The following is a 72,089-nucleotide window of genomic DNA, read 5'->3' on the forward strand; positions in this document are numbered from 1 at the left end:
CATCTACTCATTTTAAACTAAACCAAGAAATATATCATGATATGTTAAATTATTAAATTGATGGTCATCCTATAAGTGACTAACAACATGCTAACTAGCTCAATTTTAAAGAAATAATTAAATCAATTAGGCCATGAAAGTTCTAATTACATAACAACTTTAAGCATATTTTGTTATCTAAATCATGTTAAAAGAAAAAATTGAAAAAACATAAAAGTCTATATTGTCAAAGAAAGCTACTTGAAAAAATAATAGACAAAACTAAGAGTTTTCATGAAATAATCCTAACACGTGATACTTAATTAATCCTAACACATGCTAACTTTAAGAAATTTCTATCATTAATCTAATTATTCTTAATAAATGCTAACTAAAAAAAACAAGGCTACAAATAAACTAAACATAAAACATGAAATAATTAAATAAAATAAAGCTAAAAAAACATTTTACCTCTTTCCGGGCCGAGACTGAAGACGATGAGCGGAAGACAACTTCACCACCACCCAAGAGCTTGATGGAACTCCAATCTACAAAAAAATAAAATAAAAGATTAAAAATTTAGACTCGAACCTTCGTGGGTTCGATGTTATAAGAACACTGTTCTTAGCCTAAATTTTGATTTCAATCTCCTATTTTCCATGAAGAAAAATATAGATTGAAAGCTAGAAATTTTCACAACTTTTAGGCTGGTGACAAGAGTCCAAAAATCATAGCCAAGTTAAGAAAATTTCTAACTTTGGGGTGGCTAAAAACCTCCCACTTCTTCCCCTTCTTAATAAGAATATGAGACTTTATATAGGCTCCAAAAACATCAAATTTTCATACAATTTTTGATGTGGGAGTTTGTGATTTTTTTATTTTTTTAAGAAAAAACTAAAATTTTTAAAAATGCAAACTATAATTAAACTAACCTAACTAACATTGTATTTAGTAAAAAATAAAATCTTTTAAGGTGATTTTCGAATAACCACATAAATATTAATCAAATATATAGTTATATAGAAATATGTATATTATACTAAAATTTATAAAAAGATAAAAATAGTTAAGAATAATATGAAAATATTTTTGTTTTTTTATAAAAGCTAATTATTTCAAAATGTTCAAATTCAAAGAAACTCGATAACTAATTTGCGTTGTGGATGGTCAAAATTGGGTGTCAACAGTTGTCCCTTTCTTTGGATATGATTGATAAAAGAGATCCTGGACAAAGAAAATTGATAAATCTAATTTTGGCCGACTCCATCTTCATCTTTCTAAAAAGGGGTTGGTACGAGTTTTGAATTATAACTGGACCCCAATATAACCACACGCCTTCCGATAGGAATGTAGTTTACTGTGGTGAAAGTCGTTTTCTTAGCTCGTGTCCTATGAGTTTGACATTATTCTTCGGACTGTGTCTCAGTTCGCTGCTAAAAAGATTCTACGTTGTGCTGTATCCTTTTTGATGTCGTTCGCATTTTCTTTCATCCTCTTTGCATGTTGAAAAATCACCATTGATTCATTGGTAGGATAATGCTGCTCTATTGGTAGGATGGTGATCCATTGATAGGATACTTGGCAAAATAACTGTATGTCCATCGGTAGTACGAATGAAAGTGATCCATCGGTAGGATATTTTGGCAAAATAACTGTCTGTCCATCGGTAGGACAAATTAAGATCCATTGGTAAGATATGTTGGTCCATCGATAGGACAAATGATGATCCAATGATAGGATAATGTTGCATGTCCATTGGTAGGACGAATGAAGGTGATCCATTGATAGGATGATGTATGTCCATTGGTAGGACGAATGAAGGTGACCCATCGATAGAATGATGTATGTCCATTGGTAGGACGAATGAAGGTGATCCATCGGTAGGATATTTTAGCAAAATTACTGTCTATCCATCGGTAGGACGAATGAAGATCCATTGGTAGAATATAAATATGTGTCCATTGATAGGACGAATGGTAAAACTCTAAAAGTAGCGGCATCATACCATCGTATACGACATCATATCATCGCATATGATATTATATCATCGTATATGGCATAATATCATCGTATACAACATCATACCATCGTATACGACATTATATCATCGTATACGGCATCATACCCTCGTATACGAAATGAATATGCAATGGCCCTCTTGGAAAATGAATATGCAATGACCCTCTTGGCCAATGAAATTGCAATGGCCCTCTTGGCCAATGAAAATGTCACGACCCAACCCCGTAGGCAGTGACGGGTACCCGAACTGGACACTTGCATATACCCCTGCTAACTATAAGTAAGCATGTCTCCTATTTGAGTCATAGCGTACCAACATGCAAGACAATATATAAGCCGACAAGGCTATCGTAACATATAGGCACAACCATACACGCATACATATACAACTCACATACATGTATACACAACCCACGTACATGTATACACAATCCACGTACAAGTCCACCGACCTCTAAGAGTAAGAACAGTAACATAAGGTGGGACAGGGCCTCCGCCGTACCCGTAATCAAATAATTACATATACATAGAAGGTTTAGTACCAAAACTCGGCTTCGATTCAATGGAGCTTCTTCCAAATTTGCTGAATGGAATCCTAAGCTGGCGGATCCCCAAAGCGCGCGTCTGAACCTGCGGGCATGAAACGCAGCCCCCCCGAAAAGAGGAGGTTAGTACGACATATGTACTGAGTATGTAAAGTATAAAACATCAAAAGGAGGGAACATCTAACATAGGGATGCAGGGGAAGTATAACATTCAACAAACCACTGAACCTGCATCTCATAAAATAAAGTCATACATACTATCATCACATACTATACCCAGCCCGTTCGGGGACCCGGTGTAACAACCACATCACTCTGTTATCATAAGCATCTATGTACTATTAGTGCTATCTCTTATAATAATGTTGAGGGACGTACGGCCCAATCCATTTATCATATAGTAATGCCGAGGAACGTTCGGCCCGATCCATATATCATATAGTAATGCCGAGGAACGTTTGGCCCGATCCATATATCATATAGTAATACCGAAGAACGTTCGGCCCGATCCATATATCATATAGTAATGCCGAGGAATGTTCGGCCCGATCCATATATCATATAGTAATTATATCCAGCCCAGGACTCGATGAAAGATTTATTATAGTACACACGAGTGGAGTAGTGAGTAACCCTATGCTATTTAAACCATCATTGGAGACTTGTTGAACTAATCAAAATGAACTATCACTCAAAATTAAGACAATAGCCATAACAAGTACCTTTGGAGTGTCCTTATGGTTTGCATTAAAGTAGCCCTTTTAGAGTCACCTACTCGTATCAAGGCGTAATAAAATATCTTTTGGAAGTCAAGAGAATAAGCTGTACATACCCTCTACTTTCCCTCATAAAATCATTATATACATATGTCAAAAACATGCCAAGAGAAAGAAGATAACTTCCCATACTTGCTACTCTCCATCTATAGAAGCCTTGAGAGGCAATAACTCAACTAGTATAGGAATTCTACCATCGAGAAGTGAATAAGACTTATGAGTCATAATTAGAGTTCTATGAATGGAATTATCCCCATATTTCGTATATCAATCACTTAAGGCTAAGACATGCCAAAAGAAAAGAAGATAGCTTTACATATTTATGCCAAAAACATGTCAAGAGAAGAAAGGGCTTCACATACCTTTTTCGGGATTAGTTGGAATCTAGCTTGCCTTGATACCTCCTTAACCTATTGACATGAAAGTAATACTAATATTAATAGCCTTTCACTTTCCAATATCCTACTTCACAACCAAATACTAATAGGAGTCATTTCCTTATCCATTACCCCCGACTAGTTTGTTACTAGTTCTGATACTACAGAAAATCGGGCAGTATTTCCCCTACAACCTGAACATCCCCGAGATTCCAAATTGGCCACAATATCAACAACCATACCAACAACAACAACCAGCAGCATATTTATAATTAAATCACTTCAACCTTACACAATACAAGCTCCAAACTATGATACAAAAATAGAGTTTCTAGTTTCCATTTTGCAAAACCTTTAACCGTATGAAGCGGGGGTCGTGTGGCTGCAACTAGAAGCTCCCCCACCTATTTTATAAACCATTTAGGCCCTGAAACACACACCACACAACCAGAAGCCGCCTCCAAACACACAACGCCTCACTTCGACTATAATTTAACTACGACGACTTCAATTTAGATTGTTTCTTTCGCTGAGCATTTCTATGACGTTCTTACACTTCTAGAAGCATAAAGGATGTGTAATACACCCTATAACAACACCATAAACTTCAAATTGAAAGAAAAGACATTACCTTTCCCAAAATTGGCCAAAACTCGCCAAAACCTACCTCGGAAACTCTTCTAACGCGATTAAAACATCGTGGCTGCTTGCTATCCGTTTGGTGCTGATCCAAACCATGATTTTATACTATTAATACCTACATATCATCGTGGTAAACTCTAGATAATTAATTCACGGAACAAAATCGGAGAACTCACCTTTTTTTTCTCCCAAATCCGAGCTCTCTTCTTCTCTCAAGCTAGAGTTTTCTTTTCTCCTCTTCTCTAGAATTTTCTTGAAATTTCTTTGATAAGAATGAACTAAAGGATAATATGAGACTAAAAGTCATACAACATATATATAGGCCACTTAATTAATGAGCTAACTTTCCAAGACTTGGGCCTTTTCTTTTGTTGGGCCTCAATATTACTATTATTATTATGAGAGCCCAAACTACTTATTGCAATTATTATTATTTAAGTCCAAAAGCTACAAGTCTTCTCTCTTTTTGAAATTCACAAACTACTCTCCAAAATTCCCAATTTTTCCCTCGGCCTTCCTCCGTATTTCCACATCAATTTTTTCCATGAACATCACACCGGTACAAAATAGAATAAACAAAATAAATTACAACGTCATTTCTTGCAAATCAAAATTTCTTTCTTTCCGAATGCCCAAAAGTGCGGGATATAACATCCTTCTCCCCTTTAGAACATTCGTCCTCGAATGTTAAATAAAACCTTCTTCAAAATCTGACCCAGACTATAGGGAAAATTCCTCTTTATCGCAATAACACATACTTTCATCAACTTAAGAGTTTCAGAAGTTGGAATTACCTGTAGACATAAGGAATAGGTACGGATACTTGTGTTTCATTTCCTCTTTCACTTCCCAGGGGGTCACCCATCCTAGTACTACTCTCACTCAAGCACGCTTAACCTCGGAGTTCTGATGGGATCTGGTGCATTAGTGCTAGTATGATCGCCTCCATCCCTTAAGGTCTCCACCAATGGTTCCTCACACGGTCTCAAATATCGCAACTCCTATCTGTTTATTGCTGGCCTCGAGATCCATCCATCCCTTATGGGATCTCGTTTGAAGTTTAAGCGTTCCCATTTACATATGATAGCGTCAGTTGATTTTCTCTTATGCTTGTGTTTCTATTGTCTACTTCCCCCCTTTAAGGGTGTACCCATGTCATCCTCTGTTTATTTTCAATTGTTCATACACATATGATTCTGTTCCAACACATTTGACATATTACACCTTTAGTTCGTAGCTATCTATTCCCTTTTTCGTCTGATACTCGTACTTAATTGATCACATCTATCTTGAGTGCTCCCTATAGTAGTCCTTCTATTCTTCCAGTCTATATGATGAACCTGTATCTCATTCCCTTTTTATTCCAAAAAAAATCGATAGAGTTCACTCTATATTCCTTTCTATCCCAAACCCGCACTCAGGAAATACCAGGCCAACGTATATATACATCCATATAATATCATATCATAGCCATAACGCCTCACAGGACCAACATATATATATTCATATCACAGCCACACAGGGCACCCAATATCAACCACAGTATAAAATGATGGACTTACCTCGTATGTCCAATTCGAACTGCACTCGTTACACTTTTCTGTCTACTTTTTCCTTTAATTTTCAACTTTATATTTCAATCATATTTCAATCTTCTTACCTTATCCAGCATGCCTCTTTCACACCATTACTTACCTGTATACTGTGTAGCTTCCAATATCATTCATCACTTTTTTCTATCGATGTCGTTCTTCAGCTGAAACCAAAGGTTAGTAAAAAAAAGAAAAGTAATTTCATTTCCTATGGCTGGCTCTATCGCACGATCTAAGACAAGAAAGAAAGATAACATCCTAAATGCCTTGTAGCCTCCTGTTTATAGATGTGGTGCACAACACACTGATAAACAAAACTCTACTAGACACGGTCTATAGACATTCCGAGGAAGAACCGCTCTGATACCACTTTTATCACGACCCAACCCTGTAGGCCATGACGGGTGCCCGAACTGGACACTCGCGTATACCCCTGCTAACTATAAGTAAGCATATCTCCTATTTGAGTCATAGCGTACCAACAGGCAAGACAATATATAAGCCGACAAGGCTATCGTAATATATAGGAACAACCTTACACCAGTTACGCCAAAAGATACGGTTAATACCGCATATATATACAACTCACATACATGTATACACAACCCACGTACATGTATACACAATCCACGTACAAGTCCACCGACCTCTAAGAGTAAGAATAGTAACATAAGGTGGGATAGGGCCTCCGCCGTACCCGTAATCAAATAATTACATATACATAGAAGGTTTAGTACCAAAACTCGGCTTCGATATAATGGAGCTTCTTCCAAATTTGTTGAGTGGAATTCTAAGCTGGCGGATCCCCAAAGCGCGCGTCTGAACCTGCGGGCATGAAATGCAGCCCCCCCGGAAAGAGGGGATTAGTATGACATATGTACTGAGTATGTAAAGTATAAAACATCAAAAGGAGGGCACATCTAACATAGGGATCCAGGGGAAAGTATAACATTTAACAAACCACTGAACCTGCATCTCATAAAATAAAGTCATACATACTATCATCACATACTGTACCCGGCCCGTTCGGGGACCCGGTGTAACAACCACATCACTCTGTTATCATAAGCATCTATGTACTATTAGTGCTATCTCTTATAATAATGTTGAGAGACGTACGGCCCAATCCATTTATCATATAGTAATGCTGAGGAACGTTCGGCCCGATCCATATATCATATAGTAATGCCGAGGAACGTTTGGCATGATCCATATATCATATAGTAATACCGAGGAACGTTCGGCCCAATCCATATATCATATAGTAATGTCGAGGAATGTTCGGCCTGATCCATATATCATATAGTAATTATAGCCAGCCCGGGACTCGGTGAAAGATTTATCACAGTACACACGAGTGGAGTAGTGAGTAACCCTATGCTATTTAAACCATCATTGGAGACTTGTTGAACTAATCAAAATGAACTATCACACAAAATTAAGACAATAGACATAACAAGTACCTTTGGAGTGTCCTTATGGTTTGCATTAAAGTAGCCCTTTTGGAGTCACCTACTCGTATCAAGGCGTAATAAAATATCTTTTGGAAGTCAAGAGAATAAGCTGTACATACCCTCTACTTTCCCTCATAAAATTATTATATACATATGTCAAAAACATGCCAAGAGAAAGAAGATAACTTCCCATACTTGCTACTCTCCATCATATAGAAGCCTTAAGAGGCAATAACTCAACTAGTATAGAAATTCTACCATCGAGAAGTGAATAAGACTTATGAGTCATAATTGGAGTTCTATGAATGGAATTATCCCCATACTTCATATATCAATCACTTAAGGCTAAGACATGCCAAAAGAAAAGAAGATAGCTTTACATACTTATGCCAAAAATATGCCAAGAGAAGAAAGGGCTTCACATACCTTTTTCGGGATTAGTTGGAATCCGGCTTGCCTTGATACCTCCTTAACCTATTGACATGAAAGTAATACTAAGATTAATATCCTTTCACTTTCCAATAGCCCACTCCACAACCAAATACTAATAGGAGTCATTTCCTTATCCATTACCCCCGACTAGTTTGTTACTAGTTCCGATGCTACAGAAAATTGGGCAGCATTTCCCCTACAACTTCAACATCCCCGAGATTCCAACTCGGACACAATATCAAAAACCATACCAACAACAACAACCAGCAGCATATTTATAATTAAATCACTTCAACCTTACACAATACAAGCTCCAAATTATGATACAAAAATAGAGTTTCTAGTTTCCATTTTGCAAAACCTTTAACCGTACGAAGCGGGGGTCGTGTGGCTGCAACCAGAAGCTCCCCCACCTCTTTTATAACCCATTTAGGCCCTGAAACACACACCACACAACCAGAAGCCGCCTCCAAACACACAACGCCTCACTTCGACTATAATTTAACTACGACGACTTCAATTTAGATTGTTTCTTTCGCTGAGCATTTGTATGACGTTCTTACACTTCTAGAAGCATAAAGGATGTGTAAGACACCCTATAACAATATCATAAACTTCAAATTGAAAGAAAAGACATTACCTTTCCCGAATTTGGCCAAAACTTGCCAAAACCTGCCTCAGAAACTCTTCTAACGTGATTAAAATATCGTGGCTGCTTGCTATCCGTTTGGTGCTGCTCCAAGCCATGATTTTATACTATTAATACCTCCATATCATCTTGGTAAACTCTATATAATTAATTCACGGAACAAAATCGGAGAACTCACCTTTTTTTCTACCAAATCCGAGCTCTCTTCTTCTCTCTAGCTAGAGTTTTCTTTTCTCCTCTTCTCTAGAATTTTCTTGAAATTTATTTGATAATAATGAACTAAAGGATAAGATGAGACTAGAAGTCATACAACATATATATAGGCCACTTAATTAATGAGCTAACTTTCCAAAACTTGGGCCTTTTCTTTTGTTGGGCCTCAATATTACTATTATTATTATGAGAGCCCAAACTACTTATTGCAATTATTATTATTTAAGTCCAAAAGCTACAAGTCTTCTCTCTTTTTGCAATTCACAAACTACTCTCCAAAATTCCCAATTTTGCCCTCGGCCTTCCTCCGTATTTCCACATCAATATTTTTCCATGAATATCACACCGGTACAAAATAAAATAAACCTAATAAATCACAACGTCATTCCTTGCAAATCAAAATTTCTTTCTTTCCGAATGCCCAAAAGTGCGGGATATAACAGAAAATGCAATAGCCCTCTTGGCAATGAATATGCAATGGCCCTCTTGGAAAATGAAAATGCAATGGCCCTTTTGGCAAATGAAAATGCAATGGCTCTCTTGGCAAATAAACATGCAATGGCCCTCTTGGCAAATAAATATGCGATGACCCTCTTGGCAAATGAAAATGCAATGGTCCTCTTTGCAAATGAAAATGCAATGGCCCTTTTGGCAATGAATATGCAATGACCCTCTTGGCAATGAATATGCAATGGCCCTCTTGGCAATGAAAATGCAATGACCCTCTTGGCAAATGAAAATGCAATGGCTCTCTTGGCAAATAAACATGCAATGACCCTCTTGGCAAATAAATATGCGATGGCCCTCTTGGCAAATGAAAATGCAATGGCCCTCTTGGCAAATGAAAATACGATGGCCCTCTTGGCAATGTAATGAAATGAAATGACCCTCTTGGAAATGAATATACAATGACCCTCTTGGCAAATGAAAATGCAATGGCCCTCTTTGCAATGTAATGAAATGAAATGGCTCTCTTGGCAATGAATATGCAATAGCCCTCTTGGTAAATGAAAATGCAATGACCCTCTTAGCAAATAAAAATGCAATGACCCTTTTGGCAATGAATATGCAATGGCCCTCTTGGCAAATAAATATGCAATGACCTTCTTGGCAAATGAAAATGCAATGATCCTCTTGGCAAATGAAAATGCGATGGCCCTCTTGGCAATGTAATGAAATGAAATGGCCCTCTTGGAAATGAATATGCAATGGCCCTCTTGGCAAATAAAAATGCAATGGCCCTCTTGGCAATGTAATGAAATGAAATGGACCTCTTGGCAATGAATATGCAATGGCCCTCTTGACAAATAAAAATGCAATGGCCCTCTTGGCAAATGAAAATGCAATGGCCCTCTTGGCAATGTAATGAAAATAAAATGTCCCTCTTGGCAATGTAATGAAAATAAAATGGCCCTCTTGGCAATGATATGATAATGGAATGGCCCTCTTGGCAATGAATATGCAATGATCCTCTTGGCAAATGAAAATGCAATGGCCCTCTTGGCAATGTAATGAAAATAAAATGACTCTCTTGGCAATGATATGATAATGGAATGGTCATCTTGACAATGAATATGCAATGTCATCCTCTTGGATGATTTGACATGTTATCATTTTTTATTATTATTTTTTTGAACAATTTGTGTTCGTTGGGATTCATGTCTTTGATAGAAGTTTATACTAGGCCTCGGTGGCTCGCATCTTGAATTTGTATTCGCTCCATTCTAGTAATGTTGGAGATCATTTAAAGTTCACTTCGAACTTCTGACAATTCTTGACAGAATTTTTAAGATCTTCCTCAAAAATTCTGTCCTAGTTAGATCTCTTGACAAATCTCAATCTGCTGAAAAAGAATTTTGACATTCTTGTGGAATTTTTGAGATCTTCTCAAAAATTCTGTCCCAGTTGCATATATTAACATGATCTCCAATCTTGACTTGCTGGAGATAGTATCTTCTTGTGAATTTTTGAGATCTTCTCAAAAATTCTGTCCAGTTTTCATTGTAAGAGAGAAATGAAAATCTTACGGGGAACATGACTGAGCCATTATGGCACCTACATATCCTATTGGTGCAGGAATCAGGTCAAATGTAGTTCCAATCCTGTGGAACATGAGTACTAAAAAATCTGAGACAAGATAATCAGTAGACACATGTGCAATATGAGCATAATGATATGAAAATCTGTATTACTTGCAATATTTACAGCTTAAAAGCATGAGATATGCCACCCGTTTGATATGGACGATTCAATGAAGTAAAATAGACATCTCACCCCGATGGGATTAGCCTAATATCATATTATTTAGAGCAAACCATCCAATTTCAAAAGACAAATGCAATTATTTTTTAGAGAATGTAAAGAGATAGTCAAATCTTGACTACAATTGGTACCAACAGTTAGGATTGCATAGAAATATTTCTCATTTCCTTTCTTATAACTGAGATTGACTTCGAGGTAATTCCTATAGCTTCAAGTAGTACCTCAAACATAATTAAGTGTCGAGAAGATTTTTTCATCTTTCTTCAAACAAAGGTTTAGAATTATATCAATCCTCATGTTTCAAGTACTCTCACAATAAAGAGAGTCTTATTTCGCACATATCTGAAGTGTTTGATTTGAGGACATTTTGCAATGTGCACTCACACTCTCAAGAATGTTCAATGCATGCAACTGTGATACCATATGCTTGGCCTGCATGTAAGTCTCCACTAATGTGAGAATATTTAGAATGAGATCATGTAGGGCTTGTTTATTCGCTTGCAATGTAGGCTTAGGGATGGTGGGATATTTATTTGGGATAAACGTGACTTAATCTTTCTTTGAGCGTCACACTCAATTTGTGCTTTTGATAATTGATACACCTTTTGATGTCCGATCCTCTTTGTTATCTCCTTCTTAGATTTTGACTTATTTTTGAGTCTTTATTTTAGAGCTTTTTCTCTTTTCACCCCTCTCTTTTGTCTTGACTTCTTTGAGTCCTTATTTATTAGAGTTTTTCTCTTTTTATCCCTTGATTTTGAGGTTTCTCCTCTTTTGTTGGAGTAGTTTCCTTTTTGTCTTACATCGACCTTGTAGGAGTTTTTTTTTTTGAAAGTCGTCTTTTCTTTCTTGATTTTGGAGACTTTACGTCTTTTACCTTTGACAATTTCAAAGTTGGATCTTCTTCTATAATTTGCACATTTTTGGTGCGCTCAAGGAGGTTGGGCCAAGAGAGGGATAGTGCATGTAAGCACTCAGAAGGGAAAGGGCTAAGATGTGGTTGTCCAAAGAAAAGGCTTTAGGCTCAAAGTGGGAAAACTAGGGATTAATGCTATTTGGTAGGCTTTGAAAGGCACAATCGGGTCGAAAAAAAAGACCTACAATCCTTTCTCAAACCAAACATAACTCAGGATTTCGCTTCAACAAATATTTAGGCCAAGTTCTAGATCAATAGTGCGATGTAATTGAATTTTAGTCTAAAGCTCACCACACAATGCACATGAAGCCATGAGGTTGGTTTATTCTTACCGTGAATGCCTGTAAGAGAATTTTCAAGCATCACAAAAGTACAAATGAAAGATACCAACAGAAGCTATGGTTTACCACAAAGCCAATCTTTTTCATCATACCGAATAATTTGCATGTTCCTAACTGTATTCGTCCCAATCAAGAAGATATGACTCTTAAAATATGTACACAATTTATTATTTTATTTCTTTTCTTTTTTTGGTTAAAAAAGGAAATACCGAATTCAAGAAGGGTTGCCTACGTATCTCACCAAGATGAGAATCAGGTGTGTGTAGTTCTTGCAGATATAATATATAAAATAATTTAAAAATTTAGACAAACTCAGAGTGATGTCTCTTAATTCTAGTGCTCATTGACATCTTCAGTTGGGGAGTATTTTTTGCATATTTGCACCAATACGTTTTGTGTTCTCTCAACCATCAATGAGAACACCTATCATTGTATTATTTTTCTGATATTCCTGAGAGATTATATATTGGTGTGTTCTTCCAATTTCCTGTAGGAATCACTTGTTGTGTTCTTTTGGTGATTGTCTCTTATGACTTGAATTCTTCCAACTATTCACGAGAATCATACATTGTTATAACCATCTCCGACTATTATCGGGGACAGTTTTCCTGCAAAGATATAAGAAAAATATGAAAGCGAGGCCATTATAAAAATAAGTAACAACATATAGGAGTAAGACTTCATATTCAAAGACTCCCCTGATTTATTTTTCCGGCTGTGAATTGGTGTCTTGTGAAATTTAAGGGCATCGTTATTTCCCATGAACTCTTTGTCCCTGCAAGATCTCTATGAGAAAGGGTTATGATTTTTGTTAAATTAAAGAATTGAAAGAGATTAGGGTTAAAGTTTGTGGTTGAATGTTGCCGCCGATTTGGGATTGTCGTGATTCCCTCTCTTGAAATAATGTCGTCTCTCCTGCGTACAAAGAAATACTTTTTAGTTAGGGAGAGGGTGTTGACCTCAAAATTGAGATCTGATCATTTATCGCATGATGTCCTTTGATAACAGCCTCTACAAAGGGAAAAAGAATCAACTTTATTGAACCCTCGATCTTTTGAGAAGTAAGCAAGTTTGATTTCCGACACAAATCAATTTATCCCTGAAAAAGAAGAATAACTCAAAAGCCAAAGTATTAGTCCGTATTTGTAATAATTAATGTAAAATATCACACAAAGAACTAAACATATAAATATTGCTTTGTTTGAAGACAAACTATCCATGGGTGAAGAAAGACTAAATGGACCGAAATTGACCCATTTTAATTTTATGATTGATGTGTGAGAAAGGTTGACTTGTGTTGAATCACGAATTTCTTGCGCTTCAACTTTTGTTCCCCCATTCTTCTTAGATGAAGAAGAAGTTCTCAATTTCTTTGAAAGAATGAGGAAAAACTAAAAACTTCAAAGACAGGACCGAGCCTTGAAAGGCTGCCTACGTATCTCACAAAAAAAAATTCAGGTCCGACGTAGTTCAACCAGATCGAGACCTTTCCAACTTGAGATGACAAATCAAGTATTTTTTGAAAAGAGTAAGATTTAGGACTTGAAAGTGAAATTCGAATTTTGTAGTGAAACTAAAGACTCTAGGAACATTTGGTCGCACTTTTGAACATTTGCTTTCGATAGTGGGCTAGAGTGTCTTCAAATAAAGCAACACATTCATTCAAACAGTTATAGCATATAACAAATAAACAGTTATTGTGTGTCATAAACAGATATGTGACCTTTTTGTGCCAAGGATAGGCCTAACGATTTGAAGGATGTATAGCATTATTTGAAACACTCCATTGCCCCAAAACTTATATTTATACAAATATTATGAGTAAACTGAATGGGGATACATAATGGGGAGAAAGGGATGGTAATGATCAGTCCCACGCAGGGGTACAATCCTAACTAAGCCTTCGTGAAAAATCCTTCGTTCTTGACTTCTTGACATCAACCTCTTTTGGATAGAATAACAACTTGCGAAGATCCTTCTTTGACTAGACTAAGCTACTAAAACAAACTTCCAACCCCGAGGGACAATGGTTTGTCAAATGACGTATACAACCTACAAATATAAACGCATAGGTATATGATCGTCCATTTAGGCCGAGGGCCATTTTGGACTTAAGATGGTCTTTCTAATGGGCCCAATACGCCTTGGGTATTGGGTCGTCTTAGGCCAATGCACTAAATTAGGATTTTGGTTTCGCTCTACGCTAGGTGGACTAGAGTGAGTTTTGAAAAAAGACTGAATACTCGAGTCGGACAAACTGCGGGCTGAATATAATAAACGGCGTTGGACGACCATGAACCAACTACCCTTTTATTAATTCAAGAAGTAATGGTTATTTTTTGAAGGAACAGTCGCAGGTGACTACGTAACCGTCCTTAATCCTTATGTAAACTATTTGCCATTTGGCGGAATTTAATGTCATAAAGTGCAACAATTATAATTTATAAAATTTAAACAAATAAATATTATTACAAACATAGTCAAATAATCAAATCTAATGGTTAAAACCAATTAAATTCTCCAGCAGAGTCGTCATTTTTGTTATATCGAAAATAGACGATTTAAAATTAATTTCAACTTTTTAGAGAAAAAATCAATTTAGAAAAGAGGAGTCGCCACTTAATATTTTTTAAAGAAATTAAGAAAACTTAATTTAAAAGATCCTAACAGATTTAATTCTTAAAAACTCAGAGAAAAAGGTACGAGGTTCTTATTTCCACTTTGAGAAGGTGTTAAACATTCAAAGTGGCCGCTAACGCGCGGTTATCCGACGATTTGAAAATTTATTTGACTACTTTTGAAAATATTAATTTAAAAGGAAGCGAAGACTTTAAAATTATTTTTTCTTTTTTTTTTAAGAAAAATGATCAAATTTAAACCTTTGAAAATAATATACATGTGTATAAAAAGAAAATGTAAATGTTTTTATTAAATAACTAAGCAAAGGTAGAAAATCATTTAAAGAGTAAATTAACATGAATTGATTTATCTTTAGGGGAATCTAATTAAGTTAAAACAAATTAAAATTAATATGTAAGCAAGCATAAATAAATTATTACAACCCGAATCGATACAAATAAACAATAAATAACACATGAAAATATTATCCGACACTTACTTTCTATACGCCTGGACTAAACTATTGGGTCATCTACATTTTGGGCCTTAAGCACAATTCCACAGTATATCGCAGTTGTATATACACTATATATCAGACTGTACATACACTATATATAGTGTATACAATATTATTTCTGTATATTAAACTATATACACACTGTATACCACCTATTTGTTCCATGTATCTACTATATATCACTGTATATCAAACTGTTATACACTGTATACCATATTTGTTCCCTGTATCTACTGTATATCACTATATATCAGAATATATATACTGTATACAGTATTTGTTCCCTGTATATGTTGTATATCATTGTATATCACTATATATAAGACTGTATATACACTGTATACAGTGTTTGTTACCTGTATCTTCCGTATATCATTGTATATCACTGTATATAAGACTATATATACACTGTATACAGTGTATAAAACATTATTCTTCGCATGTATTCCGTGTATACAGCCAAATATCAATATTAAAATCATGAATATTACCTTCCTTTCCATGTATCAACTTTCCAATAATTTGAGCAAGATGATGGAAGACTCAAAACTCAACAATATGCAAGAATGGAGTCCAAAAATTGACTCGAATTGATATCACATGCACCAAAATAAAATTACAGAAGCATCTACTCATTTTAAACTAAACCAAGGAATATATCATGATATGTTAAATTATTAAATTGATGGTCATCCTATAAGTGACTAACAACATGCTAACTAGCTCAATTTAAAAGAAATAATTAAATCAATTAGGCCATGAAAATTCTAATTACATAACAACTTTAAGCATATTTTGTTATCTAAATCATGTTAAAAGAAAAAATTGAAAACATAAAAGTCTATATTGTCAAAGAAAGCTACTTGAAAAAATAATAGACAAAACTAAGAGTTTTCATGAAATAATCACTATAAGAAATTTCTATCATTAATCTAATTATTCTTAATAAATGCTAACTAAAAAAAACAAGGCTACAAATCAACTAAACATAAAACATGAAATAATTAAATAAAATAAAGCTAAAAAAAGATTTTACCTCTTTCCGGGCCGAGACTGAAAACGATGAGCGGAAGACAACTTCACCACCACCCAAGAGCTTGATGGAACTCCAATCTACAAAAAAATAAAATAAAAGATTAAAAATTTAGACTCGAACCTTCGTGGGTTCGATGTTATAAGAACACTGTTCTTAGCCTAAATTTTGACTTCAATCTCCTATTTTCCTTGAAGAAAAATATAGATTGAAAGCTAAAAAATTTCACAACTTTTAGACTGGGGACAAGAGTCCAAAAATCATAGTCAAGTTAAGAAAATTTCTAACTTTGGGGTGGCTAAAAAACCTCTCACTTCTTCCCCTTCTTAATAAGAATATGAGCCTTTATATAGGCTCCAAAAATTTCAAATTTTCATACAATTTTCGATGTGGGAGTTTGGGATTTTTTATTTTTTTTTTAAAGAAAAAACTAAAATTTTCAAAAATGCAAACTATAATTAAACTAACCTAACTAACATTGTATTTAGTAAAAAATAAAATCTTTAAGGTGATTTTCGAATAACCACATAAATATTAATCAAATATATAGTTATATAGAAATATGTATATTATACTAAAATTTATAAAAAGATAAAAATAGTTAAGAATAATATAAAAATATTTTTGTTTTTTTATAAAAGCTAATTATTTCAAAATGTTCGAATTCAAAGAAACTCGATAGCTAATTTATGTTGTGGATGGTCAAAATTGGGTGTTAACATTAATCACAAGAGATTTGAAATGATTAAATTATGAACATTTGATTCGAAGATCAATTGAATCCTGGAATTGTCTTGCAAATAACTTTCTTCGATTTGAAAACTTCTGAAGGTTAAGTTGGCGTTGTGATCAAGTTCTAAAATATATCATAAAAGATATTAAGAGAATTAATATATGGTAAGAGTTTTAAAGTTTTCTCTCATCAACATGTAAATGTAAATAATTTTGTTCACTATACTTAATTTTGCTCCTTAATTATTACTGTGATAGTAAGTTAATGTGCTCCTCTTTAACTTTAAGTACACTTTTTATCTTAAATTTTTTTGCATTAATACTCAATAATATAATGCACACAAAATAATTTTTTATTTATTTAATAATATAGCGAACACAAAATAATTTTTTAATATACATTTATAATTAATAAACGTGATACATACATATGCAAAGTATGTACACTTAACTAATTTAAATAAAAATAGTAAAAGTTAGAGAATTTGAATTGATGAAACAATATATAACAGTAGTTAATTACCCATTAGTCCATTACATATCGTGAGTAACATTGTTTTACTTGTTATCAATTTATATAAAATATACAAATAAAAAAGGAAAAGATTAAAAGGGATAACTCCAACTCTCCGAGTCATCAAACAAATCTAAAGACAGCTAATGCATATCTCACTCACAGAATACCATAACATGTCCTGTAAGAGGGTGTCAGTAATGTTTGAATTTCAATTTACTAAAATATCTTTGAATTTTGTACTACTAAATATATCACGTGGAAAGTTAAAATTAAAGAGTTAATAAAAAAGAAAAAAAACTTTCTTCTAACAACGGACTAAAAAGACTTACATCTTTAATTGCTTTGATCGCTTTATGAATCCAGTTGTCATTTCTTAGATGACATAATACATAAATACGACTCTTAACTTGATTTTAGTTGACAACTATGACTTCTAACTTTACTAATGCAAGAGTAAGTACTTTAACTATCCAAAATTTAAACAAATAGACACATTCGTCCTACATGACATCCTACATAATAATTTGTGTCCTATGTTGCGTCCTACGTGTATTATGTCATGTAGGACGCATGTGTCTACTTGTTCAATTTTATATAAGTTTAAGTGTTTACGTGTGCACAACTAAAATTAGAGGGCATAAATACCAATTGAAACTAAATTAAAGAATATATTTATGTATTATGCCTTCTTAGATAAAAATTCATACAAACACAAAACCTGAAATGAATAACTTTTTTTCCGAGCCGTAAGAGGAGAAAACTTCCTATACGTTTCTATGGGGTTGTTGCTCAGCTACATCTGTCCTAATGAATTATCTATCACATTGTTATTATAAAAGTAAGTCAATCACATTGAAATAAGAAAACTATAATAAAAAAATAAAAAATACAAAGAAAAACAAGAGTTATCATCAGGAATCTTAGCCAAAGCACGTCTAATTCAACCTATATTATAATAATGATAATAATAACAATTGCAAGTGGAACGCCACAACAATGTGACCAAATTACATGTACAAAGTCAAACAAGGAAAGCAAAGAAATGTGTGAATAAGTAAACAATGCACATTCCGACAGAATGGGATAACCTGCCTCAACTATCATCCGTACTTATATTATTTCCTTCTCAACAATTATTTGCCCCCACTTCATACTTTATTTTTACAATTTCTATTTTTGTGACAAAAATTTCACCATTAAAGGAAATTAAAATTTTAAAATTTTAAATGTATTTTTTGGACTAGGTTGAATCAAGCTTAAAATATATCGAGTTTTGATATTTAGCTCAAAGGGATGCTACTATTAAAATTTGAGATGATTTCGTGAAAAATTGAAGAAGTTCAAAATTTGAATTTTTGGTGTTCTTGAAGAAGAAGAAGCAAAAAAAAATACATTTGATTCAAAAACTTCAATAGAAAAGTGTTAAAAGTTATTTAGGTGATTTTGCAAAATCAGAATTAAAAAATTAATGACATAAATGAGTCTTTTCTCAAAATTTGGTGACATATTTGAGCCTTTTTCATTTAAAATCTACTTGCAATTTTGGAAAAAAAAATGTCATATTGCTCATGTTAAAAACATAAGGGTCATCGGGTAGGTGTTCTTTCAAATAGGTGATTTCAGGTTCAAACTTTTTTATGCATGATCAAGCTTATCTCACGGAACTTATTTAATAAAATTTATCATTTATTAGAGTGAAAATTATCAAATAGCAATAGCGAGTTCACTTATCAATAATTAAAAAAATTAAAATAAAATACGGAACATTTTGTATCACGGCGTTTTAAAAATTGGCCCAATTAGCTCGCCGCAATCAATTTGCAACGAATGAACGCAATTCCGTGTTCAAAGTGTGGCGGTTTTTAAAAACCTTCGGCAATTTGCAATTTAACAAATGAAATGGCACTTTTATTTTTTAAAAAAATTATGGTGGTTGAAACCTAAACGAATTTTCATTAAAATATAATTTTGGTCCCCTAATTATTGGTAAAGTGTTGTATTGATGCTTATGATATTCAATGAAGCACTTATAAACTTCAATTAATCAACAATTGTGTGGTTGCTCCCTTTACATTAAAAAAAATGGTATCATTTGGTTTAGATTTATAATCAATTAAATTTGTAGAAATTCACAAGTCTAAGGATCAACGGTCTATTTTTTAAAAATTAATTAATATGCTTAATCGTTGAGCTTTGTGCATATTTGAGGGTCAAATATGGAATTTCCTTGATGAATAAAAAGTGTAAACTAGCTAAGCCTAGAATTTGTTTTTTTTTTTTAAAAAAAGAATAAAAGAAGAAGGGAAAGCTAAGGTTAGAAATAATCTAATTGATGACTACAATGAATAAAACCATGATTGCCGATTACTAGCTGGAAAGAGCGAAGAAACAACTTTTTAATAGTATGTTTTTGCTGGCAGTTTCTTCTGTATTTACCTATACATGATGTTTACTGCCAGATAGTTTTGAAAGATCTATTTCGATATGTACTAATATAAGTATTCAAATTGTAATAACTCCCTTACCGAACAATTTAACTATTTGCATTCTATCGACTTAGTAATGAGTCTCAGTATAATAATATTAGTGTCGTCTTTTTAACCACAAAAAAAAAGAAGAGAGAAAGCTAAGGTTAGAAATAATCTAAATCATGACTACAGTGAATAAAATAGGATTACGGATTACTAGATAAGGAAAGAACGAAGAAACAATTTTTTGATAGTATATTTTTGCTAGCAGTTCCTTCCGTATTTACCTATGATATTTACTGACATACATGTTAGGAATCATTTTGGAAGATTTATTTCGACATATAAGTATTCAGATTGTAATAACTCCCCTACCAAACAATTAAGTATTTGCATTCAATCACCTAGTAATGACTTTTAGTATAATAATATTATTCATGTCATCCTTTTAACCCCAAAAAAAATAAAGAGAGAGAGAGAAAGTAAGATTCGATTCATAAAGTATAATTGAATCCTTAATTAGGGTTTGATCAATTCATGAGATAATTAATCCAACTGTCCATTGAAAGTTACATCTGTAAAACAATATAACAAACTTATCAATTGGGTCACTGCTGGTTAACTTTGAGAAAAAGGTTGGAGAAGATGAGCCATGAGAAAAGGTAAATAAGTAAAATTAACTCAAAAAAGCCATTTTGTCAAAGTATGCATGCGTATTGCCTGTTGAAAAGTCAAGTCTTATTAATTTATTAATAGTGGAATAGTTACTGGAACTGTCCAGATACAGAAAACAATAAATAATATAGTGGGAATTAAAAATTAAATTCCCCCACCCATCTCTACAACACTCACCCAAATCGAACATTCAGTAAACATGAAGAGGTAATGATAATAGCAGAAGTAAAATCTTAAAGTCAAGTTTTCATAAAATATTATTATGAATGCAGAACGACAAAATATATCCAAGACATAGAGTCACCAACATCACTTTGAATGACAAGTAGCTCACCAAAAATCTAAGATAATGCTGCTAGCTCGAATAATAAAATCAACTAGCTAGGTCCACTAGCTCTAGGATCTGAATCAAAATGCATCAAGTATATCATAAGTACGAAAACACGTATAATCAAAAAGTATTATAGAACAACTAAACAAGAGTTAGATCAAAACAAGTACAAAATGTATCCTAGCTAAATCATATGTCTCAAATACACTAACTTAGGGAAAAGAAGATAACTAACTAGAATCATGCGATAAATAATTACAATGGCATCAAATAAAAAATAAAGATAAGGTAAATGAGAAGCAATGCAATATGATGATATGCAATATAATAATCATATAATCTTATGATATTCACTCGCTCCACCAGATATACCAATGTGAAAAAAAGTTATTCCAGCTAATTAACTTCCATAACAAATAAAAACAAATTTTTTGATATAAAAAAGAAGTAAACAAAACGGTTAAACCTCCTCTTCTTCTTGAGAAGAAAAATATTTTTGGAAACTGACAGTAAAATTTAAAATTTCATATTATCATAGTTTTAAAAACCCAGCCCAATTCCTTTAACCAGTTAACTTAACTTGTAATGTTAAATTATGAATTGTTTGTATATATAAATTAAATTCTTAAAATAAATAAAAATTTATGATACAATTAGTTACATGTTTGGAAATTTTAGCTACTAGTAAAAAATTAGAAACAAGTCAAAAAATGGAGGCGGAAACATACGTGAGCAAAAGAGCAGGCCTCCAAATTTGTTGTCATGAAAGATACGTTTGTCCATAGCCTAATATCTTATAAAAAGGTACGGAACCGTAATCACCGTACCCTTATTTGACTTTAAACATCAAATATTTATTTTTTATTCATTGAGTAAAAATGCATAGTCATGTTTTCTCTTTCTTCTTCTTGTAAATAAATATGCGAACTTCTTGTGAATATTATAAGTTCTAATATTATATTTAATGTTTGGCTCAAAATATGTTATAAACAGTTGTAAATTTATAGATGAACATGACAAACCTTTGGTACCTAATTTGATCCTTGTGATCTTCGAGGTCAATCCTACGTTATGATCATCAGAGATAGGAATTAGAAATTGAGTTTATGAATTTCGGATGTTTTGATAATTTATTTATATATATTAAGTGAATTTTTAAATATAATTATATTATTTGTATTATTAATAATATTGAGTTTAGTTGAATCTATAGGCGAGTTTTGTTCTTGTTTTATTTTTTCAGCTTTGTATAATTGAAACAAATCCCTTTGTGAAGTTACTAGCTACTTTATGCATTTCATTGAAGTATTATACATTTTAGGATTTATTCCCTTAATAGGCTATAATTTATTCGCGATACGAATATAAATTAATCAAATTAATATATTTTGAATGAGACATAATCTAAAAAAATCTTATAGTCATGGACAGATATGGCATTATGGCGTGTAGGGCATTGTAATTTGGAGGTGTACTACATCGAGTACTTTGGACTCACTAAAGACAATCTTTTTTAATTGTTTTTGGGTACAATCATTAAAGACGATCGTTTGTATGCAAAAATATTCAAGATGTTTGTAAATATTTTTTTAGTGAATGGGGCAAAAATTATCAATTTTTTTTTTGAAAATGGGGCAAAAATGTCCTTTGGGAAATAAAATAATTTTGTCCTTAATTGAATTTGATTTTGAATATGGAAATGAGTTTAAAATGTCTTTGAAGTTTGAACTGCGAAATTGAACAAATATACTAGCAAGTTTGGGTACAAAAATGCTCCAATTGTTACCTAATTGGATCAAAAGTACCCCTTTTTCAAATAAATATATATTTTTTTTCTCGTTAAACATATTCTTTTTCTGATACTAATTTTTTTTATTATCAAATGTTTATCCCACTTCAATTCAGTAAGGGTTAAGAAATACAAATATTTTTTATTTTATTAGAATTTTTTTTGTAGTTATAGAAACAAAATTAATGAGGCTGGCTATGATCTTATATATATGACATAGTTTGTCAATTTAAAAAGTACATGTAGTCATTCTATTTTAATTGATAAAATGAGATTAAGGAAAAATTATTTTATACTTATTTATTAGTTAAAGTGATTTTAAAAGAAAAGAACAAGAATAGGATTCGTTCAAAGTAATATATCTATTAGGAATAAAATGTTTAAAAATAAAAAATAAAAATATTTATTAGGAAGAGAACATTTTTGACCCATTAGGTAACCACATAAGTATTTTTGTACCAAACTATTGAAGGTAAAGATATTTTTAGATCAAACTAGTAACTGAGTGCATTATTGTTTAATCACATGGTTCAAGGAGCAAGGGTGAAGTTTTCAAGAGAAGTTATCCTCCGTGATCAATCCGAAGCGCTACTAATCTTCTTGACGATCAAGTAAAGGAGGTCCACATCATCTGCGCTCGAGAAATACGCTGCTTCAGCCCTTGAATCAAGAAAAAAAAATTAGAGACAAGACATTTTGACTTTTTTTTTTAATTTTAAATATACCATTATCAAATTTGTTCCTCGAAAAAAGGCAATTTTCCTTTTCGTTTAAATTTGGTCCTAAAAATACCCTTATTATTGAGAACTTGTTCTAATTTTCCTTTGTGTTGATTCTATTATTTTCATGATGTACCCCATGTTTGTTTTGGTTAACAAGATACTGATATTTATAACTTAATATGTATTCATCCTATGTGCAGGGCTGGGAGCCCGTTATTAATTAATGCAAAGGGGTGGGATGGATTAGAAGTAGTATGTATACATTTGTCTAGATTAGTAGGGGTGGATTAGTATTACTATTAATACATTCATCCTGATTAGTAAGGGCATTAGTCAGTCTAACAAAACAAGTTTCAACTATGTCTGCCTCCAATTTTTTCAAAACAAACACTAGTGGAACTTCCAAGCACAAAAAGGAATTTGATTTCGTCAGATCAGTAGCCACTTTTGCTAATGTATATGTCACTTGATTTGCTTCCTAAAGTTATGCGGAATTAGGGGGGTTCCCAGCTTCTGAAGTAGCTCCCTTCACCATTGCATGTATCTCGTCCCGTAGTGGCTATGCCATCTAGTTCTAAAATGGTCAGCCCACAGAATTGCTAAGCCTCCAGAGTTTTTATTTACCGAGACTTGGATCACATTATTAAATGTAAAACTATCAGGGAGGGGTTGGTGATCCTGCATCTTAGTTTCCACAAGTGCAACTAAGGGTGGTTTAAGCAGTCTAGGAGTGCACGAAAGTTTCTCTGAAATTCTTCTCCGTTACAATCTCTACAATTTCATACTATGACATTCATTGATCTAATTAGAGTGGGGGGGGGGGGCATTTTTGGAATCTCCATCCTTAGGTTTGAAGGATTCCTCATTTACATAATTCTCTGTCCCTGGATTGCAAGGGATACGAATATCTAGAGAGCTTCTTGACAAATTTGGTGGACAAATAAGAATGTGTTATTTTTCCAAATCTCTATTTGAATATCATAAATTTTATATCTTGTAGTACCACTATTTCCATTCTTGTTTCCCACATTAACTGTATTGCATTATCTATCTCTTGAATGTCTACATTTTCCTCTAGATTTGGAGCTAAAGTGGGGGGGGGAGGAGTTTTGGGAATATTTGTTACCTGAGAGGTCGATGTTGTGAAGATGGGAACAGTTTAAGGTTTGAGGTGGACTCTCCCTTGGGTTTGTATGAATCACTATGGTGAATGTTGGTGCTGTCTCTTGCTGGTTCACTTGGTTTAGCATTGTCTCTGAAATTTGGTAAGGGTAAAGAAATGCTGGGAAGAATAAGGACTCAACATTCGATACTTGATTAAAGGGATTAAAGAGGGGCATCTCGTAGGTTGGATGGTGGTAGAATGGGATCTGAGGGAAAGGAAAGCTCAATGGTGGTTGGAGAACTATGGACAACCATAAGTTATTGTTGTAGGTTTCCATAGACGGCCTCATTCCCTCCAAGACCACCTGAGCCAAGAAAGTTGAGTTTTATACTAATATAGCCACTGGTCTTCCTTCTACCTCCATACTCCACACTGGAGGAGAGTGTTTGTCCTTGCATGCTCATTTCCAACCAAGAGTGTGGTGTTGGATTTGGTTTTGGGGCATGGGTGGCGTAGAAAGTATGCTCCCTTAGGGACACTGGATGAGTTTGGAGAGGGGTGGTTGTCTGGGAGTTCATGTTCTTCGAGAGGATTGCTGGTCATGTATTTGATGGGGAGCGATCTCCCCAAGTTCGCACATCTTCTCTGGGAAGATATGGGAATTCACAGGATTTTCTGGAAGAGGAGATATCTCTATATAGATGGATTTAGTAGGTGTTATAGTAATACTTTTAGGATTACTAGTGTTGGTAGTTCTGTCCTAGAAATATTGGACGTTAATTTATTATTATTTGTAGTTGCCTTATTGAGAGTTATAAAGTCACTTTTTGAGTTACTATTTTTGGGAATAGTTGGTACCGACATGATACTATAGGTCTCATAACTGTTATTCTTGATTCCTAGATTTTTGGAAGATATGGCATTTAATATTGCCTACGGGGCCTTTTCAGAATTTAAGTTGTTCTGTTTTGCAAATGTGGAGCTAATGATTTTGTTAGATTTTGTATTTTGGGATTTGTTTAAAAAGATGTGGTGTTGGAAGCCTCCAAGAGTGGAGGGAGTGTCGTCACTTCGATATCCTTAGGTCGTATTAGGGGTGAGTTTAGGGGTTCATATAGGGGCCATTTCAGTTGTCGCCTTAGGATAGTTCTATAATTCTTCATTTTTTTTCTTTTTCTTTTGTTAATTGTACATCAGTAATATGACATCGTCTATGGTGACGTCAACATTTTCTTCCTCTGTTGATCTAGAGGTTTGTTTTAGATGACTATGATTTTGGAATGAAGAATTTTTTTTGATTTTTCGGTTTGTTCCTCCCACTATGAGGACGATTTCTTTTATTTAAGCCTTTTTTCGAGAAATTTACCTGTCTTTGCGTGAAATAATTTAATGTTTATATTTGTGGTAGATTCTGAATCACCCTATCAGGTCAGACCCTTTGTTTTTGCCATCTCGCGAATGTGACAATTTGCCAATCGTCCTCTTTACTCGAGCTGCTTTCCTTTGTAGTTGATGTTGGTTTTTGCCTAGTTATTGTGTGTATTACTGATATAGGCTCTATGTTTTCTCTAAGGTTCGTAGTACAGTTGAGCACTGTATGACCCAACACTCCACATAATGAACATATGATGTGTTAAAATTGAAGGAGAAGAAGCTGAAAAGAAGGAATATTGTTGTGTCTCATTCATAGTATGTACAATACACTTATATAGAATTATACAATAGTTGTGACAGAGATAAAAGGAAATGGTTACATTTGTCCTATTTAAATTTTTATAAAATTTATTCTATTTGCCCATAATCATATGGGCATAATCATATTTAAATCTGCAGTGCTTAAGTCCAAGAGCGGAAGATTAATGTGTATTGTATTAAACCTACAGTGTTTAAATATATTTAAACCTGCAGTGTTTAAATATATTGTATGGATGGGAATAGGCCACGTGTGTACTGCAAAGTGGGAAACTGAAGAGTTTAACTCTTTAGTTTGCCTTCTTCTTTCCTCACTTCTCTTTCACTGTCTTCCTCATTTCTTCTTCTTTCACTGCCTTCTTTATTTCTTCTTCTCTTCTTCTGTCATGCAGGTGTTGGACTTCTCCAACATCCCCCCTCAAGTTGGAGGGGAGAGTCATGACCCCTAACTTGTATAGAATCGATTGGTGAGAAACCCCAGAAAGGGGCTTAGTGAAGAGATCGGCAAGTTGGTCTTTAGAGAGAAGAAATGAAAAAGTAATCACACCGGATTGAAACTGTTGGCGCATAAAATGGCAGTATAATTCAACATATTTAGTGCACTCGTGGAAGACCGAATTGCGAGCTATATGGATGACAACTTGACTATTTGAGTGGAGCGGAATTGGGAGTGAAATGGGAGCAGAAAGATCCTCAAGAAGGCGAACTAGACAAGTAAGTTCAGCAGTAACACGACGCATGGACCAATATTCTGCTTCTGCGGAGGACAAAGAGATCGAGATTTGTTTCTTTGATTTTACGAGATCGGAGCGCCCCCGAGGGTGATGAAAAATCCACTAACCGATTTATGAGAATCTTTACATGATGCCCAGTCTGTATCGCAAAAAGCCAGTAAAGAAAAAGATGGATTGGAAGACAGTAGTATGCCTTGACCCGAATCTGAGCTTAGATATCGTAAAACTCATAAAGCAGTCGAGAAATATGATAAACAGGGTCGTTGCATGTATTGACTCAGAGTAAGAATAGAAAATAACAGATCTGGGCGAGTGTTGGTCAAATAATTCAACTTGCCTATCAAATGATAATAAAGAGTAGGGTTATCCAAGCGAGGACTATCATCTGCTCGAATCTTGAAGAAGGGATCCAGTGGAGAATTGACTGCAGGCAGATGAGAGACATTGAATTCATGAAGCAAATCCATGGTAAATTTGCGTTGATTTACAATAAAGCCATGGTCTTCTCGCAAAATTTCCATTCCAAGAAAGTGGAGTTTCTCCCAGGTTCTTAACTTTGAACTCTGTATTGAGAAAATATTTGATATTCTCGAGTTCATTCAAATCATTCCCTGTGAGGAGAATATCATCGACATATACTGCTAAAATGGAAATAAGTGTCCCATTGTGTTTAAAAAAGAGAGAGTAATCGTTTAAGGAAGAGGAATAACCTTTAAAGGCTAAAGCTCTTGCAAGCCGAGTATACCACTGCTGTGAAGCTTGATTTAAACCATATAAAGACTTCTTCAGAAGACAGACATGATTAGGACTAGGAGTTGTCAGTCCTGCGGGAAATTTCATAAAGACCTTTTCTTGGAGGTCACTATGCAAGAATGCATTGTTGACATCTAGTTGTGAAACAGACCACTTCTTCTTAGCTATAATGGTAAGTAAGCACCGGATAGTGGTCATTTTTACAACAGGTAAAAAAGTCTCTCCATAATCTATACCTTCTCTTTGTATATCCCCCCTCACTACTAGTCTGGCCTTTGTCTTTCAATGCTACTATTAGAGAGATGTTTTATTTTATATACCCATTTGCAAGGTAAAACTTTTTTCTCTTTAGGTAACAAAACAACATCTCAGGTTCGATTAGTTTCCAAAGCCTGAATCTCTGAGCTCATGGTCTCTATCCATGCTGGATGATGAGAAGCCTGGCTATAGCAGCTAGGCTCAGTAATATTAGAAAGGGAATGAAGTAGTTGCTGATTGTTGAGGGATAAAAAGGAGAAAACATATCTTTTAGCCTTATGAGAGTGATCAAAACAAGCTTTCCATAGATCAGTGAACATCACACTATTGCAAATGTAGTCTCTTAGATATCTAGGTTCATGAGATATCCTGCTAGACCTTCTTGGTTTATCTGTTATAGGGTCAGGGGTAGAAGTATCTAGTGCAGTAGAACTTGGATAAGCATGGTCAAGGTGTGGGGGTTGAGCTGTAGGGGTTGTTTGTTGAGAAAGTGTAGATTCAGATTGTGAACTATAATCAGAAGTATTAGGTGGTGGTTTGGGTAAAAAGGATCATTAACAGGTGGGGCTGAGTGACTGTGGGGGAGAAATCAAAGTGATGATCTAAGGAAGAAGGGGAGTTGGAAAAAAATAAGTGTGTGTGAGGTATCAGATGAGTTGAAAGAAAAATGTGATTCATGAAACCTGACATCCCTGGATATAAATACTTTCTTTGTATCAAGAGACAACAGTTTATATTCTTTCTGCTGTAAAGGATATCCTAGTAAAACACAAGCAATAGCCTTTTCATCAAACTTGTTTCTTTCTTGTGCCAGGGTGGAAGTATAACATAAACACCCAAAGTTCCTCAAATGATCATAGGTAGGTTTTTGTCTAAACAGTACTTCATAAGGTGTCTGTCCCTTTAGAACACTAGATGACAGTCTATTAATGATATGAGTAGCAGTTAAAACAGATTCTCCCCAGTAGCACATAGGCAATTTGGATTGAAACATCAACCCTCTGGCAATTTCTAAGAGATGTCTATGTTTTCTCTCAACAGTTCCATTTTGTTGAGGTGTAGCTACACAAGAAAATTGATGTAAAATCCCCTGAGAAGCAAGAAATGCTGATTTTTGTGTGCCTTTACCCAATTCCAAAGCATTGTCAGACCTGATCATCTTAACCCTTACATTGAATTGTCTTTCCACCATAGATAGAAAACTCTTTAGTATAGGAAAAGCATTACTTTTAGTACTCAGTAAGAATGTCCATGTCCCTTTACTATAATCATCTACTATGGTGAGAAAGAACCTGAAACTATTGTAAGTATTACACTTGTAGGGACCCCAAATATCTATATGAATGAGATCAAAAATGTGTGTGGATTTTATGTTGCTAGTAGGAAAAGATTGTCTAGTTTGTTTAGCTCTAGGACAAATGTCACAAATAAAATCAGAATTGGATTCATGAGGAAGAAAAATTAAATACTTCATTACTGAAAATGGGAGGTGTCCCAACCTGACATGCCAAAGCTTTACATGAGGAGCAGCATTAACATGTACTGAATTAAAAACTGAAATTGATTGTGAGATGGGATTTCTTTCTTTTGGAATTGAAGATACATCATTTGAATTGAAAACAATTCTAGGCTTGTCACTATTGGAATCCAATAAATAGAGTCCCTCTCTAACTTCACCAAAAACTTGAGGACTCTTCATTGAAAGGTCCTGCAAGAAACATCCAGTAGCAGTGAATAGGACATCATACTGAAACTGGACACAAAACTTGTGAATTGACAGTAAATTGTACTTAAAATCTAAGTAGCACATCAGTTATGACATGTCCTGGTAAAATGGAGATGTTGCCTACATAGGTCACACTTACCTTGAAAGAATTAGGTAAATTAATATTCAAAGGTACAGGGAGAGGATTTAGAAATAAGAAGGAATTGGGATCAAAACACATGTGTTCTAAAGCTCCTGAATTAATTATCCAAGTATTTTGTTCAAGATTAGTGGGTACAGAATTTGAGTATTTAAGAATGGTACCATTCATTACATTTGCATTGATTTTTGTTTTTCCTATTTGTGTCAACTTGCTTTGCTTGTATATTTGCATCATTTCTACAATCTGTTGCTTGCTAAACTGTTCCTCAAAATTTCCATCATTGATTTCAAAATCTGTCTTCCCAATGTCTTCATCTGCTTGCTGAGTTAAACTTGCATTTGCCTTAATCTGTGACTAATAGTTCCTGGAGTTAGTGAACTCAAAATCTGCAGAGAATCCATGCAGTCTGTAGCAATCATCATGCACATGTCCTGTTTTTCCACAATAAGTGCATGATAGATTTGGATCATATTTTTTCTTACCCTTAAACTTGTTCTGTGGCTTGTCAGATCTCTGGTTCTGCCTTGGATTGGTGTACCTATGATATGTGTTTGTTCCTTTTATTGCTTGGTGTTTAAATCTCTGTGCATTTCTTCCCTGTCCATTAGCCATGAATGCTGTAAATTCAGCAATTAGTTTGTTGTTTGGCTGTTTTGCTTGACCTCTTGCCATGAATAATCCAGAATCAGAGGTGAAATTTGTGTTTGCATACACTTCCCTTTGGTTCTCATCCTGCAAAAGTAAGGAATACACAACATCTATTCCAGGTAAGGGATTCATCATAAGTACATTTCCCCTTGCCTGAGCATATACATCATTTAGTCCCATTAGAAATTGAATCTACCTTTGATCTTCCAGTGATTTTGTTAATTTTGCTTTTCCATCACAAGTGCATTCACATGAGCAACAGACAATCACATTTATCCTATCTAATTTATCCCACAATCTCTTAAGTTTGGTGAAGTAACCTGCAATGTCACTATTCCCTTGCATAGTCCTGTTAATTCCTTTTGTAGGTGGTAGAGTTTGGCACCATTTGATTTGCCAAATCTCTATTCTAGACTGTCCCAAAGTTCTTTTGCAGTTTTGGAACTCATCACACTATCTGCAATATTCTTTGATAGTGCATTTGATATCCAACATATGATCATATCATTGACACAACTCCATTGCTCAAAGTCTGCAGATTTCAGATCTGGAGCCTTGCAGGTTCCATTGATAAAGTCAAGTTTCCTCTTGGCTGATGGAGATAAAGGATAGATCTCCTCCAACTTGGGTATCCTCTTCCATCAAAGACAGTGTTGACCAGATTCATACCAGGTGAATCTGAATTATTTAAGTAATAAGAATGACTGCTTTCATATGTGATTCCTTTCTCACCACTGCCTGACTTGATTTCAGTTGTTTCAGGCATTCTGGTTTGCTAGGGATTTTGAAGATGATTTTGATGTTTTGACACAGATTTGGATCGAGCTTAGAAGAGCTCTGATACCATGTTAAAATTGGAGGAGAAGAAGCTGAAAAGAAGGAATATTGTTGTGTCTCATTCATAGTGTGTACAATACACTTATATAGAATTATACAATAGTTATGACAGAGACAAAAGGAAATGGTTACATTTGTCCTATATAAATTTGTACAAAATTTATTCTATTTGTCCATAATTATATGGGCATAATCATATTTAAATCTGCAGTGCTTAAGTCCAAGAGTGGAAGATTAATTTGTATTGTATTAAACCTACAATGTTTAAATATATTTAAACCTGCAGTATTTAAATATATTGTATGGATGAGAATAGGCCTCGTGTGTACTGCAAAGTGGGAAACTGAAGAGTTTAACTCTTTAGTTTGCCTTCTTCTTTCCTCACTTCTCTTTCACTGTCTTCCTCATTTCTTCTTCTTTCACTGCCTTCTTCATTTCTTCTTCTCTTCTTCTGTCATGCAGGTGTTGGACTTCTCCAACATGATGTTTGTATCCTTATATACATAATGGTTGTCTATGATAGCCAATAGTTATGAATTTTTAACCAGAACTCCAATAGGTACTTCAACACAAATCCTTGTGTAGCACCCACGAAGTGCTTCCGAAGTAAACACATCCATCTTGAACAACTTCTCAAGTTTTTTACCTATTTTTGCTAGCACTAAATAGTCATAAAATTTTGTTGGTAGTTTAGGGAGACATATCCATATAGCCGATTTTGTTTCTTTAGCTTGCGAGGACACAAAGTTGGGATGCCATCTTTTAATTAACTGACAAGAAAAAATCATTAATGAACCATGGTCCTTGATGTAGTATTTTTTGCAGATTTTCTTCTTTGAAGAATTTTATAATGTAATAATCATGCCCCAAATCTATGAGTATCATTTGCTCCGATGCCCTCCACAACATAGTTAGTTTTTGCTTTAGATATAGGTGGTTGAGTTTCTTGACAAAGACTTTAATAGTCACAGAATAAGTCCATGGTTTGTATATCTGCTGTTTTTCCTCATCCCTGATCAAATTCTCCCCTATTTGGGTTGCTTAGCTCTTCAACCAGATCCATTGGTTCTACATGTAAGCTCATATTTTAACACCCATTCTCATTGTGTGAGTATGGAATAATAAGCATCTCTTTGAAGGATGTTGACCCCATTCTAGTGCCATGGTTTTTTTCATTGGTTGTGTACTCCAACGACACCTCTATTTCCCCTCCTTTGTTCTGCGACACTGGGGGGAGGGGTAGGGGGATTAGCAGTACTGGCTTTGGATGTGTATCACCGGTCTCCATCTTTTATCAAAACTGTTAAGTTTTCAGCTGTGATAAGTTTAAGTTCTTCTTTCGTGCACAAACCGATGATCCCCATGGTTATACTCACATTATTAGATGTTTTCTTGTGTAAATTTTTTTAGATCGTATGGGGTGTTATAAATCAGGAAGAAAATTTACATGAAGGCTTTTCCTTAGACTCCAGTTACAATGAAAGTATAAACACAAGTTTATCCTTCAAAAAAAGAGGGGAGGTGAAGTTAAAAATATAGAAATTCCACCCCTCCCAAAAATAGACTATCTATATATAACTAGCTAACAAAAAAAATTGTCTTATCATATTTGGTCCTTATAGAAGCCATATAGATCTTGTCTAGTTGGAATGGACCTTTATCCCACACAAAAAGTTACTGGTAGGAGTAATATAAGGATTCATTCTGACTGTTGACTACAAATTTGGCTAAATGACCTGCTACCTCATTCGCCTCTCTAAAACAATGTTCTACCTTAACATTAGCTTGTTTCATCAATTGTTGTAACTCCTTTATGATTAGATTCAGGCTGAAATTACAATATTTGTCTTCATAAATTATCTTCACAATAGCTAGTGAGTCCAACTCTAGTATGAAATTAGAGTGCTTTTTCTAATAATAAATGTTCATTCCGTGTTTAGCAGTCATTGCTTCCGACTCTAGATTACTTTCACATCATATGGGATAGAAAAATGCCAATGATAAAATCACTTTTGTCATATCTCAACACTCCACCTATACTAACACTTTCATTGGCAAAAATAAAGTTGCCATCTGTGTTCATTTTCAATATTCCAGCAACTTCAAAATTTCATGTTACAATGATGCTTTTGGTAAAAGGTCTTAATCTTAGGAGAGTGTCACAAAAGGAGACCAAGGTAATGTTTAGAAGGAAAGGCATGAGAAATGACACTCAAAATGTTCCTTTCTGCCTTCTTGATCATGATAGACACAATGAACTTTTTCCTTTATCTGTAATTGTACTTACAAATTTGTTTCCAAATTTCCCAGCATATAAAATAATGGGACAATCCTGACAATCATCTTGTGAATTTCATTCATAGTCTTTTGATTCCACCAAATATCAATCAAGTGTCTAATAGTTCTCTGATGAGCACCTATACCCAGTGGCCTTCCAAAGTATTTAAAGATAACTTGAGCTGTTTTACTTGTAGAAAACACATGAAATATATTTTCTGCTATGGGAACTAGGCAACAATTATAATTGGTGTTCCTGTCAGCTCAGACTAAGATACTTATATTTTTTCTACAATGAGGGTAAAACTTAGCAAGACGACTTTTACCATTTTAGTTATCCCATCAGAAGCTGCTTGATCCTAAGTTGATCTATGTTTTTTTGCCTAACTTCTAACTTGAGTCATCATTTTTCATTGATGGGAGTTACCTGAGGCCTATTGTTTAGTAGTACAATGAGCCCTGAGACAATATTTATTTTCGAGGAAGGTAAAGAAGGAATAGATTAGAATCTCCACCATTATTAGATGCTTCATCTAGTACACAATTGAAGAGTTAGAGATATCAAGTGGAAGACAATTAAGAGAGGAGTGAACCCATAGTTACCTAGTTTGTTCTCTATGAATAGTCCAGTCATCTTTGTTAGGAGCTAGTGTTAAATAATGCTGAAGAAGTAAAATGCTGAGATGGAAAGTTAGTTGGAGTGATGAGTTGGAAGTTAGTTACAAATTAGACTTTGAGTTTTTTAGTTTGTTATAATAGAATTCAATTACAAAGTTAGCTTGAAAGATAAGCTAACAATGCTCTATATAAGGGCATGTGTAATGCATTGTTTACACACACAAAAATGAAATCACTGCTGTCTCTTCTCTTCTTCATCTTCTTTCTTTACTTGTTAGATAGTTGATTCTAGATTGATAAAACTTAACATGGTATCAGAGCGTCGATCGCTGTAGTTAAAGTTCAACAGTTGAAGCCATGGGTAGCTCAGAGGAGTCACAGGAAGAAACCACTCAGATTTCACAAATAGACTACACTCATCCCCTATTTTTACAGCCTTCAGATACACCAGGGGCTACATTGATTAGTTTAAAGTTGACAGGGCCAGAAAATTATACATTGTGGAGTAGATCAATGGCACTAGCTTTGTTGGGTAAGAATAAGATAGGTCTGATTGACGGAAGCTGCACTCGAAGCATGTACAAGGAAGAATTGGCAAAACAATGGGATAAATGTAATGCTCTAGTCCTCTCATGGATTAGTGGAGTAGTTGCACCAGAGTTAATCTCTAGTATAGTACTTGCCTCGACTGCAAAGAAAGTGTGGGATGAATTTAAAGAGAGATTTCACAAATCAAACCTTACTAGGATATATCAATTGTGGAAAGAAATTGTCATGATGACACAAGGTACAGATTCAATCACTGTCTATTATTCTAAGTTGAAGGATTGCTGGGATGAACTGGAGCTATTAGCACCTCAGCCTTCTATCTGTGAGGGTACAGAATCAGGTGAATACCTATTGCATTTGAATAATCAAAGATTGCTACAATTCCTAATGGGATTAAATGAGACTTACAGCCATGTAAGGAGTGATATTCTTCTTAGAACACTAATTTTAAGTGTGAATCAAGCATACTCTGTAGTAGTACAGAAAGAAAGTCAAAGGAAACTAGGAGTAGTTGATCTCACTCGAGATTCCCTAAGTTTGCTAGCTGCGAGTAGAGATGGTAATTTTAGATCTAAAAGGCCTATGAATGGTGGAACTATAGGTACTGTTCCTGGTACTGTATGTGATCACTGTGGATATAAAGGTCATTTGAAGAAGAATTTTTATAGGTTGGTTGGCTATCCTCCTGATTTTAAAAGTAAGAAGCATCTAGCAACACAAGGAGGAAATAGTACAGGACCAAGTAATCTAGGAAGGAACTATCCACAAGCACATCATGCTGCTATAACTGAAGCTGCTGTAACTAAAGCTGGAGGTGAAATGAACTTTAGATCATCAGGTGGAGGTCATTATCTTTCAGAGGAGCAATATCAGCACTACATGAACTTGAAAGGAAAAACACAGGAACAACAGTCACAAGGTTACACAAGTGAATATCATTGCAATTTTGCAGGCATATCATCTTTGTTACCACAAGTACAGCAGTGTGAGTGGATTGTAGACTCAGGAGCTTCTCATCATATAACACCACTTAGGAGAGTGTTGAATAATCTTAAAGCTGCTGACAAACAACAAAATAATAGAGTTCAGGTTCCTACAGGAGATAAGTGTAATATAACATACAAGGAGAAACAATTATTTTTAAAAATCACAAACTTAAAGATGTCTTATATGTGCCTGATTTCAAGTTCAACTTATTATCAGTATCTAAGATAACTAAGGAGCTTTGTTGTTCAGTCAACTTTTATCTAGAATTCTGCATATTTTAGGATCTCTACAGTGGCAAGGTGTTGGGGATTGGTAGAGAATATGATGGATTATACTGGCTGAAGAAGGAAGAATTAATCACAGCAGAAGCAGTAATAAAAGATCAGTCAGAGTCAGCCTTATGGCATAACAGACTTGGCCATCCTTCTATGGAGGTATTCAATAGTATTGGTGACTTAGAAATAAAATGTGTAAAGAACAGCAACAGCTTTGCATAGTGTGTCCTATGGCTAAACAAAGTAGGCTTAAGTTTCCCCTCAGTACATCTAAAACTACTGGTTGTTTCCATCTATTACATGTTGATGTATGGGGACCTTTCAAGGTTCCCACCTATGATAGAAAGCACTATTTTGTGACTATTGTAGATGACTTCAGTAGATACACTTGGATTTGTTTAATACAATCTAAATGTGAAGTGATTGTTGTGTTGAAAGATTTCTTGTATAAAGTAAAAAATCAGTATGCTGTCAATGTCAAAATTCTGAGATCGGATAATGGGAAAGAGTTCATCAATTCTAGTTGTCATGAATTATTCTCCTCTTTAGGGATTGTGCATCAAAGTAGTTGTCCCTATACCCCCCAGCAAAATGGACTTGTGGAGAGAAAACACAGACACATTTTGGAGGTTGCAAGAGCCTTAAAGTTTCAAAGTGGGATCCCCCATAGGTTTTGGGGTGATTGTGTACAAATAGTTGTTTATCTTATCAACAAGTTACCATCCAATGTCCTGCAAGGTAAGTCACCATTTGAGGTCCTGCATGGTAAACCTGCAATCTTAGATCATCTCAGGGTCTTTGGTTGTCTTTGTTTTCCTACAATGTTGCCTAGAGGGAACAAGTTTGATTCTAGAGTAAGGAAGACTGTCCTACTTGGCTATGAAGAAACACAAAAAGGTTATAGACTTTTTGACATGGAAGCTGGTGTTTTTCTGGTTAGTAGGGATGTCAGCTTTAGGGAATCTATATTTTCTTTTAAGGGGGCTAAAATAGATCTTGATGACATCTTTTGTCCTGCCCCTGCACAAGATATACATGAGCATGCTTTGCCAATTGCAATTGATAGAGAACAGGCTATGCAGGACGAAACTAATAAGACTTTGCCAGTAGAAGAAGTAAATATTGGTGAATCTTCAGTAGCAGAGCTACCTGAAGCTGTGATAGAAAGGTCAGACAATGCAGAAAATGTGATAAATGATACCACATGTCCAGAAGAGGTTGTAGGAGCAGGTCCTCTTTATGGCATACCAGCAGAACCAGAAGTAAGAAGAATCAGTACTAGGACAACCAAACCTCCCATATGGATGCAGGATTTTGTAGTATCTAAGAAGACAGCCAGTCAGGCATCTGTGTTTCCCATTTCTGATTACATTTCCTATACCAAGTTTGTCACGTCCCGAGAGGGTACCCTAGGCGTGGCCGGCACTCAGAAACCATTTCTGACTTCTGAGAGAACCACTTGGTCTCATTTCTTATTTATTCATCAGCGGAAGACTTAAGAATACTAATGTGGGCTTGTCATAATCAAAGGAAAAATAGATAATTATTAGAAGAAGTAGTTTCTAAGGAGAACTACTCCGATTACATCATCAGACTCTGTCTATGAAGCCTCTAATACTCTTAGATGGTGCCAATGACATATCCATGGCTACCTCAAAAGAAACATCACACTCAACAATAATAAAAGGATAAGGAGTTCCTTCGAATACAAGAAGGACTCACCAAATAGCTGAAAAGAAATGATCTTCAACGATGCGCCTGTTGAGGATCTCTAACACCTGTATCTGCATCATAAAACGATGCAGGTCGAATGACGTCAGTACGTGGAATGTACGAGTATGTAAAATGGCAGGAAGGTAAGGACAGATATCAAGAAACTCCTCTCAAGAAAACTCAGCTCAGAACTCAACATCATCTCAACATGAATATGTAATGCAAGTTTAAAATATAATAATAAAAATAATAGTAATAAGCAATGCTTACTCAGTTGGGAGTTTCTCTAACCGACAACCATCACTTATGAGCTAGCAATGATACAACGAAGCGATGTAGTTGCCACATCCATCCAATACCTTGCCAGGGTAAAGGACATCACCATCTTGGATTCATTCATCAAAGTCCTCTTTTTGGGACTTAAGAGGCATAGCCTCCATCCTACGCTGGCTACGTAGTTCTGGGGTTTGAGTCAATTAAACTCTTACCCAACTCGGTGCTCAATACTACTCCCAAAATATGTGCTCATATTAAACTCATCATCTAGTCTCATTGGACTTTAATTTAAATCATCAAACTCATCTCATTTCATGTTCATCAATCATTATACTTCCAAAAACATCATTTACATCTCATCAAAACATCTTGCTCAAAATATCATTTTCTCAAATTCATTCAAATTCAACTCTTTTACTCTTTCAAAACTCAATAAAATACATATATAGTATTAATTTATATAACTCTCTTTTTATCAATAAAAATAATAAAAAGCCAACATCTTTACTCAAAACATATGTAAAAATATTCATGAACATCAAATCAATTAGAATTCATGGGAAAGTAGCCATGAACAATAATTCCAATAATATGAAAGATAACAATAATAATAATATTAATGCATAAATATATCAAACTCAATAGAAGAAGAATTAATTCATCTAGAATTCAAGATTTGAATAAAACTCAACTATAACTCAATTATAATGAATTTAAATATTGGGCGCATGGACGAACTCAATCAAATGCTATGAAAGCCTTACATACCTTAAATCCGAAGGTTTACTCCGAATTGGAATACTCTTGGATCCCTAGCCTTTTCTCCTCGCCGGAGCGTTTTGTGTACTACCCGGAGTATAAGAATAACCGTAGTAGTATTTTTATACTACTAAAACTAAAACTATATTTGAGAAGAAGTATATAGAGAGAAGAAATGCTTAGGAAAGCTTGATGAATAAAATGAGGAAATAAGGTGGGTATTTATAGGTGGGAAAGAGGGACCTAACAATAAATAAAATAACTATAAAGAAAAATCTGAAAATTTAATGGAATATATTGATGTCATGGATGATGTTAAATGGAGGACAATTTATGTCATGCATGATGTCAAATGCATCTAGATGTTTCCATGGTAGGTAAGATGAGTTCTTTTTAACAGAATACTCATTTTCGAAGCTACGTTTGAATAAGATAAATTCCTCATTAGGATTTGGTTTCTTCATAAGAATTGTAGATATGGAAGTCTAGTTTCATATCGTTCAAGAATCAACCAATTTGGAGCAACCTAAAGTGAGATATGAATTTTCTTCTATCAACACTCAATTCCGTCACAACACTATATCTTGCAAAGATTAATTTATTTGACCTACTTATACTCCGAATTTGAAGTTATGTTCTTCATGAAAGTTGTAGGTAAGGATGTTGTGATTACCCAGAAATTTGAATCAACTAATTTGGACCAACCTATGAAACGTTATGCCCAAAATACAAAGGCTGTATTATTTTTGTCGAGAATTGAAATACCGACATACAACATTTTAGGGGTTGTTACAATATCTCCCCCTTGGGATCATTCGTCCTCGAATAAAGATGAAAATAGGAGACATAAAGAATGAATATCATCAATACATCAACTCCGATACTTAAATGGTTAATGACTCAAACTCAAGAATAAACATCGACTCAAAGGTAGAAGTAAGGAATATTACCTTGAATATCGTCATCAGAAGGCATAAATAGATGAGGATAGTTAGCCTTCATATCTTCTTCAGCTTCCCATGTAGCCTCTTCAACAAATTGATTTTGCCATAGGACTTTGACAGATGCCACTTCCTTAGTTCTTAATTTGCGAACCTGACGATCAAGAATTTGAACTGGAATCTCTTCATAACTCAAACTCTCTTTCACCCCAATGCTCTCAGCTGGGACAACAAGTGAAGGATCTCCCAAACACTTCTTAAGCATAGAGATGTGAAACACGGGATGAATAGCAGCTAATTCTGGAGGCAACTCCAATTCATAGGCTACGTTACCTACCCTCCTCATAATCTGATAAGGACCAATGTAGCGGGGACTAAGCTTCCCTTTCTTTCCAAATCTCATCACACCCTTCATGGGTGAAACTTTCAAGTATACCCAATCGTACACTTCGAACTCTAAATCTCTTCTTCTAACATCAGTGTAGGATTTTTGGCGACTTTGAACAGTCCTCAACCTCTCTTGTATGGTTTTCACCTTCTCCATAGCTTGGTGAACCAAGTCTGGTCCAATCAACTCAGCTTCACCAACTTCAAACCAACCAATTGGTGATCTACATCTCCTCCCATACAGAGCTTCATAAGGAGCCATTTGAATACTCGAATGGAAACTATTATTGTATGCAAACTCAATAAGAGGTAAATGATCATCCCAATTACCTTTGAAGTCAATGACATAGGCTCTTAACATATCCTCCAAAGTCTGTATCGTACGCTCTGCCTGGCCATCTGTTTGCGGATGAAAAGCAGTACTAAGGTTCACTCTTGAACCCAAGCCCTTCTGAAATGACTTCCAAAACTGAGCAGTAAATTGAGCTCCCCTATCAGAGATGATAGACAAAGGAACTCCATGCAGTCTAACAATCTCTCTAAGATACAGTTTGGCATAATCCTCTGCAGTGTTCGTAGTCTTAACCGGCAAGAAATGGGCCGATTTGGTCATCCTATCCACAATCACCCAAATAGAGTCATGTTGTTTGCGGGTTCGTGGTAAACCGGTAATGAAGTCCATATTGATCATTTCCCACTTCCATTCCGGTATCTCTATATTCTGAGCCACTCCACAAGGCCTTTGGTGCTCAACTTTAACTTGTTGGCAATTTGGGCACTTGGACACAAACTCTGCTATATCTCTCTTCATTCCACTCCACCAGTATACTTCTCTTAAGTCATGATATATCTTTGTTGAACCTGGATGGATGGAATACTTAGAATTATGGGCTTCTTTCATGATTCTCTCCCTAATACCATCAACATTTGGAACACATAATCTTTCTTGATATCTCAATACTCCATCTCCCCCTTTGGTAAAAGCCATTACCTTCTGCTTGTGAACCTCATCCTTCAGTTGAAGAAGAATAGGGTCATGATCTTGCTTTTCTTTCACCTCTGCAACTAGAGATGATTCGGCTCCATTTCGTACTATTGTACCACCCTCACTAGAGTCAATAAGTTGAACTCCCAAACGCGCAAGTCTATGCACTTCCTTTGCCAACTCCTTCTTTTCCTCTTCCACATGAGTTGTACTCCCCATAGATAACCTGCTAAGAGCATCAGCAACTACATTTGCTTTACCTGGGTGGTAGAGAATGCTCATGTCATAATCCTTGAGCAACTCTAGCCATCTCCTTTGCCTCAAATTCAGCTCCTTCTGGCTGAATACATACTGTAAGCTCTTATGGTCTGTGAACACATCCACATGTACACCATAAAGATAGTGACGCCAAATCTTAAAAGCAAATACCACAGCTGCCAACTCAAGGTCATGAGTGGGGTAGTTCCTCTCATGAGTCTTAAGCTGCCTGGAGGCATAGACAATGACCTTACCTTTCTGCATCAATACACATCCCAACCCAACTCTTGAAGCATCACAATAGATTACAAAACCATCCATTCCTTCGGGTAGGGATAGTACTGGAGCAGTAGTCAATCTAGCTTTCAACTCTTGAAAACTTTTCTCACAAGCATCAGACCATTGAAACTTAGCCTTCTTCTGAGTCAGCTTAGTCAATGGTGAGGATATGGATGAAAATCCCTCAATAAACCTCCTGTAGTAACCAGCCAAACCTAAGAAACTCCTTATGTCGGTTGGAGAGGTGGGTCGGGGCCAGTTCTTAACTGCCTCAATCTTTTGAGTATCAACTTGGATTCCATCCCCAGATATAATATGACCTAGGAATGCTACAGACTCAAGCCAAAACTCACACTTTGAAAACTTAGCATACAACTCCTTCTCCTTAAGAGTTTGAAGGACAATCCTAAGGTGATTAGCATGCTCGCTCTTACTTCTAGAGTAGACCAAAATATCATCGATGAAGACAATTACAAACGTATCTAGGTATGGCTTGAATACTCGGTTCATAAGGTCCATAAAAGCTGCTGGAGCATTTGTCAATCCAAAGGACATAACAAGAAACTCAAAATGACCATAGCGGGTTCGAAAAGCCGTCTTCGGGATGTCACATTCTCTCACTTTCAACTGGTGATAGCCTGATCTGAGGTCTATCTTAGAGAAGCATGTGGCACCCTGAAGTTGGTCAAATAAATCATCTATTCTGGGAAGAGGGTACTTGTTTTTAATGGTGACCTTGTTTAGTTGTCGGTAATCAATGCACATTCTAAGGGACCCATCTTTCTTTCGCACGAATAGGACAGGAGCGCCCCAAGGTGAGACACTTGGCCTAATAAACCCCTTATCTAAGAGGTCTTTCAGTTGTTCTTTCAACTCTTTCAATTCAGCAGGAGCCATCCTATAAGGAGGAATGGAGATAGGTTGTGTATCAGGAAGGACATCAATACCAAAGTCTATCTCTCTATCACGAGGGATTCCGGGTAGATCCTCAGGAAAGACTTCAAGAAACTCATTCACAATGGGAACTGACTCAAGAGATGGATCCTGATCAATAATATTTTTGACTCGAACTATATGATATATACATCCCTTAGAGATTAATTTTTTGGCCTTAAGGTAGGAAATAAATTTACCCCTAGGCACTACAGAATTCCCCTTCCACTCTAAGATAGGCTCGTTTGGAAATTGAAACTTGACAATTCGGGTCCTATAATCAACTGAAGCATAACAAGAATAAAGCCAGTCCATACCAAGAATCACATTAAAATCAACCATGTCCAACTCAACTAAGTCAGCCATGGTATCCCTATGATAGATTGACACAGTACAATTTCTATAGACCATCTCAGCTAAGATAGAATCACCAATAGGAGTAGACACACTGAAAGGCTCAAGAAGACACTCAGGAAGGATCTCAAATTTACTAGCCAAGTAAGGAGTCACAAAAGATAATGTAGCACCTGGATCAAGTAATGCATACACATCAAAAGAAAGGACTCGAAGCATACCAGTAACAACATCGGGTGCGTTTTCTTGGTCTTGGAGACTACCCATAGCATACAGGCGGTTGGTTCCCCCACCTGCACTTGAAGCTGCACCTCTATGATTACCTCTATTCTGTGGAGCTTCAGAAGAAACTGAGCTCTACTACTTCCATCTCCCTGCCTTTTTGAAGGACACTCATTCTGGAAGTGACCTATCTTTCCACATCCGTAGCAAGCATTGGTGCCCACACGACACTCTCCCAAATGGAGCCTTCCACATCTAGCACATGGTGGTTTCCCTCTAGAACCTTGAGCCATACTTAATTGGGACTGAGAACCTTGAGATCGGAAGTTTTGGTGACTTAGAGATCTTTGATCATACCTGGTATTAGGTGTAAAAGTATTTGTTGGGGAAGGTGCATAATTGGAAGACCTTTTCTGAAAGAAAGACTTGTTACCCTTCCCTTGCTTCTGCTCATTCTCATGCCCAGCAGACTTAGCCTTCTTGCTTAGGTGTTCTTCTCGGTCCTTTTTCTTATCATCCTCAACCTACTGAGCATACACCATCAATCTAGAAAAATCCATGTCAGAAATCATTAGCATTGCCTTACATTCTTTCTTTACATGTTTGCCTAGGCCAGAGACAAACTTCCTCATCTTAGACCTCATATGGGGAATCATTTCTGGGGCATATTTGGACAATTGAATAAACTTCAAACTATATTCTTTCACAGTCATACTCTCTTGCTTGAGGTTCACAAACTCCTCAATTTTTGCTTCACGTAGCTCTTGGGGAAAAAAGTTATCAAGAAATGCTCTTTCAAACTCATCCCAAAGAGCAGGCTCTGCATCTTCACCTCTACTTTCTTCCCACTGGTTATACCAGACATTTGCGACATCCTTGAGTTGATAAGACACCAACTCAACACCCTCAATCTCTGTAGCATGCATCGCTTTTAGTATCTTCCACATCTCATCAATGAAATTTTGGGGGTCTTCATCAACGTTAGAACCCGTGAAGACCGGTGGATTCATTCTCAGAAAATCTCTGATCCTCGTGGCAGCAGACGGCTCTTGATAACTAGAGCTAGGAGTTGGTGAACTCTGGCTACTATTTCGAGCAGCCACCAACTGGGTGAGCATAGCAATCGCTCCTCGAAAATCATCCTCAGAAGTAGGAGTGGTCTGAACAGTAGGTACTTGAGGTACCTCAGTAGACCTTGCAGGTCGGCCCCTAGTTCTCCGTGGAGGCATCACTGACTGTGGAACCTCAGTGCTGGGAGCGTTCCTCTGACTAGCTGAACGTTTAGGAGGCATGTCTGAAACGTGTAAACGCACGAATTAGAAAGAAAGCTTTTATAGAGTTAAACTCTATCGCACGAACTCAGATTATGAAAGAAGTGAAATAATTCCTAATGTGCTATAGCTTCCTGATTATAAGTGTGGTGCACGACACACCCATAAACAAGACTCTACTAGACACGGCTTCATAGACACCCTAGGACTCTTGAACTCTGGGCTCTGATACCAAGTTTGTCACGTCCCGAGAGGGTACCCTAGGCGTGGCCGGCACTCAGAAACCATTTCTGACTTCTGAGAGAACCACTTGGTCTCATTTCTTATTTATTCATCAGCGGAAGACTTAAGAATACTAATGTGGGCTTGTCATAATCAAAGGAAAAATAGATAATTATTAGAAGAAGTAGTTTCTAAGGAGAACTACTCCGATTACATCATCAGACTCTGTCTATGAAGCCTCTAATACTCTTAGATGGTGCCAATGACATATCCATGGCTACCTCAAAAGAAACATCACACTCAACAATAATAAAAGGATAAGGAGTTCCTTCGAATACAAGAAGGACTCACCAAATAGCTGAAAAGAAATGATCTTCAACGATGCGCCTGTTGAGGATCTCTAACACCTGTATCTGCATCATAAAACGATGCAGGTCGAATGACGTCAGTACGTGGAATGTACGAGTATGTAAAATGGCAGGAAGGTAAGGACAGATATCAAGAAACTCCTCTCAAGAAAACTCAGCTCAGAACTCAACATCATCTCAACATGAATATGTAATGCAAGTTTAAAATATAATAATAAAAATAATAGTAATAAGCAATGCTTACTCAGTTGGGAGTTTCTCTAACCGACAACCATCACTTATGAGCTAGCAATGATACAACGAAGCGATGTAGTTGCCACATCCATCCAATACCTTGCCAGGGTAAAGGACATCACCATCTTGGATCCATTCATCAAAGTCCTCTTTTTGGGACTTAAGAGGCATAGCCTCCATCCTACGCTGGCTACGTAGTTCTGGGGTTTGAGTCAATTAAACTCTTACCCAACTCGGTGCTCAATACTACTCCCAAAATATGTGCTCATATTAAACTCATCATCTAGTCTCATTGGACTTTAATTTAAATCATCAAACTCATCTCATTTCATGTTCATCAATCATTATACTTCCAAAAACATCATTTACATCTCATCAAAACATCTTGCTCAAAATATCATTTTCTCAAATTCATTCAAATTCAACTCTTTTACTCTTTCAAAACTCAATAAAATACATATATAGTATTAATTTATATAACTCTCTTTTTATCAATAAAAATAATAAAAAGCCAACATCTTTACTCAAAACATATGTAAAAATATTCATGAACATCAAATCAATTAGAATTCATGGGAAAGTAGCCATGAACAATAATTCCAATAATATGAAAGATAACAATAATAATAATATTAATGCATAAATATATCAAACTCAATAGAAGAAGAATTAATTCATCTAGAATTCAAGATTTGAATAAAACTCAACTATAACTCAATTATAATGAATTTAAATATTGGGCGCATGGACGAACTCAATCAAATGCTATGAAAGCCTTACATACCTTAAATCCGAAGGTTTACTCCGAATTGGAATACTCTTGGATCCCTAGCCTTTTCTCCTCGCCGGAGCGTTTTGTGTACTACCCGGAGTATAAGAATAACCGTAGTAGTATTTTTATACTACTAAAACTAAAACTATATTTGAGAAGAAGTATATAGAGAGAAGAAATGCTTAGAAAAGCTTGATGAATAAAATGAGGAAATAAGGTGGGTATTTATAGGTGGGAAAGAGGGACCTAACAATAAATAAAATAATTATAAAGAAAAATCTGAAAATTTAATGGAATATATTGATGTCATGGATGATGTTAAATGGAGGACAATTTATGTCATGCATGATGTCAAATGCATCTAGATGTTTCCATGGTAGGTAAGATGAGTTCTTTTTAACAGAATACTCATTTTCGAAGCTACGTTTGAATAAGATAAATTCCTCATTAGGATTTGGTTTCTTCATAAGAATTGTAGATATGGAAGTCTAGTTTCATATCGTTCAAGAATCAACCAATTTGGAGCAACCTACAGTGAGATATGAATTTTCTTCTATCAACACTCAATTCCGTCACAGCACTATATCTTGCAAAGATTAATTTATTTGACCTACTTATACTCCGAATTTGAAGTTATGTTCTTCATGAAAGTTGTAGGTAAGGATGTTGTGATTACCCAGAAATTTGAATCACCTAATTTGGACCAACCTATGAAAAGTTATGCCCAAAATACAAAGGCTGTATTATTTTTGTCGAGAATTGAAATACCGACATACAACATTTTAGGGGTTGTTACAACCAATCTATCTCCTAACTATCAAGCATACTTAAGTGCATTTTCAACTGCACTTGAACCTCAATTATTCCAAGAGGCTTCTAAAGATCAGAGGTGGGTTGAAGCAATGAAGCAAGAGATACAGGCCTTGGAAGAGAATCATACTTGGAATATTTTTGATCTTCCAACTGACAAACATGCTATAGGTTCAAAATGGGTATACAAAATTAAGTACAAGTCTAATGGTGAAATTGAGAGATTTAAAGCTAGACTTGTGGCCAAAGGATACAATCAAAAGGAAGGGTTGGATTTCCATGATACTTTCTCATCAGTGGCAAAGATGGTATCTGTTAAAACTGTGATAAGTTTGGCTGCATCTAAGCATTGGCTTATATCATAAATGGATGTTAGCAATGCATTCTTACAAGGGGACTTATATGAAGATGTCTACATGCATATGCCACAAGGATTCTGTAAAAAGGGAGACAAGAAGATCTGCAAGCTTTTCAAATCTCTATATGGCTTGAAACAAGCCTCAAGACAGTGGAATATCAAACTTACAGATGCATTGGTCAATGCAGGGTACTCACAAAGTGCATATGACCATTCTCTATTTACAAAAAAGGTAGGGGTGGACATTGCTATTATACTAGTGTATGTGGATGATTTGTTGATAACAGGTAGCACACCTGAACTGATAGAAGATGCTAAAAGGACCTTGCATACTCACTTCAAGGTTAAGGACTTAGGAACTTTGAGATACTTTCTTGGCATTGAAGTTATGAGGTCTGAGAAGGGAATACTCCTAAACCAAAGGAAGTATAGCTGGAGTTAATTTCAGAAGTAGGACTCAGTGGTGCAAGGCCAGCTTCTACACCATTAGAAGCAAATCACAAGCTCACAACAGTGGATTATGATGTTCATGTGGGAAACAAAGCTGATCCTGAAGTAGAAGACTTGGTTGGGTATCAAAAATTGATTGGAAAATTAATCTACCTCACCATCACTAGGACAGACATTTGTTTTGTTGTCCAAGTACTTAGTCAGTTCATGCAAAGGCCTAAACAATCTCATTTGGATGCAACTATGAGGGTGGTGAGATATTTGAAAGGATCACCAGGTCTTGGTCTATTCTTCCCATCCAATACAGCATCAGAGTTAGCTATATATTGTGACTCTGACTAGGCAGCCTGTCCTAGCACTAGAAGGTCAGTCACAGGATATGTAGTGAAGTTAGGGGGTGCTCTTTTATCCTGAAAATCAAAGAAGTAGCAGACAGTCAGTAGAAGCTCAGCTGAAGCTGAGTATAGGAGCATGGCGATGGCAGTGGCTGAACTGACTTGGGTGTATGGGCTGCTGCAAGAGTTAAACTGCAATGTTCCTACTCCTGTCACATTGTACTGTGACAATCAAGCAGCCATACAGATAGCCTCTAATCCTATATTCCATGAAATAACCAAACACATAGAGATTGATTGCCATTTTGTTAGAGAAAAGATCAAGAGTGGGTTGGTCCAACCACAATTTATTCCCACAGCCTCACAGATTGCAGATGTGTTAACTAAGAGTTTGGGTGTTGCTCAACATAAGTTGCTGGTTTCCAAGCTTGGTATGTTCAATGCTTTCCACACACCAGCTTGAGGGGGTGTGTTTAATAATGCTGAAGAAGTAAAATGCTGAGCTGGAAAGTTAGTTGGAGTGATGAGTTGGAAGTTAGTTACAAATTAGACTTTGGGTTTGTTAGTTTGTTATAACAGAATTCAGTTACAAAGTTAGCTTGAAAGATAAGCTAACAATGCTCTATATAAGGGCATGTGTAATGCATTGTTTACACACACAAAAATGAAATCACTGTTGTCTCTTCTCTTCTTCATCTTCTTTCTTTACTTGTTAGATAGTTGATTCTAGATTGATAAAACTTAACAGCTAGAAATTTTCAATTCACACACTTGTTTATGCTTAATTTTAAGAGAAAGCTCTTAGCTTCTCAGTTCATAAGCTATACTGGACATGCCTTCAATTATACCGTTTTTCGGGTAGACATGATTATTTGTCCGACCGGAACCCTTGAATAGATTATTTCTATTTATTAACAAAACAAAGTTGACACCATTTTGGGAAAGTAAACGAAATTATATTTGTGGCATTTAGCTTTAAAAATAAAGGAATATACTGGTACTTTATTATTATGCTACGAACTTTCAACGAAACTTCGTCTAGCTATAGCACGTCATCATGTAACACGTAAAAAAAAAACACATACCAAAATAAGAAAAAAAAATATTAAAAAACAGGTTATGGCATTGCCAACAATCTTGTGAGGTTTTACAATGTCAACGCTGTAACACTATAAATATTATTAGCCTGATCTTCACTTCCAAGAACCATCAACTATTACATTACATATTTCCTTTTTTACCTACAAACTTCTTTTGTAATTTTGTAGTGTATAATGCCTAATGCTGAAGGGTCCATTGGCACCTCCGTGCATGGATTAACCGGCAAAGAACAAACATTTGCATTTTCAATGTCTTCGTCTTCTGGTAATAATAATACTGATAATGAAAGCGTTGTTACCAAGTTTTCTTTGCCAGTTGATTCAGAACACAAAGCGAAAACTCTGAAAATCTTCTCATTTGCACAACCCCATATGAGATCATTTCATCTTGCTTGGATCTCTTTCTTCACTTGTTTGATCTCCACTTTTGCTGCGGCTCCTCTCGTTCCGGTAATCCGGGACAATCTTGATTTGACTAGATCAGATATTGGCAATGCTGGTGTTGCTTCTGTTTCTGGCAGCATTTTCTCTAGGCTTGTTATGGGTGTACTCTGTGACTTAATTGGACCAAGATATGGATGTGCCTTTGTCAACTTGTTAACAGCTCCTGTTGTTTTCTCAGTTGCTTTTGTCTCAACACCACAGGTATATTGTTAAATTATGTGTGTCTCACCATTTCACTGCTGATTGTGCATAGAGTTTAAGATTTTCTTCTTTTAAAAAAAATTATGCTCAAAAATAAGTTGTGAGATTTTTTGTGGCTATAGATAATCTCTTTTCAAATAAAATAGGAAGTTTGAAATTTAAATTGTTAGTACTAAAAATAAAAAAAAAGTGTCATGATACATAAATCGGGACAGAGGGATTATGTCTCAATACGACCCTTCATGTGTGGGTGTGGTTATCTTTTATGGATCAAATATATATACTTTTTTATTTTATTTTATTTCATGTTAAATGGTGTAACCGTCTTAGATAAATGATTTACATATATATTACTTTTTAAATAATTATGTTATGTTTGGATGGGCAGGGATATATAGCTGTTCGTTTCATGATTGGAGTTTCATTGGCAACATTTGTATCATGTCAATATTGGACAAGTACGATGTTTAATGGGCAAATAATTGGTCTTGTTAATGGCGTTGCTGCTGGATGGGGAGACATGGGTGGCGGTGTGACTCAACTCCTTATGCCTTTCCTTTACCACATAATTCAACTAACAGGAGCTACTCCTTTCACTGCTTGGCGTATTGCCTTTTTCATCCCTGGATGGCTTCATATCATTGTTGGTGTTATGGTCTTGGTTCTTGGTCAAGACTTGCCAGATGGTAATCTTAGTGACTTACAAAAGAGTGGTGATGTACACAAAGATAAATTTTCAAAGGTTAGTTGTATATTTTTAGCTACCCAAACACAGAGAATAATTTATTTATTTTTTTTAAAAAAAACCATAAGCTGATGGAATTTTTTTTGTGTTTTGTTAGGTGTTTTGGTTTGCAGTGACAAATTACAGGACGTGGGTGTTTTTTCTCGTTTACGGTTATTCCATGGGAGTTCAGCTCTGCATGAACAATGTAATTGCGGAGTATTTTTTTGACAAGTATGTTCTCTACTCATGAATTCTATTTAAATATTTGTACAAAGTACAAACTATAAATAGTTATTCAACATTGATTTTACTTATATATACACTGTCACTATATATTATTCCCTCCGTTCATCTTTACTCGTCCATTTTACTATTTTGAGATGTCTAACAATACTTGTTAAGTTTATAAAATCAATAAATAATTTACCATGATATATCTATTTTGTCTTTGCTATTAAATATTATTCATTTTTCAAAGTTTAGATGACTTGTATTTAATAAGAGTGATTTAGTAAAATTATCTCTATCATTTACTGCTTCTTAATCCTTATGTCAAGTCAATAGTGGACAACTATTGCTAGGTAGAGGGGTAATACTTTTCGCCATACATTATTGTTTTTCACTTATTATAAACACTTCAATATAATTACTCTCTTCATTTTAATTTATGAGATACTCAGTTTTAAAAAGAATGACATTTTTAAAATTTTATAGTCTTAAATCTGTCATGTGGAAAGTTAAAAATCAAAGAATTATTAAAAAAGGAAAGTATCATTTTTTTTGAAACAAATTAAAAAGGAAAGTAGGTCAAACAAATTGAAACGGAGGAAGTAATAATTTGACTTTAAACTTTTATTTTATCTTTAATGAGATGATTTATAATCACGTAAATATTTAAATTAGACTACAAATTTCAAAATTCTTCTGAACTTCAACTTCATTCCCTGTCAAACACCTTTACGTAAATTGGAACAAATATTTTTTTGTTTTTTTGACTAGAAGTTAATTAACTCATACAAAATATTTTTTACCAGGTTCAATCTAAAGCTTCACACAGCAGGAGTTATAGCTGGAGTCTATGGTATGGTAAACTTTGTAGCTCGACCTTTTGGTGGATACGCCTCTGATTTAGCAGCACGAAAATTCGGAATGAGAGGAAGACTTTGGATTCTTTGGATTGTCCAAACCTTAGGAGGAGTTTTCTGCGTGTGGCTTGGCAGAGCAGAAACACTTCCTATAGCCATATTAGCTATGATTTTATTCTCAATCGGAGCACAAGCTGCATGTGGTGCAACTTATGGTGTAATCCCTTTCGTATCGCGTAGATCGTTAGGCCTAATTTCTGGCCTAACGGGTGCTGGTGGTAACGTCGGAGGTGGTTTAACACAATTGATTTTCTTCTCAAGTACAACATTTTCTACATCTATGGGATTAACTTGGATGGGATTTATGGCTGTAGCTTGTACAGTTCCAATTGCTTTAATTCATTTTCCACAATGGGGAAGTATGTTTTTACCAGCTTCAAAAGATGAAAAGTATAATGAAGAAAAATATTATTGTTCTGAATGGAGTGAAGATGAGAAGCAAAAAGGTCTACATAATAAAAGTATTAAATTTGCAGAGAATAGCGTATCTGAACGTGGGAGAAAACACACAATTTCTTCAGCAGCTACTCCACCATATTCTACTCCGGCACATGTTTGATGAAATTTTAAGAAATATATATATATATATATATTATGTTTTTGATATATATATAATAGTGAATTGTGATTGGTTGCATATAGTATATTATATGAGCTCATATAGCTATATGAGCATGCAATCATGAATCTATTATTATTGTAGTTCATGCACTGATTTGCACTTGTTGTCTTTGTAAGTAAAAATATGTTTACTATATAATAAAATAAACCTTTTGTCTTTCTAATTTCTACATCTAAGCTTGTTCTTGCACTTGTATTTCTCAAAACAATGAATAGTGCTCCCTTCATCTCAATTTATGTGGTATTTTTTTATCAGGTACGAAGTTTAAAAAAGAAAAAAAGAAAGATTTTTGAAATTTATAGTTCAAATTAAAACAATTCTTATATATACATATATATTATTTTTCAAATATAGAAAGATGAACATACTCTTTTCGGATACAATAAAAAAGAAAAAATATCACATAAATTTGGATAGAAATATTATTTTTGTCCCATTTTAGGTGAACTCATTTGATAAAAAGGTAAAAAAGAAATATATCACATAAAACCAGGTGGAGAGAGTAATTACAATAAAAAATTAATGATACTTCCAAGGTTATAAACAAAATAAATCAGACCTAACAGTTCTTTTGTCAGGTTAAAAAATGAATTTTCATTCAAATTTAACCTCAAAAATTTGTTCAAAAGGTAAAAAATATCAACTCCTCATATATGTATAAACTACAATGGCTCTAGTATAATGTCAAGAAAAATAAATATTATTATTAAGCACTAGATGCTACTTTTCCGTTTTAATTTGTTTGATCTACTTCTTTTTTTAAAATTTGTTTTAAAAAAATGATCATTTCCCTTTTTAGCAATTATTTAATTTCAACTTCTCACATGACATGTTTACGACTATAAGATTAAAAGATATTTTAGTATATTTGACATATCTTTAATTTAAGACTATATGATTCAAATTAAAAAATTTGTTTATTTTTTAAAACTCCTTGTCAAATCAAAATAGGTCAAATAAATTAAAACGAAGAGAGTAGTTATTAAGGTTAGAAGGTTAGAATCTGGTTACGTAAGTTCAAATAATTAAAGAGATTATGTTTATATCATCCCTATAGAATTCTCAGCAAAAGAATGAGAGAAATCAAGGATTGTATTGATGATAATAAATGAGTACAAGTCTCCTTTTATATAGGAATGAGTTGTAGAGTCCTAGGCTAACCAAACTTAGAGTTATACTACAACACAAATACAATGAAATTAATTACAAATTAACTACTACACGTTCATAGCAGCAGCCTAGTCATAAACTGACTCTAACTTATCTAACAATGAGTCCTACTATAACTTAACTCTTTTAGTGGGTCTTTGACAGTCGTCAGGACTCTATCGGTTGGATCATGTCGTTCAACCTGTTCCTTAGATGTATCTTCAACACTTCCGTCAAGCTAGTGAGTAGTGGAACAGTTACTCCTAGCTTGCTTCAAAAATAAGCAAAACCTTGCTTTGTCAATGCTTTTGTATGAATGTTAGCTAGTTGATCCTTAGACCACACAAACTGAGTAAGAAGTTGACCTCTGGCCACCTTTTCTCGAACAAAGTGATAGTCCATCTCAAAATATTTGGTTCTAGCATGAATAACATGATTGACTGCCATGTACAAGGCACTCAAGTTATCATAATATAGTGTAGGAACTGACTTGAGATACACCCCAAGATCATGAAGTAATTATTTGATCCATGTCATCTCTACTGTAGTGGAGGTTAGTTCTATATACTCAGCTTCAACACTTGATCTTGCTACTGTGGTCTATTTCTTGGAAGTCCAAGAACTAGGTAGATGTTATAGCCTATAGTTGATCTCCTAGTAATGGTGCAACCTCCCCAATTAGCATCTGAATATACATACAACTTATAAGGTGATTGTGAAATAATTCTGATTCCAAAGTGTATAGTGCCTTTGATTTACCTTAGAATTCTTTTGACTCCTTGAAGATGTTCATTAGTGGGACTTTGCATAAACTGACTTGCTAGATTCACTACATGAGTGATATCAGGTCGTGTGAGTGTCAAATACTAAAGACTCCCTACTATCATTCTGTATAGAGAGGCATCTACAAAATTTCCCATAGCTCCATGTAAACCATGTTTTTTAGCCAAAAGAGTAGCAATAGCCTTTGCCAAAGTCATATCAGTCTTATCCAGTAACTCAGCAGCATATTTACTCTGACTCAAGTGAATTCCTCCTGCAAAATACTTGACCTCTACTCCTAGAAAGAAGTGTAGAGGACCAAGATCTTTCATAATAAATTTCTTTCCAAGTTGTAGAACCAATTTTGAGACATATGATGGATTACTTCCTGTTATAATAATATTATCTACATATAACAAGAGGAAAATAGTGCCTTTGTGAGTTTGTAAAGTAAATAAGGAAGGATCTTCCTTACTACAAAGGAACCCAAGTTATAATAGATGCATGCTAAACCTGTCAAACCAGGCTCTTGATGCCTGTTTAAGATCATACAGTGCCTTTTTCAATAAACAAACATGTTAAGGATACCTTGGATCAATAAAACCAGGAGGTTGACTCATGTATACCTTCTCTTTAAAGAAATTATGTAGAAATGCATTTTTGACATCTAACTACCTAATCCTCTACTTAGAACTAACAACAATAGATAGAACCACCCTACTAGTTGTGGCCTTAACCACAGGGCTAAATTTTTCTTCAAAATCTATCCTTTCAAGTTGTGAGAAATCCTAGACAACAAGCCTGGCTTTGTATCTGTCTACAATCCCATTTGCCTTCAACTTAGTCTTAAACACCCATTTAGAACCAACTAAGTTTATACCAGCATATTTGGGAACCAATATCCATGTCTTGTTATTATGCAAAGCACTAATTTCCTCCTGCATAGATGCACGCCAATGCAGGGACTTGAGTGCTTCTTTAGCAGTCTTTGGTTCCCTCAAAATATCTTCTTTGTTGTTAGAAACAAATGATAGATGATATTCCCTTGCCTTATTTCTGGTGATCATGTGATGTCCTTGTGGTGTAGAAGGTGCAGGAGTTATAGTAGGTGCAGTTATATTCCACTTTGAAAGATTAACTTCTAGATGTATCCCTAGTCCAGGTGGACTGGTCACAAGTACAGGTTCAGAAAGTGGTGAACTAGCACTTTCAACCTATTCCATACTACCATTATCTGATCCTGCATCACCATCATCGGATATTTCATCTGAGAAGTCAGTAGCACAAGCATCATCATCAGATATAGGTGCTACAACGTGATCAGTAACACTATCACTAATAGCATATGACTCAGAAATAGAATTGTCAATCTGTTCCATACCATCATCATAAAAAGGTATAGATGTTGTAATGTGATTAGCAACCTGTGTAGTTGGATCATCCTGCACTTTCCCTGAAGTAGGAGCAGTTGGTGCTTGCACTTTAGAAAAGAATTCAGCAAAACTAGCCAAATGAGGTGAGACATCGATGTAAGTTTGGAATTATTTTGGAGACACAAAGGGTAATGTGTTCTCATCAAAGATGACATATCTGAACACATACACCCTCCTTGTTGAAGGATGATAACATCTATAACCTTTGTGAAGACCAATGTATCCTATAAACATACATGGATGAGTCTTTGAACTGAACTTATTACTGTCCTTGATATGTGAAAAACACTTTCAACTAAACACCTTTAAGTTGTTGTAATCAGGTTGCTCACCATGTAACTTGACAAATGGAGTCACCATATTTAATACTGAGGAGGGAAGTCTATTGATGAGGAATGCTGCAGTGAGAAAATCCTCAACTCATAAAACAAAGGAAGATTAGAATAAAGTAAAAGAGTCAAACCAGTCTCAATAATATGCCTATATTTTCTTTCTGAAACTCTATTTTGTCCAGGTGTGTTGGGACATGAAATATGCTTGACAATACCATAATCTTCCAAATATTTAATAAAATCTGCTTTGAGGAATTCACCACCTCCATCACCATGGAATATCATAATCTTTTTAGAAAACTGTTTTTCCACTATTTTCTGAAATTTTACAAACACTTCAAAAAATTCAGACTTCTTTTCAGTGGATAAAGACAAATATACTTTGTGTGGTCATCTACAAACACAACACAATATTTCATATGCTGAGAAGATTCAACAGGAGTAGGTCCCCTTAGATCACAATGTATTTTCAATAAAGGTTATTTCTCAATTTTATTCCTCAAACCAAATAAAAGTTTACAACTTTTTTCCAACTGATAACCGAAAAAAACAACATAAATTTTATTCCAACTACTAACATTTATACGACTATTAATACTCAAAAAATTTAAAGACTTCAAACTAGGGTTCCCTAATCTAGTATGCCACATGTTGTCTGACATGTTCCAATCACGTGTAGAGAAGTCAAGGCATGAATGTTGTTGTCTTCCAAAGCATATAGTCCACTTCTCTTAGATCCCTTTGGCCAGTAGTGTCCTTATATTCTTTTCCTTTACAACAAAATCAGTTTCATCAAATTCAAAAGTGCAACAATTATCCTTTGCAATCTTACTAACTGAGAGTAGATTCTTAGTAATCTTAGGAACTACAAGAACCTCCTGTAATTTTAGTTCTGATTTAGTTGTATTCCCAACATGTGTTATGCATAGTTGTTATCCATTGTAATATGATGAGTCAATCATTTGCTTTATTGATTTCAACGGTGGCAGCTGTGGACAATGATTTTATCAGATCCATTGTAGTTTTTAAGATCAGACAGAATACTTGAATTATTTTTCATATGATTTCTGGCTCCTGAGTCCACATACAAGATATCATCAATGGAAGATGTATTCTACAAATTGACACCAGCTAATGTTTGTGGTAGTTCATCAGCGGATTTGTACGAATAGTCCCACCTGTAAAAACACTTTAGAGTAGTATGGTTATTCCTATCACAAATTTGACAAGACTCAGTGTTATTCCTTATTTGTTCAAAGGACTTGTTCCATTCTGGTGGTTCTGAGAACCTATTCCTTGTCCAGCAGGCTTGAAGCCTCTTCCTTTGGAGTTGAAGTTGTTGTTTCCTCTTCCCCTAGAGTAGTTTCCTCTTCCCCTGCCCCTTTGGGCAGAGAATGCCATGTTATCATCATGTGGTGGCACTTCTTCTTCATCTGCCCTCATATCAAAGCCCCTGAGAGCATTAATAAATAGATTAAGAATGGAATATGGTGTCTTACCTAACATAACAATCCTGCAGGTCTTAATTACTTTGCTATCTTCATCCACAAGTTTGTGAATGGCTGCAAGACCATCACATATACCCTTGAATTCCTTAATGTATTCATCAACCTTTTTAGTTGCTAGCTTAACACTTTGCAGTTGTTGTTTGAGCTGAAACTCTTTATCTTTTATTGCTTGAAGATATGCTTCTTCCAAGCATTTCAAAATCTCATTGATAGATGAGTAGCCCACAATCAGGTACATGCTTTCTTCTGTCAAGGTGCTTGAGATCAAACTCTTTAGCATCACATCTTTCTCCTCTCAGTCGTCAATACTTCCACTGTCTTCTGCATTCTTTTCAATAGGTATAGCTTTTTCATAAGTTTTTCTAGTGGAACAGCTACTCTGGGTTGGTTCAGTTGTTGTGACCAGATAGGTTAGTCTCATCACCTGAATCAACTATATCATTTATTTCCTCCATATGAGATAATTTATTGGCTTAAGTTTAATGGAACAAGAAGCAATGATGTGATGAAAGGAGGAGGTGGATAGTATTTTGGTGGATAGAGCCATTGCAATTTGGATGTGGTATTTTGATTTTGATTCAATACTTTAAATAACGGAAGATCTTTATTGCTATGATACCATGTAGAATTCTCAGGAAAAGAATGAGAGATATTAAGGATTGTATTGATGATAATAAATGAGTACAAGTGTCCTTTATATAGGAGTGAGTTGTAGAGTCCTAGGGTAACTAAACTTATAGTTATACTACAACCCAAATACAATGAAATTAATTGCAAATTAACTACTACACGTTTATAGCAGCAGAATCATAATCTGACTCTAACTTATCCAACAATGAGTCCTACTATAATGACCCTATCATTTTCATCTTTTTCCAATCTTTATAGTATTTAGAGTTTTCTATAGTGACCCCAAGTCTTTTATAATTTGCTGGTACTGACAATTTGATTATCTAGTTGTTCATTTGGGTTTTATATTCGTTTCCCTATTTTGGAGTTTTTATAACTTGAAAAATTAACTTCGGTCATAACTTCAAGTAAACGACCTCAGAATGAAATTTTGACAGTTCCATCATCTACGAAATGGCCAAATTAGGCTACAAGCATGGTCGGCATGAGTATCGAGGCAATCGGTGCGAGTTTGAGGTCATTTGGCGCTTTAGTCTTTGAAATTTGGTCTAAGGTTGACCTTGGTCAACATTCTTGGTAAACGCAGTCGAGTTGAAATTCCATCAGTGTGGTTAGATATAGAATGTTGAGTTTGTTCTAGAAAGAGCTTTCGTTCGTGTCCTGAGGCTTTCGATCTCATTTTGAGCCTCTTTGTAGAATTGATAAAATTTATGCTTGGGAGTGGAACTCATATTTTGTCGAGACGACCTTGGATAGAAATTTTTACTACATCATTAAGTATGAAACGTCGAATTTAGTGGGATAGCATAGTCTGTTTATGCACACGGGACTCCAAACTAATCTCGAGCACCTTGTCGGAGTATTTTTCCAACTCCAATTTCAGCTGATACAGCCTTTGATGGTGCATCATCGATTGCTCTTCGCATTCATGAACCTGGTCCTTGCGATCACGAGAAATAGTCCAACAGACCTTCGCAATTGCGAAGCTGGTTCTCGCGATCGCGAAGAATGATTAAGCTAGCCATCGCAATCACGAACCTGGTCCTCACGTTCGTGATATTTAATTGACTAGTCCTTTTATTTAAGGATCAATCCTTTTTCAGCCTGACCTCCTCTTTTTGTATTTGCAATTTTGGGAGCTAAGAAGCTTCAAATTAGGTGATTCCAAGTCCAGTAGGTTCGTATTGATCGTGGGTATGCAGTGGAATGTTTGGGGAAGTGTGAAGATCGTCGGTTTAAAGTAATTTCTTGCTCAAAGGGGCTGCCCTAACTTGACTTTAAGCTTTAATGGTGAAAATTATTGTTGGGATGATTTAGGTCGTTTTGAGTATCAATTTGTGCCCCATTTGGGGGTACAAGCTTAATAATGCATTTAGAACATTTTAACGGAGTCATTTTTAGGATTTTCTTCGCAGGTCCCACAATCCCGTTTTAGACTCAATTTTGGGCTCATCTCCAAAAAATACTTTTTTAGTGTCAAAACGTTCGTATTAATGAGGGAATCAACATTTTAATTGTGTGGAGACATTTGGAGTCATTTTTGGAGCGAAAAACTATCAAAAAATAGACTTGGTGCGCTCGTGTTCGGCTTTGAGGTAGGCTACATTCTCATTTCTTTTTATTGATCTTTATAAGGTATTGTGTAGTATAATTTACTTGTGTTTTGAGGTGTATGAGATGGATTAGTCTTGATTCCTAGATTTTTGGTTCTTTATCCCGGTGTGATTCTTAGGCTAGGTTGCCTTTATGAGATTTCTCGTATAGTTGGTAAGCTTATTAATTATGTCTTAATTTGTTCCTGATCAACCTATTTTAGGTGAATTGATTGATATTTAGGTGGATGGCGGATTAGCGCCTTAGAATTGGATTCGAGTTGATCCTTAGTTGATGTAGCCGTTGTTGGCTGAAAGTTATGAGACTTAGTATCCTTCACTATTATAGCATCTCTCTTGAAGCCTTGGTGTAGAGATTTTCTCCCAGTTAGGCTGGTGAATTACTGTTGGGCCTCATTTCTGAACTTAGAGTTAGAATCCTGTATGTTTTCCTTTTTGTCGATTAGCGGAGCTAGTTGTGTTTATACTCTCGAGATTGTGCTTTAGATAGATTTGGAGTTATTGATTGACTAGTTGAGCACTTGTTTCCTACTTTCCTTCTCCTTGTTACACAGTTAGGGTGACTTTCTTGTTGGGCCTTGTGTTGAGTTAGAGGAGTAGAGTTGAGCTTTAGGCCTTGATTTGAGGTCGGTTGTATTTGTGAGCCCTGTTGTATGCTCTAGAGGGTAGGGTGCTTGTGGAGTCATTATTGTATATGATTGTGTGTGTTGTTTGGGTGTTGGTGATGACATGCATTGCATTTGATCATTGTTTTCTCACAAATGTAGTCGACCCCGGTGCATACATTAGTTCTAGCATTGATTTGAGAAAGCTGAATTGTAACCCAAACTATTTTATACTGATTTTCGAATGGGGAGTCGTACTACCTTTTCACTAATATTTCAGTGGACAAGAGGCATCAAGGATGTGCTCATTTTTATACTAATTTGAGGCATTGATGATGCGATTATTTTATACTGATTCGAGGCATCGAGGATGCGCTCATTTTATGATATTGATTCGAGGCATTGAATATGCGTTCATATTACAAATTCAGATAAGACCTGGATCGGGACCAGGCTGTATATAGGGGCGTTCCCGAGCCCCACATGGTGATCTCATAAAGACGTATAGTTCCTACTTCCTGGTCGGGACTGGAAGTACGTGTATATTGTATGGGGTGCTGGGCATCGATGGTACTACTAGTTTTACTGCATTACTTTCATGCATATATGCATTATCTATCACCAACATAATTGTTTGTACCTGTCGGTAGTATGGGATGCTGTATTGGTTTACCTATTTGTGAATGAACTTTTCGGGTACATAGGGGCTTAGGAGGTATTGTCTTACTATTTGCGAACTTGTGACGGTATAAAGGATGGTCTCGTTTTTGAAGGTAGTTACTGCCCTTGTTCTTACTTATCTATCTTTTGTGCAGGTATTTAGTTGATACGGTCCTTTGGGCCTTTATGTGATATTTGTGCTTACTTCTGCTAGTAGGTTGACATTTAGTTGTCTCCCCTTCGTAGTGTGTTATCGTATTTAGGTCTTGGGAAGGCGCCACTAGGTACGTCATTTGTTTCCCTGCTTGTTTTCTATTTTCTTCCTTCCTTATATCATTTGTTCTTATTGCAGGATTTCCTATTATCCTTAGTAGTTACTTGTGATATATACTTCATGCTTACATGTTCTTTATATTTTCTTTACCTTTGGAGCTCAGTCAGTCGATGCCTACTAAGTGTCACTTGTTGGTACTCATACTACACTTCTGCACCCTACAGATCATAGTACAGATTTTCACTACTAATTTGAATATCGTGCGGAGCAGCTCTTGAATTTTGAAGACTTGGGTGAGCTCTTGGCGTTCAGAGTTGCCTATCTCCCTCTGTTTTGACTTGGACTAGTCTTTATTTCGTATTCAGGGACAGTCTGTATTACTATTATCATTATTGTATCTGTATAAGCCTTGTATTCCTTATTTAGTTTAGTAGCTCGACTACCGAGTGATACCAGGTCTTGGGGGTTATCTTGTTGTATTGTTACTATACTTCTTTTCTTCTTATTATTATTATGATTATTATTCATTTTTTTTCTTCCGCTTGTGATGGTCTGTTGCCTATGGTTTTGGACTTTAGAGTTAGGCTTACCTACTGGTGGGTTCATAGTAGGTGTCATCATAACCTGAAAAATCGGATCGTGACACCTACTATAACTTAGCTCTTTTAGTAGGTCTTTGACAGTTGTCATGACTCCTATCAGTTGGACCATGTTGTTCAACCTGTTGCTTACAATCCCATCTCTATTGTTAAAAAATTAAAATCCCACCGTAACGATTCTTCCTTTTTTTTCCTGTTCGTTTTTCCTCTTAAGCTGTAGCTTTTGAGAAATTTTATTTCAGATTAAAATTTTACATATTGATTCAAAGTAATAAATTTAATTTCACAATTATATCGTGTGCTTTGAATTGCAAATTGGATATTTAATTTTAGAAAGAAAATTTGATATTTTATAGTTGAGAGCTGACTTATTGATTACGACATTAAGTTATAGCGACTGAATAACGTTTTTCTTATTTACTCCACAAAATTTGAACGTCTCTACTCTCTAATGTCCTGTAAGGAGTTATATTGACCGATTTGTCGAATAAAACTACATAATGATTCTTTTCATGAAAATTAATAAAAATTGTAGATTCAATGATATAATTAATGTTTTACATGATTATGATAATTCACATGTTAACAATTTAAAATTTAAGTTAGACTGGAAAGATTTTCTTGAGAGGTGTTTAAGTCTCGCATGAATAATTGGACAATAATTTGAGAGACCAATCATATACTATAAATTATAGCCAAATAGTAATGAAAGAAGACGCCTTATAGGTGAATGGTAGTTGGTATATTGGAGAAAGCTGAATTTATTCAAGGACAGAATAAAAAGCTTGTATGGTCTCCCTTTGTCTTGACTTATATGATATAGTTTGATTGAACACGATTTAAAAAATATTTAAAAATTTTAAAATTATACTTAAAATAAATGATTTTTTAAATAGAAGAGTACATTGTCGTAGATTTTATGTCAAATAATTAAGTGGGATCCAATATCTATAAAATATTGATAATATCAATAAATATTTAGCAAATTATAATAAAATATGTCATTTTTTTAGGATTGACTAAAAAAAATGTCATATAAATTGAGATAAAAAGAATATATAGGTTCATTCTAACTACTGGAGGAAACTATTCTATCACAACGGAGTCCGGCCTCAAAATGTAATGGAGGATGAAGTCAAATTTTGGGAAAAGAGTCAAAAATGCTCTTAAACTATTTGAAATGAACCAAAATGTCATCCGTTTATAATTTGATCCAAAAATGTTCTTACTGTCAATATTTTAGTTCAGAAATGCCCTTATTGTTATTTAATGGGTCAAAAATGCCCCTATTGTTACAAAATGGGTCAAAAATATTTTTTTCCGAATAAATATATTTTAAAAAACAAATCTTGTTCCTTATAAAAATATTACTTTTAAGAAACTTTATTCTTATTTTCTTTCTTTTTAAACCACTTTAAGTAATAAAAATATAGAAAATTATTTTATTTTTCGTAATCTCATTTTATCAATTAAAATAGAATAATTTCATGTACTCTAAATTTTAACGGATGATATATGTCATATATCTAAGACCATAATAAATCCATCATTATTTTTTATTCAAATAACAATATTTTAAATATCTTTTTTCAAATAAATATATCATTTATTTTCTTTTTAAATATATTTTTTTTATTAAAAAATATTTATTCTACTTCAATCCGGAAAACAAAAAAACTAGAAGCGATAGATGGTAGCATAAATTGGAAGAGAACAGTAATTTTTAAGACTTGTTCAAAAACATCTTCTAATCCAAGCATTGACCAGGTAAAAAATGAAATAAATATTGGAAATCAGTAGCTACACCCAACTTTTCAAGTCTTTCCTCCCATTTTTAATTGCTAAGATTTCACGGTCGGATAGTTTGTTTAGGAAAGTGATGTTTATAACTAAACTATATTTTAGAGATAAGTGTCAAAAACACACCTAAAATATTTTTCTTGTTTGAGTTCCGTATCTAAATTATTGGGAGTGTTAATTTCATATCTAAATTATCACTTATTAGTTTCAGAAACACACTTCTCTCTTTTATTCCACTATCATCATGATGTGTGTACTACACTCACTTTTTCATTTAAAAAAAAATTCACATCACACTCTATATGGACAAAACATTCCACCTTAATAAAAATTAAATAAATTATTAGAATTAATTAAAATTAAAGATTAAAGTGTTACTATCTCCCGTCCCCAAAAAATTATAAAATAAAATATAAAATATTTTTGTTACCTCACTCCACCATTTTCTCTCACCATACCCTCTCCCCCCCCCCCCCCCAACACACAATTTTTTAGTTTTATTTTTTTAATTAAATTTCTTTTATCAAAGTTTTAAAAAATTCTTAATTCATCCCCCTCCCCCTTCCCCCCTTCAAATAATAATTTAGATATTTTTATTTTATTTTTTCTAAAAAAATTCTACCCTCCCCCACCTTACCCTCCGCTTTCAATTTTTTTTTCGTTTTGTGTTAGATATAGACATATGATGTTAAAAAAATATTTTCTACTTGTCGCAAGACTTTTCTTAAAATAAAATTTTTATTTCTATTATATTCGGTACACAAGTAGGAAAAATATTTCTCTAAAAATATATGTACATATCTAACAAAAAATGAAAAAAATATATAAAAAAATAAATATAAATTAAGAGCGGAGGGTTAGATGGGTAGGTATAATTTATCATAAAAATAATAACATTCGTAAGGAAAGAGTGGGGGAGGGGGTGAAGGAAAGAGGGGGGGAGTGAAGTTGTGGGGGGGTGGGGAAGTGCGTGAGAAAAATATTTTAAATTTTTTTATAAAAAAACATAATTTTTTTTAAAGATAGAAATACTTTAGTCTTTAACTTTTAACTAATATTAATAATTTATTTAATTTTTATAAAGGTGGAATATTTTATCCATGTAGAATGCTATGTGGCAAGTTTTTTTATTATTATAAAATAGAGAGAATAGAGAGAGTGTATTACACACACCACTGAGATGTGTTTCTCAAACTAATAAGTGATAGTTTAGGTATGAAACTCACACTTCCAATAGTTTAGATATGAAACTCAAAAATATGAAATAGTTTAAGTGTATTTTTGATACTTATATTTATAATGATCAAGCACAACTATCGTTCATTATATTTTTGGCATAAAGGGAAGTTCAAAAATTATACAAAACAAAAGGTACTTAGGAGGAGACATTGCTAAAACAGGAAAAGGTATTAAACCTATTTGATATACCCAAGACCTTCTAATTCGTCATTCGTCTCTTCTACATCTAAGAGACAACAAGTGAGGATTGTTGTAAACAGAATCGTAATCGATAAGTCAATTATAAAATTGACTTATTGACTTATTGGTATTGTGTTAGATGAACATATTATTTTTTATAGTTATAATAATTTATTGGTGCGTTGATGGATTACTCCATTTTTTATTGGGTAAACTGTAAACTCCTTAAGAATTATCGTGGTTACAATTTCACCGTAAGTGTATTTGTTAATAAATTCCTATGTTCATACACCTCAAAATTTAGACTTTCGTATATTTTTCACTATGATTTACAATTACAGAATTACTAGCTTAAGTAGAGCTATAAAAAAAACTATTTTGTTTCATTGGAGATCAATATATTGGTGAGTGAAAGTGAAACAAGGGAACATGATATTTGGGTTAAATATCTAAAAAAAATTCTTCCAATCTATAAAGAGTTATGGATGACTTATTAAATGATTGAGCCAATACAACACCAGATAATCGCCCATTAATTACTAATCCAATACCGAATTAATCAATAGCTTATTGATTGACTAGCAGATTAATATATTTAAAAATCGATATTTAATAAACCAAATGGTTAAACATAACTATATGTTCAATCCGTCCAATAAGCCGCCCTAAATCAAGCTAAGCAAAACCACTTGATTAATAAGTTGACGACCCTCAAGAGCAGCGACAGCTAAGGTCAACCTTTAGCCTCGCCCAACTCGGTAAGAAACAATAATAATAAACTCATTATTGTTGTGAAATAGTTTGTGGAATTGTGGTTGTCCATTATCACTCTCCCCTATCCACTAATGTTTTTTCTTTTTTTTTTCTACATAATGGTGTTCTCACTTAATGGTCATCATTGTGTTTCTATTATTATAACTTTCTTCTTAACTCACATTTGTCTATAAATAGCCTTATGTGTTGTGAAATTAATACATACATTGATATCTTCTCAACTCTCTCTTTCTCTTACTATCTTTCTTTCTTATTTTGCTAAGTTAGTTTATTTTATAACACGTTATCAATACGAAGTCTCTTATAAGGTCTGTGAAATTATCATCATTTTAATATTTTTGAATAGATGATTCATTGTATACTGCATGAAAAATAATCAATGTTAAGCTAAATTTATTAACTGAAAACAAAGAAACGGTTACTTTAAGCCTTTATACGTTTTAGGACCTAATGGATACAAGAACCAAATAGAATATTGTTTCTGATATAAGGTAAGCATTAACAAGGAAAAGAAAGAAATATTTGCTTTATCAAGGAAAAGGAAAAGGCAGCACCTTCCACTTGAAGGTTCTAAATGAACAGAGTAGCTTAAAACCTTTTCATTAATGAAAATAAATTTTATTATTAAAATACCATATAAGTTGTTTTTAAGTTTTAATAGTTAAAATTTTATTAGTTTAATCTAATTTAAATATTTTTATGATAGTTTTCACAATGTCAAACTTGTCAAAATTAGAGTTCGTGGCACTTGATATTTTTGGCAAAAAAAATATTTGTCATGACATTTGATGTCGAAATTCACCTTACTGCTAAGGGTCTTGGTGATGCTATAATCGAAGAAAATGAAGCATCAAGTCAGGATAAAGCGAAGACAATGATTTTCCTTCGTCATCATCTGAATGAAAGTTTGAAGGTTGAATACTTGACAGTGAAAGATCCATTGAATTGTGGAAAGGTTTAAAAGGGAGGTATGACCACCTTAGGGCAACGATATTACCAAAGGCTCATTATGAGTGAATGCACTTATGGTTTCAAAATTTTAAAACTGTAATTGAGTATAATTCTGCTATATTTAGTATAACTTCTCAATTGAAATTATGTTGGGAAACTATAAATGATGAGGACATATTGAAAAAGACACTAACTACTTTCCATGCCTCTAATGTGATATTACAGCAGAAATACCGTGAAAAAAGTTTTTAGAAATACTCTGAATTGATCTTATGTCTTCTGGTAGTTAAGCAGCATAATGTTCTTTTAATGAAAAATCATGAAACCCTTCCTACTAGAACTGCTTCGTTACCAGAAGCAAATATAGTAGAAGCACATGACCAGTCTGAAAGAAGACAAAATAAAAATCAAGGTCTCAATAATGTGCGTGGATGTGGAAATGGTAGAAGATGATATAATAATCATCGTAGTGATGGTCAACATAAAAGGGAGAACAATATGAGTTCTCAAAGTGATCCTTCAAGAAGTAATTGTCATCGTTGTGGTATGAAAGGCCACTAAAAAATGAACGTCAGACACCTGAGCATTTTGTCAGGCTTTATCAAAATTTCTTCAAAAGAAAGACAAATAAAGGTGGTATCTCTTGTTTTAATCCTCGAATAGAGTCACAATTGACATTTGAAAATAATGTTTAGGTAGGACCTTCGCAAGTATACAATGATAATATTGAAGCAAATTTGACTTCGAAGAATGACAATTTTAATGACCTCAATGATATTACTCATTAGGAGGTTGAAGACTTCTTTGGGGATCATAATTGATGTTTAATTTTATTGTATGATTTACAATATGTTATCATTTTTATGTACTTTTGATTATCATATTTTTACGTTTATCTATTTAAATGGAAAAGAAAAAAAAGTGACTTCTGTTTTGAAACAATATTGTTACTTATTTTATCTCTTATAATGTATTTTTATTTTATAAAGATAAATAAATTTCTCAGTCTTCAATTGGATCCAAGATGAGTAATGGAGATATGTGTCTTTTGGATAGTGCTACAACGCACACTATATTAAGAGAAAAGGAATATTTTTCTTATTCGATTATGAAAGGGGTCAATGTTAATACAATATTCGATAGTACAAAAATTATTGAGGGCTCTGGAAGAGCAACCTTATCACTACCTGGGGAAACAATATATGTTATTAATAATGTTTTGTATTGTAGTAAGTCTCAAAGAAACTTATTAAGTTTCAAGGTTATTCGCCAAAATGGCTATCATATTGAGACTGCTAATGAAAGAAAGATTGAGTACCTTTATATTACTACAATAAAAGCAGAAAAACGATTTGTACATGAAAAATTACCTGCACTTTCTTCTGGGTTATACCACACAAGTATGAATGTGGTTGAATCACATGCCATGGTAAATAAAAGATTTATTGACCATAATAATTTTATCATTTGTCATGACCGATTGGGCCATCTCGGTTATAATATGATGCGCAGAATTATTGAGAATTCACATGGGCACATTTTGAAGAATCAAAAAATTCTTTAATCTAAAGAATTCTCTTGTATTCCTTGTTCTCAAGGAAAACTGATTATTAAACCATCAGCAACTAAGGTTGGAATTGAATCCCCTACATTTCTAGAACGTATACAGGGTGATATATGTGGACCAATTCACCCCTCATGTGGACCATTTTAATATTTTATGGTTTTGATAGATGTATCTACAAGATGGTCACATGTGTGCTTATTATCAACTCGCAACATGACTTTTGCGAGATTGTTAGCTCAAATTATAAGGTTAAGGGCACAATTTCTAGATTATGCAATAAAGACAATTCGTCTTGATAATGCTAGTGAATTTACATCTCAATCCTTTAATGATTATTGTATGTCAGTTGGAATAAAAGTTGAATATTCGATCGCTCTTGTTCATACTCAAAATGGTATAGCGGAATCATTGATTAAACGCCTCCAATTGATAGCTAGATCATTGCTAATGAGAAAAAAACTTCCTCTTTCGATATGGGAGCATGCTATTTTGTATGCAGCAGCACTTGTACATAAGGCTAATAAATTTTTATAAATTTTCTCCATTACGGTTGGCTTTTGGAAGGAATCCAAATATATTCCATCTTAGAATTTTTGGATGTGCGGTATATGTCCCAATTGCTCCACCGCACTGTATAAAGACGGGTCTCCAAAGAAGATTGGGAATATATGTTGGGTATGAATCTCTTTCTATTATAAAATATTTAGAACCTATGACATAAGATTTATTTACGGCAAGATTCGCTGATTGTCATTTTGATGAATCAGTATACCCAACATTTAATGCACCAATTGCACTAAGATATGATATTTCAGCACCAACAAGTTCTTCATCATTTTTATGAGGTCAAAATGGATTTTTATTAATATCAAGAGATCTCACAACCATTGGGGTACTCAATGGATGTGCTTTGTCCATATAAAACCTCCTTAAAATATTTTCAGTATATGTTGACTGATGGACAAATTTTCATTTGCAAAATATTCAATTTGTAGACCAAGACAAAATTTTATCTTTTCGAGGTCTTTCATTTCAAACTCTTTTTTCAGACATTTTACTGTCTTTGAAAGTTCTTCCATAATTCCAATAATATTCAAATCATCAACTTATAATGCTATTATGACAAATTCATATCCAGACATTTTCATAAAGACACAAGAAAAAATTGAATCATTTATAAACCCTTCTTGTAGCAAATATTCACTAAGATGATTGTACCACATGCGCCCTAATTATTTCAACCCATATAAGGATTTCTGAAGCTTTATTGGATAATTTTCTCGAGAATCCTTATATGCTTTAGGCACTTTGAATCTTTCGGAAATTTTCATAAAAAGTCGTGGTCCAATGAGCCATATAAATAGGTAGTGACCATATTCATTAGGTATATTTCAAGATTTTCATGGACTACCAAATTAATTAGATACCTGAATGTAATTGCATCCACCACAAGGGAATATGTTTCCATATAGTCAATGTCAGACCTTTGCGAAAAACCTTGGGCTACAAGTCGTGCTTTATATCTTACGGCTTCACCTTTTTTATTTCGTTTACGCACAAAAACCCATTTGTACCATACTTACTTGACACCTTCAGGTGTTCGGATTATTGAAACGAAAACTTCACATTTTTCAAATGAAATTAACTCTGCTTGAATTGCATCCTTCCATTTTGGCCAATTATTTTTCTGTCTACATTCATCGATAAATTTTGGTTCAAAATTCTCTTTTTGTTGCATTATTTCAATGCCAACATTATAAGCAAAAATATTATCGACCACAATATTATTTCGGTTCCACATTTTTTCTGTCGAGACATAATTTATTGAGATTTCTTTATTCTCATTATTTTTAGGTACTTGGGCCTCCTCGGTGGTATCACCATTTTTTATGTCTTTGGGCTCTTCTTGAGCAATTGCCTCCAAATTATGATCATCTTGATCATTTATTCCTTTCCTTTTTCAAAGATTTTTATCTTTAAAACCAATTGGTCTTTCATGTTTTAAGTGTGCCCTAGACTCATTTGCTTGAACAAGTTATCCTATTAGGACATCAACTCGAACTTGAGTATTAGCAACTGGGATATGCGATTTAGTAACTCGTGGAAGTTAGTAAATGCATCCAGCAATTGATTTGTAATATTTTGCAAATAAATCAACTTTTGAACTTCTTGTTCACATTGATTTGTTTGAGGATCTAAATGAGATGGTGACAATGAATTCCAATCTATCTCATTTTCCAATTACTTATGTTCTCCCCCTTTGCCAACTATTCTAGATCAGATATAGCTTTTCCCGTAAGCTTGTTAGCAACATTTAGTTCTTCTCCAACACGAAGACACTAGAATGGAATTAAGCATATATTTAAATACCTCTGAGGGATCATTGATATGAGATTGTTTTACTCAAATGAATCTACGCCACAATTGATTGGTTATGCAGATGTAAGATATTTGTCTTATCTCTATAAATATCGATCTCAGACAGACTATTTATTTACATGTGGTGATACAACTATATCATGGCATTCAACAAAGCAAACTATAGTTGCCATTTTTTAAAATCATGCAGAGATAATAGCCATTCATGAATCGAGTCGAGAATGCATTTGGTTAACATCAATAATTCAACACATTCAAGAAACATATGACATTTCTTTGTAAAGAGACGTTCCAACAATATTGTATGAAGACAATGTTGCATTACAGCTCAACTGAAGGGAGGATACGTCAAAGGAGACAGAACAAACCATATTTCACCAAAATTCTTTTTTTACTCATGATCTTTAAAAGAATGGTGAAATAGATGTCCAACAAGTTTGTTCAAGTGACAATTTAGCAGATATGTTTACCAAGGCATTGGTGACTTCAACCTTTGAGAAAATGAGATACAAAATTGGAATGCGTCGTCTTCGAGATATTAAGTGATGCTCTCATCCAGGAGAGTAAAATACGTGCTATACTTTTTTTCCCTTAACCAATGTTTTGTCCCACTGGGTTTTCCTGATAAGGGTTTTAATGAGGAAGAAATCAAGGTGTATTACTAGATGTGTGTACTCTTTTTTCTACACTAGGATTTTTTCCACTATATTTTTCCTAGTAAGGTTTTAACGAGGCACCACATCTATGGGTGTTCAGTATAACTATGTATATTGTTTATTGTAAAGTTTTTAATGAGGTGCATTACATGTGGACATCCAAGGAGGAGTGTTGTGAAATAGTTTGTGGAATTGTGTCTGTTCATTATCACTTTCCCCTACTCACTAATGTTTCTTTTTCTTTTTCCCTACATAATGATGTTCTCACTTAATGGTCATCATTGTGTTTCTATTATTATAGCTTTCTCCTTAACTCACATTTGGCTATAAATAACTTTATGTGTTGTGGAATTAATACACACATTGATATCTTCTCAATTCTCTCTTTCTCTTACTATGTTCCTTTTTTATTTTGCAAAGTTAGTTTATTTTATAACAATTATCTCATTAATTAATGATATTTTATTTTCTTGTTCACAATTATAAATAAAGAAAATTGAAATGGAAAGCAACCGGGGAAAAATTAAAGAACTTATCCATTAGACTGTCCAGGGCGACCCAAGCATTTTGGTGGCTTAAACCAAAAAATAAATTGAAGGTCTTTATTTTTT

The 72,089-nt window shown here is 34.5% G+C and overlaps 3 protein-coding genes across 3 annotated transcripts; 1 reads left to right on the forward strand and 2 right to left on the reverse strand.

Moving 5' to 3' along the window:
- Positions 1-28,252: 28,252 nt before the first annotated feature.
- Positions 28,253-30,682, reverse strand: LOC129899873 (uncharacterized). Its single transcript, XM_055974875.1, has 5 exons — positions 30,437-30,682; positions 30,008-30,358; positions 29,642-29,850; positions 28,826-29,434; positions 28,253-28,652 (listed from the first exon to the last, which is right to left on the reverse strand). Exons 1-5 carry the CDS (start codon positions 30,680-30,682, stop codon positions 28,253-28,255), a joined length of 1,815 nt encoding a protein of 604 aa, XP_055830850.1.
- Positions 30,683-49,371: 18,689 nt separating this feature from the next.
- On the forward strand, positions 49,372-52,304 carry LOC129900493 (high affinity nitrate transporter 2.4-like). The gene is made up of 4 exons (XM_055975479.1): positions 49,372-49,873; positions 50,262-50,615; positions 50,716-50,831; positions 51,635-52,304. The coding sequence occupies exons 1-4, from the start codon at positions 49,403-49,405 to the stop codon at positions 52,302-52,304; spliced, it is 1,611 nt and encodes a 536-aa protein (XP_055831454.1). The 5' UTR covers positions 49,372-49,402.
- A 2,078-nt stretch (positions 52,305-54,382) lies between these two features.
- On the reverse strand, positions 54,383-54,898 carry LOC129899874 (uncharacterized mitochondrial protein AtMg00810-like). Its single transcript, XM_055974876.1, has 3 exons — positions 54,867-54,898; positions 54,792-54,814; positions 54,383-54,684 (listed from the first exon to the last, which is right to left on the reverse strand). The coding sequence occupies exons 1-3, from the start codon at positions 54,896-54,898 to the stop codon at positions 54,383-54,385; spliced, it is 357 nt and encodes a 118-aa protein (XP_055830851.1).
- Between the last annotated feature and the right edge of the window lie 17,191 nt (positions 54,899-72,089).

The sequence above is a fragment of the Solanum dulcamara genome, chromosome 8, assembly GCF_947179165.1.
Source record: "Solanum dulcamara chromosome 8, daSolDulc1.2, whole genome shotgun sequence".
Lineage (NCBI taxonomy): Eukaryota > Viridiplantae > Streptophyta > Magnoliopsida > Solanales > Solanaceae > Solanum > Solanum dulcamara.

Coding starts and splice junctions, on each gene's coding strand:
- LOC129900493 (XM_055975479.1), top strand. CDS start 49,403: ATGCCTAATGCTGAAGGGTCCATTGGCACCTCCGTGCATGGATTAACC. Junction 49,874..50,261: donor CTTTTGTCTCAACACCACAG/GTATATTGTTAA, acceptor TTGGATGGGCAG/GGATATATAGCTGTTCGTTT. Junction 50,616..50,715: donor ACAAAGATAAATTTTCAAAG/GTTAGTTGTATA, acceptor GTGTTTTGTTAG/GTGTTTTGGTTTGCAGTGAC.
- LOC129899874 (XM_055974876.1), bottom strand. CDS start 54,898: ATGAGTCAACCTCCTGGTTTTATTGATCCAAG. Junction 54,815..54,866: donor CCTGGTTTTATTGATCCAAG/GTATCCTTAACA, acceptor GATCTTAAACAG/GCATCAAGAGCCTGGTTTGA. Junction 54,685..54,791: donor TCAAGAGCCTGGTTTGACAG/GTTTAGCATGCA, acceptor TGTTATATGTAG/ATAATATTATTATAACAGGA.
- LOC129899873 (XM_055974875.1), bottom strand. CDS start 30,682: ATGGCAAGAGGTCAAGCAAAACAGCCAAACAACAAACTAATTGCTGAA. Junction 29,435..29,641: donor GTAAAGCTTTGGCATGTCAG/GTTGGGACACCT, acceptor CAATAGTTTCAG/GTTCTTTCTCACCATAGTAG. Junction 28,653..28,825: donor TTTATATCCAGGGATGTCAG/GTTTCATGAATC, acceptor TTCTGATTATAG/TTCACAATCTGAATCTACAC.